General features: G+C 43.4%; 1 protein-coding gene, 1 non-coding gene and 2 pseudogenes across 3 annotated transcripts; 2 read left to right on the top strand and 2 right to left on the bottom strand.

Moving 5' to 3' along the window:
* The first annotated feature begins 560 nt into the window (after positions 1–560).
* Positions 561–620, top strand: LOC112605483. The gene has a single exon (XR_003115469.1). It is a non-coding gene; the product is annotated as a small nucleolar RNA SNORD75 (small nucleolar RNA).
* Positions 621–2135: 1515 nt separating this feature from the next.
* On the bottom strand, positions 2136–59305 carry KCNG3 (potassium voltage-gated channel modifier subfamily G member 3). 2 transcript variants are annotated; one of them, XM_025354304.1, is made up of 2 exons: positions 58074–59305; positions 2136–4697 (listed from the first exon to the last, which is right to left on the bottom strand). In XM_025354304.1, the coding sequence occupies exons 1-2, from the start codon at positions 58703–58705 to the stop codon at positions 4052–4054; spliced, it is 1278 nt and encodes a 425-aa protein (XP_025210089.1). In that variant the 5' UTR covers positions 58706–59305; the 3' UTR covers positions 2136–4051. The 2 variants fall into 2 exon arrangements, with proteins under 2 accessions (XP_025210089.1, XP_025210087.1); XM_025354302.1 differs by having other exon boundaries at positions 58041–59305.
* On the bottom strand, positions 23958–24852 carry LOC112605274 (annotated as a pseudogene).
* On the top strand, positions 30724–31165 carry LOC112604841 (annotated as a pseudogene).
* Positions 59306–72089: the final 12784 nt, after the last annotated feature.

Consider the following 72089-nt stretch of genomic DNA (forward strand, 5'->3'; position numbering starts at 1 on the left):
TTTTAGTAGAGATGGGTTTTCACCATGTTGGCCAGGCTGGTCTCGAACTCCTGACCTCAGGTGATCTACCTGCCTCAGCCTCCCAAAGTGGTGGAATTACAGGCGTGAGTCACCATGCCCGGCCGAGAAAATATTTTTAAAAGAAATCCTTCATGCATTCCGAAGTTACAAAGTTCTTAAAGGAAGTATATCCAGAGTACTAAGCCAAAAGTCTGGAAATCAAGCTTCTGGGACCTAACCTGACACTAGAGTGACCATGGCTAAATTACAACCCACTGGGAGCAGAGTTCCCTGGTTGCTAACATTTGGATTGGACAAAAGGCATACAACTGGGCCAAAATAGACCAGAAGGTTTCCACAACCCCCTTAGTTCCAACTTCCTATGACCCTATAAAATGATTAGACTATGTTTGATTGAATTGTATATTGCACACCATAAGGGAATGTACATTTATGAAGAGTCAGAGGACTCGAAATATTCTATGACACTATGCATTAAGTTTGGAGTTACACAGCTGAATAGTAATACAGGGCTAGGAGCTTTCAATGTTTTATTTTTCATTTCTATGGAAAAGAGGTGAAGTGGACAGAAGGGATGTCTGAAATTCTATCCTGAGGCTTTAATATTTCAAATATTGTTTTGCATCTTTCTGTCTATTTTCTTTAAAAAGAAAAAAAAAAAGAGGAAAATAAGCTGCTATTAGCAAATACCAAGCCAACAGGGAAAATTCTCCCAACACCAACATCCAAATTAACCCCATCTCCACCTCTTCCAGATCACAGGACATCTGGACAAAGGTTTAAAAAGAGAAAAATTATTTTGACTTATTGACAGCCATTGTGGAAATAACTTTTCAGAAAGTACGAACTTACAAATGGGTAGTTATAAGTAACTAAAAAACCCAAGAACAAATGCAACTGTTTCAATTAGCAACAATGACAATACAGTAATAAAAGTCTTGAATTTGTTCACTTTCTAATGTATTCCCTAATTTTGTTTTTGTAATCCTAAAAATCCCATTTTAGAGAATACAAAACAAGTTACAGATTAGATCAAGTCATGTAAATTCAGGTGTGGTAAAATCAGATTAAAGATTCAGAGATGAGGGCTTTTTTCCTCTTTGGGTATTTTAATTTAGGATAATGTCTGACTTACTGGTACCACTATAGATATTAATGAAAACATTTCTGCCACGAAGACTGAGTTATAAGAGATGTCTGTAAGTATAGCTAAGAAAGAAGTGATACTTAATGGGTTTTTTTTAAAAAGCAGCAACAGGCCAGGCACAGTGTCTCATGCCCATAATCCCAGAGCTTTGGGAGGCTGAGGTGGGAGGAATGCTTGAGGCCAGGAGTTTGAGGCCAGCCTGGGCAACATAGTGAGACCCCTATCTCCACAAAAAAAATAAAAATAAAAAAATTAACCAGCATGGTGATGCACACCTATAGTCCTAGCAACTTGGGAGGCTGGGGTGGGAGGACTGCTTAAGCCTAGGAGTTGGAGACTGCAGTGAGCTATGGTCACACCACTGCACTCCAGCCTGGTCAACCAAGCAGAACTCTGTCTCTAGAAAAAAATAAATAGATAAATAATGATAAAAGTAGTAACACTCTGGGAAAGTTACAAGAAAATGCTGTTCCTAAAAAAATATAACATCCATGAAGACAAAACCCTAATACATATTTTTTCATTTATGAATGAACTACTCTATCACATCTCATCGTCTCCTTATAAATGGGTAGCTTAACTGCCACTAGCATTTATCCAACATGCTTCTTTATGAAAATTGGTCCTGTGGAAAGTCTGGAATCACCAACAAGAGATTTCACACTTGTTACCTAAGGGTAGTATGAAATCTGTGTGTATATTTGCATATGTACATGCCATATATATATATACACACACACACACATATACATATATATATATAACTATAGATGTATGCTTCTCCTTGTCTCTTCACACAGAAGTTTCTCCCCTCAAATCAGTCAACTGTTTGTGCCCGAGTCTGTAACAGACACTGTCGGGGATATAAAGGTGTATGCATGAGAGAGGATCCCAGCTCTCAAGACAGTTAAAATTTACTTGGGAAGATAGGACATATTCACATAAAGCGGTCCCAGTACCAGTAAAATTGATGGATATCATATTTTTATTAGTAATATGGAGGTGCTCTCATCTGCACATTGTTTGCATGAACCACAAAGCTTTAATCCAAATAGGTAAGAAAAAATAAATCCATGCCATTTATTTCAATTATATTAGAATACAATAAATATACAATAAATAATCGAATTTCTTTTGAGTATGTAAGAAATAGCATACCAGCAGTAGTAGGGAAGATAAGGCAAGATATTTAATGGCCAAAGTATTACATAAGCTTAGGAAAGGAAATTAAGGAAAAGAAAACAGTTTTGCTATTATTACCTCAGCATGACAATGACAAAGAAGTGTGATTTTTCCAGGCTTTTCTCAGAACCCAGAGGTGTGTGAAGATTAAACTGCTAGGCTAGGTTTCCGGAGATCCAGGTGTTAGCCCTGACTCCTTCACAATTATATCCTCTCCTGCCCTGATTTTCTCTCTATAATACTTGAGGTTTGAACTAGATGATGGCTACAATTCCTTTAATGAACACTTCTGGTAACCCTTTATTTGATAAATATATCCAGGTCCTTCATCCTACCCACCACTTCCCAATCCCTGTCTTCTCTACCCCTGACAAAATTACTGTGTACAACATTCAATTTTTTATGAATCTGTCACTAATTATTTGTGTTTATATATACACTAACTTCTTTATGGTAACTGGTTGAAAAAGCGAAATTCTAACTCCTATTGCTAAAATTTAGTTACTAAACAATCATCACTTTTACATTACCTAGTCCTAATAATCTAGCCAGATTAACATGGCGCATTAGTCAATATTCTTACAAGAAGAGTTTTGCTGTAGCTGTGACTCACAATGGTTAAAGATCAGATCAAATAATTATGTATCCATTGCTTTTACTGGCTTAAAATTGACTTAGCTACACAGCAACTAAGAGTACAGTAATATTTAATTTCTTCCTTTTATGACAATCCAGTGACAACACATAAGTATGACTTTGGTACTAAAAGGCTATATAAATATCCTTTCATCTGATAAGTCTTATTAAACCTCTAGTGTTTGGGGGAAGAGGTTAAGAGAAGAAGAGATTGTAATATTGAGTCATCTCAAATTATTCCTATTATAATTTTTATGTTGGAAGTATTCTTGTTTGGACATCTAAATATTAGGACAGTTATCACCTAGGAACAGCAATGAATTCAAATATTATCCAGTAAGATGCTAAACAACACAAGCTCTCATCAATTCTTAAATACCTTTTGAGTCATTTCAGTAAAGAGATAAATCCAAAATGGAAAAGGGAGAACATACTCAAGCTTCCATGAAGCTGCACAATAAGGTGAATAATTGGCACAAAAATAAAGCAAAGAATTGAGAAGTATGCTGGAAAAGTCTTTCAAATACTATTCTTGCTTGTATCTAGCTCTATTATACAGTTTAAATTTTGGCCAAATTTTTTAAGTATTTGTTAAACAGTTCCTGCATGTGACATATGTTTCCAGGATACTTCTGACATTGATATGAGAAATTATAAAACATTTAGAAATGAAAATGTTACTCTCAAACAAAAAACATTATAAGTTCCAAGCTTCTGAATTCATAAGATGGAAAAACATTTGGAAAATTGTACCTTTCTGTTTTAAAATGTTCAAATAAGGTATTTTTTTAAAATGTGTAATAATTCAAGGAAATGGGAAAACAAGTCCAAATAAAACCAGGTCCTAAAAGTTTACTCTAGGAGTCATTATTCTTCCTTTGCAGTCTCAATTCTATTTACTCCATAATAAGTAAACTGTTTTATCCCTTCGGCTGGGAAGGATAATTTTTACCCTACCAAGATGATAACAATGCCACTGCAGTGCTCACCCAGCAAGAAACACATAAATATGAAGTAGCATCAGGTCTTTCTATGAAGTGTATGCAAGAATTGATTTGCAATGCATTAATTCAGGAATTCAGCAGAGAGGCTCCTACTATACCTAGCAGATCTAAACTTGAGCTCATGATAACACTGCACAAAGCTATGGTAGATAAAAGTGATAGGTAATGCCAATAGAACAATTCCACTGACAACACAAACTCCTCCAAGAATTCTTCCAGGCACTGTGATAGGATACATATCTCCATAGCCAACTGTAGTCATAGAGATAATCACCCACCAGCAGGCAGCAGGAATGCTGGTGAAGTCCTTGTTGGATGTTTCCAGGTCCAGCCCATGTTCAAGAAGCTGAGAAAGTGCACTAAAGATTGCCATGGCAACACAAATGAAGACAAGTAACATAACCATCTCTCGGTAGCAACGTTTGAGAGTCAAACCGAGTGTCTGAAGACCAATGAAGTGACGGGCAAGCTTAATCACCCAAAAAATCCTCATCATTCTAAGTACCCTCAAGGTGACTCCAGCCCTCTGGAGTTGAGAGTTCTCGCCTGTAAACACTGTCATCAACACGGAGATGTAATACGGTGTGATTGCCAGTAAATCTATGATGTTCAGGGGTCTCTTGACAAACTCACACTTGTTTTTGGAGACAATGAACCTCACGATGCACTCCGCAGTGAACCAACCTATGCAGATAGCTTCAATTATCCTGTCAAGAGAACAAAAGAAGAATTGATCATTTTATTTTTAAGCATTTTAATAGCTCTTAGATTTCTTCAGATAGTACTACACTGACATACTAATTCAGTTACTTTTCCAGAAAACATAAAGAACAGACAATGTTACCAACATCATCAGATCACCAGGACGCACGCAACAGAACAACAAATCAATTCAGATGAAAATTAAGGCCAGGTGCAGTGGCTCACGTGTGTAATCCCAGGTCTTTGGAAGGCTGAGGTGGGTGAATCGCTTGTGCCCAAGAGTTCGAGACCAACCTGGGCACCACAGCAAAACCTCATCTCTACAAAAAAAATACAAAAACCAGCCGGGTGTGGTGACACACAACTTGGGAGGCTGACGTGGGAGGATCACCTGAGCCTGGGAAAGTCAAGGCCAGAGTGAGCCATGACTGTGCCACTGTACTCCAGCCAGGGTGACAGAAAGAGACCCTGTCTCAAAAATTTAAAAACAAAAAAAAAATTGAACTTGATAAAGTTCTTACTTCTATGCTGCAATACTATTAAAATTATTTTTTTACTTGCCACTAATACTTATAAAAAATCTCTCTCTTATTTGGTAGTTTGAAATTAACTTATCCTCAGTTGGCCACAACATGAAATGTAACTTACTCTTGTAGGACAGTGGTTCTCAGCTGTGATACCAGTTCTGAGGTGGATTGGAAGGGCATTATTCCCACAGAATGTGGACATATCTAAGTTTTTTGATGGGCTATTTCTTGGTAACTTACAGTCAATGCAAGATCATTTCCTAAAATGTGAATCTTCCTTCCCTTCCAATAGGCTTGTATGGGAGACACTGGCAGTGAGCAAGTTTATGGGGTACTGGGTAAGTGCCCTCACCAAGAACACACCAGGTCACAACCATTCTAAAAAGGCTCCCAGCAGAAACAAGGCCAAGGACTCCCACATTGGAGTAAAATGGCCACTAGGATTTTCCCAAAGACCACAACTACTTTGTCTTCCATCATCATTTTTACACAGCACATATTTTAAAAAGACTACATTTTACCTAGAGCAATATTTACCAGCCTTTCTGCATTACTGCATGCACTGAAAATAATTGCATGTATACAGCACACTGAAGTTAAGGGGTAGGATTCCTTTTTTTTTTGAGACGAAGTCTCACGCTGTCGCCCAGGCTGGAGTGTAGTGACGCCATCTCAGCTCACTGCAACCTCTGCCTCCCAGGTTCAAGCAATTCTCCTGCCTCAGCCTCTCCAGTAGCTGGGACTACAGGCGTCTGCCACCATGGCCGGCTAATTTTTGTATTTGTAGTAAAGATGGAGTTTCACCATGTTGGCCAGGCTGGTCTCGAACTCCCTACCTAAGGTGATCCGCCTACCTCAGCCTCCCAAAGTGCCAGGATTACAGCCACGAGCCACCACACCCAGCCAATGGGTAGGATTCTTGAAGAAGCCAGCATCCTGGGAGCTCTAGACCCCCGGCCCTCAGCCCACACACCCCAAAGCTGAGAAAATCAAGTTTCAACACCTCTGGCCCTGTGAGTGGTAACTTGAAGGTAATTTTAAATTTAATTAACATTTTAAATTTTTTTATTTTTTTAATTGAGATGGGAGTCTCACTCTGTCACCCAGGCTGCAGTGCAGTGGCACGATCTCGGCTCACTGCAACCTCTGCCACCTGGGTTCAAGCAATTCTTGTGCCTCAGCCTCCCAAGTAGCTAGGACTACAGGCACATGCCACCAACCCCAGCTAATTTTTTTATATTTTTAGTAGAGACGGGGTTTCACCATGTTGGCCAGGCTGGTCTTGGACTTCTGACCTCAAGTGATCCGCCCACCTTGGCCTCCCAAAGTGCTGGAATTACAGGCATGAGCCACTATGCCCAACCCAAAATTTTTTCAATTCTGAATTAAAAGTTATAATTATTATACCATCACTTGTTTTTCTCCACATAATTCTTTCTCACCACTAACTTAAACCCAAACATTAGAAGTACATTGGAGAGAGAAGAAACTGGAGTAAGTGAGAGGAGAGCAGGTGGGGCAACATTTTGAAAAGAATTACTCAAAGTGCATTCCACAGAACACAAGTGGTACTTGATGTTACTCATAGAAATGAATAAATACAATTAACCATGTTTCCCTATTGTAGGGCTTTACAGGGCTGTAAAGATTAATTTTATTTATTAACTTTTATTTTCTGAATAGGTATCCACATTCACATGGTTTAAATCACATGATTTTGGCCAGGTGCAGTGGCTCACACCTGTAATCCCAGCACTTTGGGAGGCCGAGGTGGGAGAATCACAAGGTCAGGAGATCGAGACCATCCTGGCTAACATGGTGAAACCCCATCTCTACTAAAAATACAAAAAATTAGCTGGGCGTGGTGGCGGGCGCCTGTAGTCCCAGCTACTGGGGAGGCTGAGGCAGGAGAATGGTGTGAACCCAGGAGGGGGAGCTTGCATTCAGCCGAGATTGCGCCACTGCACTCCAGTGACAGAGCGAGATTCCGTCTCAAAAAATAAATTAATTAATTAATTAATCACATGATTAAAAAAGAAAAAAGAGTATAGAAAGAAAAGTCTCAGGCCAGGCATAGTGGCTCATGCTTGTAATCCCAGCACTTTGGGAGGCCGAGGTGGGAGAATTGCTTGAGCCCAGGAGTTCAAGACCAGCCTGGGAAACATAGTGAGGCCTCCTCTCTACAAAAAAATGAGGCAGGAGGATTGCTTGAGCCCAGGAGGTTGAGGCTGCAGTGAGTCATGACCACACCACTGCACTCCCACCTGTGTGACAGACAGCACACCTTCCTCAAAAAAAAAAAAAAAAAAAGGAAGGGGAAGGGAAAAGTCTCACGTCTCACCCTATTTCAGCCACCCAGTTCCCCGCCCTGGAGTCAACAAATATCATCACTTTCTTATGCATCTTTTCGGAGCTATTTGATGTATGTACAAACAAACAAAATTTTTTACTTATGTGTGTATATGTATGTATATACATGTATAGATATACAGATACATATATATACACATATATATGTATGTATCTCCTTTTACACAAATAGTAGCATGTTACACTAATTGTCCCGCCTCGTTTGGTTAATATATCATGGAGATCATTCCAAATCAGTAAATAGAGAGCTCCCTCATTTCTTAAACATGGTGACACAGTGTTACACTGAATGTACTGTGATTTTTTTAACCAGTCCACCAGATGAACATTAACAATGATGCAATGAATATTCTTTTTTTTTTTTTTTTTTGAAACAGGGTCTTATTCCTGTCAACCATGCTGGAGTTCAGGGGCACCATCACAGCTCACTGCAGCCTCGAACGCCTAGACTCAAGTGATCCTCCCACCTCAGCCTCCCAAGTAGCTGGGACTAAGGCACGTACCACCACACCTGGCTAATTTACTTTTTATTTTTTTTTATTTTTTTTTTACTTTTTGTAAAGATGGGGTCTTGCTATGTTGCCTGGAATGGTCTTGAATTCCTGGGCTCAAGCGATCTGCCCACCCTGGCCTTCCAAAGCACTGGAATTACAGGTATAAGCCCAGCCAATGCAATGAATACTTTTATTTGTATATCATTTTATTTGTATATCATGTATATCAACAGCAGATATATAAACCTGAGACTTGAAATTACTGGATCAAAGAAGACACATATGTGTTTGTAATTTTGATAGATCTTGCCAAGCTACCCCTACAGAGGTTGTACTAAATTACCCACCCACAGGCAATGCATAGGAGTGTCTATTCCCCATGGCCTCACTAATGTAAACTATTGTTGAACTTGGAGGTCTCTGCCACTCTGAGAGATGAAAAGTGCTAACTTATTTTGAGGGATGTTGAGCATCTTGGCACATGTTTAAGCGCCTGCTCTGTGACCTGTCTGTATCCTTTGCTCACAAAGGCTTTAATCTGCTTAGAAACAGTAGGAATATCCTTAAGAGTATCAGGCCAGGACTACTGTTCCTTGAAATACTAGTTTTGGAAAATGATTCCAGAGCCTTTGCCTATAAATTTCTTGGTAACAGGATTTGACAAACTATAGCCTGGGGTCTAAATCCTGCCCACTTCCTACATTTTTTTTTTTTTTTTTTTTTTTTGGTATGGCACGCAACCTAAGAATGGTTCCTAATTTTTTTCCTCCACTGGTTTGAAATGGTGGTTTTTATCATACATTAAATTACCAATCATACCTAAGTAAAATTCTGGATTTTCCACTTTCCAGAGTGGAAAGTTTAGAACTTCACTCAGGTATATCTGATCAATCCATTCTATCTTATACTATGCTACTGTCAATTTTCATTACAGTTGACCCCTGAATAACATGGGTTTGATCACAAGGATCCACTTATAGGCAGTTTTTCAACTAAATGTGACCAAAAATACAGTATTCGCAGGAAGTAAAACACGCTTATACAGACGGCCAATTTTTCATATACTTGGGTTTCCCACGGCCCACTGAGGGACTTGAGTATGTACAGATTTTGGTATATGTGGGGGGTCCTGGAACCAACATCCTATGTGTACCGAGAAATGAGTGTACTTTGTTTTGATATCCAGTTGAATGTATCCACTTGTGTTCTTCCTTTTCAAGATTGTCCTGGTTATTCATAAGCACTTGCTCCTCCAACATGAATTTTATTTTTTCATATTTTTTAATGATTGGGGGAAGAAAAGAAATCTAAAAAATAACATTTTTTATGATGTGTACAAATTATATAAAATTTGAATTTCAGTGGCCATAAATAAAGTTTTATTGGAACACAGCCATGCTCACTCATTTACACACTATCGATGGCAGTTTTCACGGCAAAGTTGAGTAGTCATGACAGAGACCATATAGCTCTGCAAAACCTAAAGTACTTACTATCATTGGAAAAAAAAAAAAAAAAGTCTGCTATTGCGTTAAGCCACTGAGATTTCTTTCTTTTTTTTTTTTTTTTTTTGAGACAGGGTCTTACTGTTGCCCAGGCTGGAGCACAGTGGTGTGATGTCGGCTCACTGCAACCTCCACCTCCTGGACTCAAGCAATTCTCCTGCCTCAGCTTCCCAAGTAGCTGGGATTACAGGTGCGCACCACCACACCTGGCTAAGTTTTGTATTTTTAGGAGAGATGACGTTTCATCATGTTGGCCAGGCTGGTCTTGAACCCCCGGCCTCAAGTTATCCACCTGCCTTGGCCTCCCAAAGTGCTGGAATTAAAGGCCTGAGTCACCGCACCCAGTCTGGGATTTCTCAATTGGTTGCTATCCTAGGTAGCAAACTGGTAAATATAGTAGGTAGTAGTAAGATGTGCACTTAAAAGGGATTGCAGGAGCACACAGCAGTGATAATAATAGTTTCCTTAGATTGGCTTGTGGGTAAGATGTACCAGTTCTCCAGCTAACATACTCTGTCTCTTCTCTAGCCAGACACAAGCAAGGGCACTGGGCTTGACGTCAAAGGCTCTGTGCTCTTTCCGTTCTGAAGGACAAGCCTCACCATCAAGAGGCAGATTTACACAGATCTTCTAAGGACCTTCTCAGTTCTAAAATCCTAAGATTCTATTAATTTCAGAAGAGTAAAAATGTCAATTGTGCCAAAAATACCAGGACATTTTCTGTCTAATTATTTCCAGCAGCAGCCAAAGTTGTTAAGACTAAGAAGGAGGAAATCCAAATGGTGTGGAATAATCCCTCAGTAAGGGAATTTCAAAGAAGTAAGCTCGTCTGTAACGAGGTCCTCAGGGTTCTGCCTGCCCACACCCTAGGTCAGATGCAGTTTATTCAGAATTCCACACCAAAGGGATGAATCAGTGAGAAACCCCAGGCATCACTTTCACCTTCAATTACACCAAGGCAGTCTCTAGCAACAAACACCACCAAGCCTGCCAAAACTCCTCATGTTTCCAAATGGCACTCTCACCAATGCCACCACTGACAACTGCTGAAAAACTGAGTACTGTTCACTGAACACAAGAGCAAACAACTGGTACTCCCGGAGGTTACTTCTGTAAAATTAAACAGGAAAAAAAAAACTAAAGATACTGAGACATCACATTCCTTTGAAGCCCATTCTGATTTCTTCTGAGGTTCAAACATCTAGATGTTCATGAATGTATGCCTAATAAAAATATTCACCACTGACTGATGCCTTTCGGTTGAGCACTATGCCACTATGCCAAACACTTTACAGATATCATCTCATCTGATCCCTTTCAAGAAGTCTATGAAATAGGCATTTCCCCTAGTACCTACACTTTACAGATGACAGTGTTGAGACTGAAAGGTTAAGCACTTTTCCAAGGTCACACAACTAAGAAGCTGCAATTACACAGGTAACGAAACCCCCAGCTATAAGGTTTTAAAGCTACAAGGAGCATTTGGAAATGCAAATGATTTTATGACAATGTCCATTGTTAAGATTAAATGGGACCTGGCACAGTAGTTCACACCTGTAATCCCAGCACTTTGGGAGGCCAAGGTGGGCAGATCACTTGAGGTCAGAAGTTCCAGACCAGCCTGGCCAACATGGTGAAACACTGTCTCTACCAAAAATACAAAAATTAGCTGGCCGTGGTGGTGGACGCCTGTAATCCCAGCTACTCGGGAGACTGAGGCAGGCGAATTGCTTGAACCTAGAAGGCAGAGGTCACAGTGAGCTGAGATAGTACAGCTGCACTCCAATCTGGGTGACAGAGCAAGACTCCAACTCAGAAAAAAAAAAAAACAAAACAAAACAAAAAAAAGATTAAATGATATTATATGTCAATCATTTGGTCTCCAGGGTTTACATTAGAACCGAATTTTTTTTGTGTATGCCAGGGGCAGTGACACACACCTGTAATCTCAGCACTTTGGGAGGCTGAAGTGGGAGGACTGCTTGAGCCCAGGAGTTTAAGACCAGCCTGGACAACAAAGCAAGACCCCGTCTCTACTACAAATAATGTTTTAAAATTAGCAGGGGGCCAGGCACAGTGGCTCATGCCTGTAATCCCAGCACTTTGGGAGGCTGAGGCAGGTGGATCACTTGATCAGGAGTTCGAGAGCAGCCTGGCCAACATGGTAAAACCCCATCTCTACTAAAAATATAAAAAATTAGCTGGGCGTGGTGGTGCACGCCTCTAATCCCAGCTACTCAGGAGGCTGAAATAGGAGTATCTGCTTGAACCCAAGAGGTGGAAGTTGCAGTGAGCTGAGTCCGTGCCACTGCACTCCAACCTGGACGACAGAGCAAGACTTTGCCTCAAAATTAATTAATTAATTAATTAAAATTAGCAGGGAGTGGTGGTGTGTGCCTGTAGTCCTAGCTACTTGGGAAGCTGAGGTGGGAGGATCCCCTGAGCCCAGGGGGTCAAGGCTGCATTGAGTCATGATCTTGCCACTACACTTCAGCCTGGGCAACAGAGTGAGACTCTACCTCAAAAACAACAACAACAACAACAACAGAGGTACAATCAAGAGTGAAAGGGCAACCTATAGAATGGGAGAAGATATTTGCAAGTCATGTGTCTGATTAAGAGTTAACGTACAGGATATACAAAGAATTCCTGCAAGTCAGTAACAACAAAAAAAATCAACCCAATTAAAAAATGGGCAAAGGATTTTTTAGATTAATTTTTTAAATTTTCATGGGTACATAGTAGGTGTATATATTTATGGGTTACATGAAATATCTTGATACAGGCATGCAATGCATAATAATCACATCAGGGTAAATAGGGTGGTGAAAAAAATATATATATATATAAAATATATATATATATATTTTTTTTTTAAGAGACAGAATTTTGCTCTGTCACCCATGCTAGCACATAGTGGTGCAGTCATAGCTCCCTGCAGCCTCAAATTCACCTCCGGCATTTATCCTTTGTGTTACAAACAATCCAGTTATACTTTCTTAGTTATTTTGAAACGTAAGATTAAATTATTTTTTACTACAGTCACCCTGTCGTGCTAGCAAATACCAGGTCTTACTCATTCTTTCTAACTATTTTTTTATAACCATTAACCATACCCACTTCCCCACCACCACTGCTACCCGTCTAAGCCTCTGGTAACCATCCTTCTACTCTCTACATTCATGAGTTCAATTGTTTTCATTTTTAGCTCCCGCAAATAAGTGAGAACACAAGAAGTTTGTCTTTCTGTGCCTGATTTATTTCACTTAACAAAATGACCTCCAGTTCCATCCATATTGTTGCACATGGCAGGACCTCATTCTTTTTTATGGCTGCATAGTACTCCATTGTGTATATGTACCACATTTTCTTTATACATTCATCTGGGTGGGTGTGTGTGTGTGTGTGTGTGTGTGGGTGTGTTTTGTTTTGAGATGGGGTCTTGCTCTGTCATCCAGGCTGCAGTGCAGTGGTATGATCAAGACTCGCTGCAACCTGCGCCTCCAGGGTTCAAGTGATTCTCTTGCCTCAGCCTCCTGAGTAGCTGGGACTACAGGTGGATGCTACCATGCCTGGTTAATTTTTGTATTTTTAGTAGAGATGGGGTTTCGCCATGTTGGCCAAGCTGGTCTCAAACTCCTGACCTCAAGCGATCTGCCTGCCTCAGCCTCCCAAAATGCTGGGATTACAGGCATGGGCCACCGTGCCCAGCTGCATTCATTTGTTGATGGCACTTAGGTTGCTTCCAAATCTTGGCTAACATGAATAGTGCTGCAACAAACATGGGAGTGCACGCATCTTTCTGATATGCTGATTTCCTTTCTGTTGGGTAAACACCCACTCAACAGTGGGATTGCTGGATCATATGGTAGCTCTATTTTCAGTTTTTTAAGGAACCTCCAAACTGTTCTCCATAGTGGTTGTACTAATTTACATTTCCACTAACAGTATACGAGGGATCCCTTTTCTCCACATCCTCGCCAGCATTTGTTATTGTCTGTCTTTTGGATGAAAGCCATTTTAACTAGAGTAAGATGATATTTCATTGTAGTTTTGATTTGCACTTCTCTGATGATCAATGATGCTGAGCACCTTTTCCATATACCTGTTTGCCATTTGTATGTCTTCTTTTGAGAAATATCTATTCCGATTTTTTGCCCATTTTTAAATCAATTTATTAGATATTTTTCCTATAGAGTTGTCTGAGCTCCTTATGTGTTCTGGTTTTTAATCCCTTGTCAGATGGGTAGTTTGCAAATATTTTCTCCCATTCTGTGGGTTGTATCTTCACTTTGTTGATTCTTTCCTTTGCTGTGAAGAAGCTTCTTAATTAGGTATGATCCCATTTGTTCACTTTTGCTTTGGTTGCCTATGTTGGTGGGATATTGCTCAAGAAATCTTTGCCTACTCCAATGTCCCGGAGATTTTCCCCAATGTTTTTGTGTAGTAGTTTCATAGTTTGAGGTCTTAGATTTATGTCATTAATCCAGTTTGATTTGTTTTTTTAATATAGTGAGATAAAGGGTCTAGTTTCTTTTGCATATGGATGTCCAGTTTTCCCAGCACCATTTATTTAAGAGACTGTCCTGGACAAAGGATTTGATATTCTCAAAAGTTAATAAGGCTGATGAGCATATGAAAAGATGCTCAACATTATTAATCATCAGAGAAATGCAAATCAGAACCACAATGAGGTATCACCTTATACCTACAGGATGACTATTATACAAAAAAAAAAAAAAAATCACACCAGAAAAGCACGAGTGTCTACAGCACTGTTGGTAGGATTGTAAAAGGGTGCATCCACTATGCAAAACAGTATGGAGGTTCCTCAAAAAATTAAAAATAGAAATATCACATGCTGCAGTAATCACTCTTCTGGGTACATATCCAAAACAACTGAAAGCAGGGTGTTAAAGAAATATTTGCACACCCACGTTCACAAATACAAAGGAAGCATTACTGACAATAGTTAAGATGTGGAAGCAATCTAAATGTCCACTGACAAAAGAATAAAGAAAATTGGAATATAGCTGGGCGTGGTGGCTCATTTCCCAGCACTTCGGGAGGCTGAGGTGGGTGGATCACCTGAGGTCACGGAGTTCAAGACCAGCCTGGACAACATGGCAAAACCCCATCTCTACTAAAAATATATATATATAAAATACATATAGAATTCGCTGGGCATGGTGGCATGCACCTGTAATTCCAGCTACTTGGGAGGCTGAGGCAAGAGAATTGCTTGAATCGGGAGGCAGAGGTTGCAGTGAGCCAACATTGCACCCCTGCACTCCAGGCCTGGGTGACAGAGCAAAACTCTGTCACACACACACACACAAAAACAACACAGAAATATATATATACAGTGGAATATTATTCAGCCTTAAAAAGAGAGAAAATTGGCTGGGTGCGGTGGCTCACACCTGTAATCCCAGCACTTTGGGAGGCCAAGGCGGGTGGATCATGAGGTCAGGAGATCGAGATCATCCTGGTTAACAATGGTGAAACCTCGTCTCTACTAAAAATACAAAAAAAAAAAAAAAAAAGTAGCCGGGTGTGGTGGCGGGCGGCTGTAGTCCCAGGTACTTGGGAGGCTGAGGCAGGAGAATGGTGTCAACCCAGGAGGCAGAGCTTGCAGTGAGCAGAGATCGCACCACTGCACTCCAGCCTGGGCGACAGAGCGACAACTCCATCTCAAAAAAAAAAAAAAAGAAAGAAAATCAATCTGGGTGCGGTGGCTCATGCCTGTAATCCTAGCACTTTGGGAGGCTGAGGTGGGCAGATCACCTGAGCTAAGGAGTTCGAGACCAGCCTGGCCAACATGGCGAAACCTCGTCTCTACTAAAAGTACAAAAATTAGCCAGGTGTGGTGGTGGGTGTCTATAATCCAAGCTACTCGGGAGGCTGAGGCAGGAGAATCACTTGAACTGGGGAGGCAGAGGTTGCAGTGAGCCGAAATCGTGCCATTGTACTCCAGCCTGGACGAAAGAGCAAGACTCCATCTCAAAAAAAACCAAAAAAAACAAAAAAAAAGGAAATCCTGTTACATGGATGAACCTTGAAGACATTACGTTAAGTGAAATACGTCAGTCACAAAAAGACAAATACTATGTGATTCCACTTATATGAGGTATCTAAAGTACTCAAATTCACAGAAACAGAAAGTAAGATGGTAGTTACAGGCCGTTGGAAAAAGGTAAAAGAGAAGAGTGGTTTGATGGGTACAAAGCTTCAGATTTGCAAGATGAAAAAGCTCTGAAGATCTGTTTCATAACAATATGAATATATTATACTTAACACCACTAAACGGTATACTTAAAAATGGTTAAGATGGCAAATTTTATATTATGTGTATTTTACTACAATTTTAAAGAGCAAACATATGAGCAGTGGTGGAATTCAAATCTATGCCCCCAAGGAGGCTAAAGCCTTAATACACAACGTTTTTATTTTTTATGTTCTTTATATTTTGTAGAACTGAGGTCTCGCTATGTTGCTCAGGCTGGTCTTAAACTCCTGGCCTCCCAAAGTGCTAGAGGCTACACACGTGAGCCACCACACCCAGCACATTAGACTGCTCAGCCACACCACCCATGGGGTCAATGGAAAAACAAAAACAAAGACAGTGCTTTGACATTAATTAATTTTTGACTTACATTCTGCTTAACCTCAGAAGAATTAAAGGAGACTGTTCCTGTCATTAATACCAAACAGAACCTGATTAAAATTTAATATTACAAGGACAACTATGAAAATTAATACACAAAACAGCTGTGGCTGGCCCCAATGGTTCATGTCTGTAATCCTAACATTTTGGGAGGCCAAGGCAGGAGAATTGCTTGAGCCCAGGAGATCTTGGAATATGGTGAGATCTCACAATATAGTCAGATCTCATCTCTACTAAAAATTTTCAAAAAATTAGCCAGCGTGGGGCATGTGCCTGTAGTCCAGTTACTTGGGAGGCTGAGGTGGGAGGATCACTTGGGCCCAGCAGCTTGAGGCTGCAGTGAGCTATGACTGTACCATTATACTCCAGACTGGGCAACAGACCAAAATCCTGTCTCTTGAAAAAAACAAAAATAAAAAATAAAAAAATTATATGTGTGTATATATATACATGCACAGCTGAAAGCTGAGTCTGAATAGCTGACTGGAAAAAGCTAAATGAATTACACAAGCAATAGGCCAACACAGAAAACCACCTAAAGTAATACACGTGTATTTATTATATACCTATATTATGTGCATAGTTATAATACATTTAAAATAATATATAGTATATTTTAAATACAGTACAATATCACAATGTGTAATGATATAAAATAAGGAAATGTTATATGAATCCAAACCCCAATAATTTTGTTACTTATTAATTATATTTACACTGGAATAGAATTTTAAGATAAAACTTAACAGTTTTGGCAGGCAAAAAATGAAATGTATTTATAACTTCTTTGAAGCCATAAATATTGACACATCAGTATAAGATGAAAGGCATAGACTGCAATCACTTTTTAAGTCCTCCAAAAATAATACGGCCCGGTGCAGTGGCTCACACCTGTTAAGCCCAGCACTTTAGGAGGCCAAAGCAGGAGGATCACTTGAGCTTAGTAGTTCGAGATCAGTCTGGGCAACATGTCAAAACCCTATCTCTACAAAAAATACAAAAATTAGCCAGGCATGATGGTGCGTGCCTGCAGTCCCAGTTACTTGGGAGGCTGAGGAGGCGCACCTGAGCCCAGGGCTGCAGTGAGCCATGATCGCACCACTATATTCCAGCCTAAGCAAGAGTAAGACCAGTCTCAAAAAACAACAACAACAAAAAAGATTGTGACCATTATTATTATTACTACAAACCATATCTGAGCTCAGAGCCTTCCATTTACAAAAGTTCAGTTCAAGTCCAATTTTAAAACATTCTAAAAGAAAGTAAAAAGTATGCCCAACTAGAAGAGCAATCACCACAATCGAGTCAGCAGCAGCTTAAATCAGCCTTAACAACCCCAGGAGTGCCACAAAAGGAAAAGTTACCCTTCTTACTCGAAGCCTTTGGATTTAAATGTACAAAGCATTTCCAATCACATTTCTAACAGGCATGTACAATGTAATAACACGAAGCACAATAAAAATTTCCAACAAACTGCACATCAACAGCCACTTCATTACCTAGAGTCTTTCATGTCCTTATAAGAGTTTTTCTCCACAACAATTGGTTAAATGGGAAAAAAAAAAAGTAGGGTTTTTTGAAAGAAAAAAACATGATTTTTTTCTTACACACTTTAATTATCTTACAGAGAAAAAATCTATACCATTTGTACCTCTTTATCTTCCAACCTAGATCAATAATAAATGAAAACACATAATTGAACACTTATTCAAGTTCCAAATATCTTTCTATAAATTTACATACTAATTCATTTAATTCTCACAACTGTATGCAATAGGTTTTGTTATGATCCCCACCTACAAATGAGGAAACTAAGCCAAAGAGAAGTAACTAGTGGTCAAGTGCAGTAGCTCATGCCTGTAATCCCAGCACTTTGGGAGGCCAAGAACGGCAGACTGCTCAGGCAGACTGCCTGAGCCCTGAGTTCAAGACCAGCCTGGGCAATATGACGAAACTCCATCTCTGCAAAATACAGAAAAAAAAAAAATTAGCCAAGCATGGGGGCACGCGCCTGTACCCCCAGCAACCTGGGAGGCCAAGGTAAAAGGGTTCCTTGAGCCCAGGAAGGTTGAAGCTAAAGTGAGCTGTGATTGTGCCACTGCACTCCAGCTGGGCGACACAGAGACTTTGTGTCAAAAAAAAAGAGAGAAGTAACTAAATCATGTCACACAGATAATAAATGACAGGTTAATAATATTTACAAGGCTGGCCAGGCACAGTGGCTCATGCCTATAATCCTAGCACTTGGGGAGGCCGAGGCAAGCAGATCACACACACACACACGCAAGGCTGGGCACAGTGGCTCATGCCTGTGATCCCAACACTTTGGGAGGCCAAGGCAGGAGGATCACTTGGGCCCAGGAGTTCGAGGCTGCAGTGAGCTATGATCACACCACTGCACTCCAGCCTGGGCAACAGAGTGAGACTCTATCTCTAAAAAAAAGAAAAGAAAAAAAAAATGTACAAAGCTAGGTGTGGTGGCATGCACCTGTAGTCTCCCAGCTACCTGAGAGACTGAGGAAGGAAGATCACTTGAGCTCAGGCTTCAAAACCGGCCTGAGCAATATAGTGAAACCCCTCATCTCAATATATAAATAAATAAATTTTAAACAAACAAAACATATGTACTCACTGACTAAGTCATACCTTGAATCACGCCTGGGATGCATGGATGTCCCTATACAGCTACAGTCAAAGTGTGTGTTAATTTTTACGTTCCTCACTTGATACCATTTTGTTTCCTCATGCTCACGTTTGGATGGCCATTTCATTAGGACATGTGGCAGGACAAGGATAATGATAAATGAAAAGTTCACTCTCTCAAAGTCATTGGGATTGGCCACAGAGAGCTGGGTTCCTCCCACAGTTTTTTTTTTGTTTGTTTTTGTTTTTGAGACGGAGTCTGGCTCTGTCGCCCAGGCTGGAGTGCAGTGGCCGGATCTCAGCTCACTGCAAGCTCCGCCTCCCGGGTTCCCGCCATTCTCCTGCCTCAGCCTCCCGAGTAGCTGGGACTACAGGCGCCCGCCACCGCGCCCGGCTAGTTTTTTGTATTTTTTAGTAGAGACGGGGTTTCACCGTGTTAGCCAGGATGGTCTCGATCTCCTGACCTCGTGATCCGCCCGTCTCGGCCTCCCAAAGTGCTGGGATTACAGGCTTGAGCCACCGCGCCCGGCCCCTCCCACAGTTTTTAAGGGGCTGCTATTATTCTACCGGATCTCTTTTCTTCCTGCAATCGCCTCCACCTTTGCTTTTCTCACTTTCCCTTAGCACACAGGAACACGGGGCTATCACCCTTGCCTGAGGAATCTGGCTTCTGCCTCCTAAACACAGTTTACCCTCTGTGGTTCCTCTGTCCTCTGTTTTGGCAACAGAGGTACCAGATCCACGTTCTCTCTTTATTGGGAAACAGGGACTGATGACTGTCTACAAAGAAACAATCAAGTTTCTGACTGCAAATGCAAAGACAACAATACCTGCCCTGCTAAGACACGCTATCCATCATACATAAATCTCCACCAAAGTGTATTTCTGTGAAAAATTACAGGCAATTACTACAAATAACCCTTATCTTCTTCAACTCCTTTTGGCATAATTCAATATTCAACCCAAATACATGACTTAAGTGCATCGTAGTGTCTGCAGTGTAGCCTGAGGTACTGTCTTGCAAGGAGCTCTGTCCCGCTAGTGTGAGTTTGTAGAGACAGACTCTAAAACCTCAGAAAGAAGCAACATAGGAGACCCCATTACTTAAAAAAAAAAAACAAACACAAGAACCTCAGGAAGAAACAGTTTTGATATTATGTCATTGTGGTAGGCTTCTGTTTCTTAAACCTTTAGAGATGAAGAACTGAGACCATTCAACACACAAGAGAAGACAGAATGGCCGGACACCTGAAATCCCAGCACTTTGGGAGGCCAAGGTGGGTGGATTACCTGAGGTCAGGAGTTTGAGACAAGCCCGACCAACATGGTGAAACCCCGACTCTACTAAAAATACAAAATTAGCTGGGTGTGGTGGCACGTGCCTGTAATCCCAGATACTCGGGAGGCTTAGGCAGGAGAATCGCTTGAACCCAGAATGTGGAGGTTACAGTGAGCCAAGATCGCGCCATGGCGCTCCAGACTGGGCAACAAGAGCAAAAAAAAAGAGAGAGAGAGAGAGAAGACAGAATGGTATTATGGTATTATGACCCCCCAAATACCCAGCCCCATTCACCATCGGCCCAAAGCCAGTTCCGCCCCGCTCCACACCCTCATCTACTTCCCTCATGTCCTATTTTGAAATAAATCTCAGATTGTGCATTTATCCCAGAGTCCTTTCTCACCCGCCCTGCCTGGCAAGTCAACTAATGTGCACTAAGGAGGCACGAAATGTGCATGGCTTCAGTCTGAGTCTCCTGAGACAGGTCACTTGTAGCCAGGATGATGCAATGTCCTGGAGTCAGGATGGGATGACATATTAACTTGGATGTGGCTGTAAGCCCATGGAGCCCATTAATTCATTCATCATGCAACAAAGCTCATGAGTGAGTGCCTACTGTATGTCAGGCCACAGAGAGGTATATAAAGATAAATTAAAAATAGAACTTAAAAATAGTTATGTAAGATGTTATCAGCCGGGTGCAGTGGCTCACGCCTGTAATCCCAGCACTTTGGGAGGACGAGGCAGGCAGATCAAGAGGTCAGGAGATGGAGACCATCCTGGCTAACATGGTGAAACCCTGTCTCTACTAAAAGTACAAAAAATTAGCCAGGCATGGTGGCGGACACCTGTAGTCCCAGCTACTCAGGAGGCTGAGGTGGGAGAATGGTGTGAAGCTGGGAGGTGGAGTTTGCAGTGAGCTGAGATCACACCACTGCACTCCAGCCTGGGCAACAGAGCAAGACCCCATCTCAAAAAAAAAAAAAAAAGATGTTATCACTGGGGAAACCAGATGAAGGGTAAAACCGAACTCTCTGTGCTGTTTTTGCAACTTCTTGTGAGTGTAAAACTATTTCAAGCCAGGCAAAGTGGCTCACATCTGTAATCCCAGCACTTTGGGAGGCTGAGATGGGAGGACTTCTTGAAGCCAGGAGTACGAGACCAGCATGGACAACATAGTGAGACCCCCATCTCTACAAAAAAAAAATAGCAGGCATGATAGCACATGCCTGTAGCCCTAGCTACTCAGGAGGTGGGAGAATTGCCTGTACCCAGGAGTTTGAGGCTGCAGTGAGTCATGATTGTACCACTGCATTCCAGCCTGGGCAACAAAGCAAGACTCTGTCTCTAAATATAAATAGGTTAATTAATTAATTAATAATTGTTCAATCATTTCAAAATAAAAGGATTTTAAAAAGAAGATAAAACAGACTGAAAATTTGCAACCCAGCAAAGGGTAAGATATACCCTCCCTAACAACAAACCTATCCTTAAAAACTCAAAAATAGAATGTAGAAAGTAATAAAAGCTATAATTGATATGTGTTAAGTTCAGAAGAAGATAAGTTTTTCTTCATCTGGGAGATGACGGAAGGCTTCTTTGAGAAAGTGGCAATTTAATTTGGCATGGAAAGACCAGCACAAGCAAAATCAGGAAAGTGCCAGATACCTGATGAAGTGAAAACAACTACATTTAAAAAGTTAACAAAACAAAACACGGATGTGAGCAGATGCCCTACATAGATTAAACAGGTGCGCGACACTGGGCCAGTGCCCAGTGTTTTAGGCTTCCCCTAAATGGAACGGCAAGTGAAGAAAACAAAAGGTACCTCGAAATATCTTACTACAAAAAATGGCCCCTCTGACTATTCCTTTGATTTTCTTAACTGATAAAAAGGTAGACATCATCTTCTAGGAGCTAATTTACACAAAGAATTTCATCCATCCCATGTATCAGTGTTCGTGTTCATTACCCTCTAATAGAGGGCTTGGGCTGCTTTTCCCTTAGCTCCGAACCAGCTCCGTGGACAAACCAGAGGTATTTCTGTGTGTGCCTTGCCTGAGGCTCTTGAGAGTCGGAGACATCATCTCTTTCTGACTGACCCAGAAATCAGGATGCGCTTCTCTTCACCAGAGCCAGGGAGTGTGTTTTCAGAAGACTACCCTGCTGTAGGGGACATATACACACAGGCAAAGGGATCAAAAATCTGTGGTTCTGACACTCGCTGCTAAAAACTTTCCAGAGATGACAGCAGCAGAAACTCAGGCCTGACATCACCTGTGGTCCCCAGCCCCACACTCTCCACTCTGGGTGGGCCCCCTTAATCTTCAGGTGCCACAATCCCTTCCTGCACCTTCACCACTACCCCAGCGTACATGTATTTGCTTAAATAATGCTACAAGAAGATCAATCTCAATAATCTGTTCCTATTCCATATATGACTACCATGTGGGTTCTATTCCTTTTTTACTTAACTGGCCATTCATTAGTAAAAGAATTATGAGACTGGAAAGGATATCAAGATCTACCTCTTCAAACAAGATCATCTTACAAAAAGTGATAACAATTCTTTTATTTAAGAGTATTTTACCATTTTTGCTTCAAGATAGTTTTTATCTACAGAACAACTTGGGAAGATGAATATCAACAAATGATATTTTTAATTTTTTGAGGTTTCAATAGTTTATTCAAGTTTTATTTTAAGTGATGTTAATTACAGCACTTGAAGGGGAGGATCTAATTCCACACAATATGACTCTAAAATGTACCCATTAAACTGCTAAAAAATAAATTGAGTGGTGAGAATGCAACAGAAGTCCAATTTAGATTCTAAGTGTTGTCACCATGTGATTACAATCACACAACCTCTCCCCAGCTTATAGCTAGAGCTCCTGGAAGCTATTTCATACTCTGGTGCAAGGGCAAAAAAGCACAACACAAGAAAGAATTCAGTACTGAATTACTGGCTTCATCAGATCCACCCTCTCCACCCCAAAATGGTACAACAGAAGCAGCTGTCACGCCCTGCAGACCTTTTGGTATAAGAGAGGTGATGAAGGACTGGGATGGAAACAGGTCATGAAGATCTGTCTAAAAAGGTCCCTCAACCGGGTGCGGTGGCTCACGCCTGTAATCCCAGCACTTTGGATCACTTGAGGTCAGGAGTTGGAGAACAGCCTGGTCAACATGTTTAAACCCCGTCTCTACTAAAAATACAAAAATTAGCAGGGCATGGTGGCATGTGCCTATAATCCTAGCTACTGGAGAGGCTGAGGCACAAGAATCACTTGAACCCAGGAGGCGGAGGTTGCAGTGAGTTGAGATCACAGCACTGCACTCCAGCCTGGGCGACAGAGTGAGACTCTGTCTCAAAAATAAATAAATAAATAAATAAAATAAAAAAGTCTTTGTCAGGTGAATTTGTACACACTATGATGCAATGAGCCTCTCATCAACTGGGGTTAGGAAACCAAGGTTCAATTATCAGAAAGTTACAGTTTCATTCATTTATTCAATACAAATTTACAAAGTGCCTATACATAATCAGCTTCCACTTGCAGCCATTTCTAGATTTTTTTAAAACCTGGCATCTCTAGAAGGGCTACCAAATTCCCCCCAAGTCTACAGCTAAAAGGACCTTTTTTGGAATTGGGTTTCTTCTGTATCTCTGAAAAGATAGCACTCTTTTTGAATCATCTTTAACCTGGAGGTCTAGCATGAAATTTAGCAATACTTGCATCTCAGATATATGTTAAAAGATACATTAAATTCTGAAGGTAGCTATACTGCAAAATAGTTAAAATTAAACAACTGTACAGTATTCGTTTGTGCTTGAAATTCTAGTCCTGAACCAAGCTCATGGCCACCAGCATGGACGTTCTTGCCATCCAGTTGAGCTGACAGCATCAGCTTCATACTTGGCTTTATGATCTGAGTCTATCCTAAACCTGTCAGGCTAGGGTTGTACACTTTAGCCAAGAAGCAGGCATCAGGGTCCATCTGATACTTGCCTGCTGTTCTGAAGTGAGTGTTACTGTTTCCTGATGTCCAGGCAAGCTTAACAGCAGTCTCCAACTTCTTATTCACCTCTGGGAAATAGAGGTGCCAAAATCTGCCCTGTCATTCACATAAGTATGAAGCTGGAATTCATCAGTCTTGTAGCCAAGAGTAAAGTTTCTCTGGGTCTCTTAAAACTCTGCAGTCTCAAAATTCATCCAGTAGCCAGCCAGTCAGCCCTCATAACCCAGCACTACAGCACCCCAGATTGAAGGTCCAGCGATGTCAAAATCCACAGTGCAACCCAGGTTGATATGCTCCTGCCTATAGCGGGTTTCGATTTTAGCATTTTTCTCCCCCCAGTGTTAGGTGAGAAGTGATGAATCGAAGGTCAGCTTCAGTCCACATGCAAGCTGATCCTCCATGCAATCTCGGTGCCCAATGTGTGGTGTTTCATTTCTCCGTAATCGTCAAGTCATATCTGGTCCATCTGTACTTGGTTCACAGGCTGCCAGTCACCTTGGTGGCCTCAGTGTTGGGCTGAGCCTGAGTTTGTAAATTCCAATCCATTCTCAGATTTTGTTTTCAAATCAAGTTTTATTAAGCCAAATCCATAGCCCTTGGTGAACACATCCCTGGCAGATTTGCCAAGTTCAGCGTACGTGGGAGGCATAACCATCTTCTGCTCAGAGGCGGTGGCAGCGGGCTCAGTGGTGGCAGTGGGCTTGGTGGTGGCTGCAGCGGGGGCTGCCTCAACAAATGACATTTTTGAAAAGTAAAGTAGTTCATGCTGATATCATTATTTGCTATTTCCTAACCACAGGTAACTAATTTGTCCAGTGCTCAACTCAGATTATTTTTACTTAACTAGGTACTCACTGCAAACATCAGGACAATGATACTTCTACGCTCAAAAAGTTTCCAATATGTACATTAAAACAAGTTGCCCAGGTTGGTCTAGAACTGCTGGCCTCAAGTGATCCACCTGCCTTGGCCTCCCAAAGTGCTCGGATTACAGACCATGAGCCACTGAGCCCAGCCAAAACAAAAGATTTAATCAAAGTATGGATATTTCAAAGTATCTAGCCTATAAGGTCTTCCTGAAACAATAAGCTAAGTGTTTTAATCTACAGCCATGAATACAAAAACATTCGCAGTACTAAAAGCAGCAATACCCAAATAATCCGAGTACTGAGGTATTGCTGACTCCTAACTCTCCACAGATAAGAGCTAAAATTCATGAGTTATCATCCAAGGCTTCAGATCTGCCACTCTCCGCCTTGTACCATCTGCTCCAACTAATGGAAACTAACACAGTCCCCAGTCTTCTCACGCCTCTTGCCTTTGCACATCTACCCTCCCTTCTTGGCCAACATCAACCAGGCTTTCAAGGCTGAGCTCAAGCATCACCACCCCAGGGAATCCTTATCTTAGGTCCACTAGCATGGCTGAGTTTCTCCCTGGTGTTCCTACAGCAGCCAGTGCTTATCTCTAGCAGTGCACATAGCACATCATGTAGTGGTTGTACATTTAGCTGTCTGTCTCTCCAGCTAGGAAGCAAGAGGGGCTGTGTGTCTTTAAAAAAACAAAAACAAAAAAAAACAACAACAAAACACTATATTGCCTAATCATGGCACTTAAGAGGTACTCAGAAAATATGTTGTTGGACTAAATTAATGGTACAATAAATTTTATCGTTAGAGAGTTCAACTGTTTTATCAGTCTAATGGAATATTTAGGACAAAATGATATATCTGGTGTATTGATTTAAAAAATAACAATTAGAGATAACGCATTACTATCCTTACTTCATACCACACACAAAAATTAATGAGAATGAGTGTAGTACTAAAAGTGAAAACTTTAAGATTTTATTTTTTTAAGAGTATTTAATTTCTTTCCTTTTTCCTTCCTTCCCTCCTTCCTTCCTTTCTTCCTTTCTTTCTTCGTTCCTTCCTTCCTTCCTTCTTTCTTTCTTTCTTTCTTTTTTTTGAAACAGGGTTTGGCTCTGTTGCTCAGGCTGGAGTGCAGTGGCACGATCACGGCTCACTGCAGCCTCTACCTCCCAGGCTCAGGTGATCCTCCCACCTCAGTCTCCCAAGTAGCTGGGAATACAGGTGTGCACCACCACACCCAATTAGTTTTTGTATGTTTAGTGGAGATGGGATTTCGCCATGTTGCCCAGGGTGGTCTTGAACTCCTGGGCTCAGGTGATCCACCCACCTCAGCCTCCCAAAGTGCTGGGATTACAGGAGTGAGCTATTGTGCTCAACCTATAAAGATTTTAGAAGAAAACATAGGAGTAATGTTTGTGACTAAGAAAGTAGGCAAACTTTTTTATATACAGCACAAAAAGTAGTAATCATGAAGGAAAACACTGACTGATAAATTAGACTTCACCAAAATTTAAAACTTTAGTATAGTAAAAGACACCACTAAGAAAATGAATAGACAAACCAGAAATTAGAGGAAAATATTCACAACATATTTATCTGACAAAGGACTAGTATCCAGATTGTACAAAGAACTCCTAAAACTCAATAGCAAAAAAACCCATTTTTTAAAAAAATAGGCTATGTGGACAAACATTTCACATAATAAATTATGTAAAAAGCCAATAAGCTAATGAAAACGATGATCAACTCTTTGCCATCAGAGAAATTAAAACCACAATGAGATATTACTACACTCCAGACAGAATAACTAAAATTTGCAAAACCAGTAACACCGAGTTTGTGAAGTAACTGAAACCGTATATAGTCATACACCACATAAAGGCATTTCTGTCAACAATGGATCGTATGTATGACGGTAGTTCCATGAGATAATACTACTGCATTTTTACTATACCTTTTCTCTGTTTAGGTATGTTAAATACACAAATAGGCCAGGCACAATGACTCACACCTGTAATCCCAACACCTTGGGAGGCCGAGATAGGCAGATTATCTGAGGTCAGGAGTTCGAGACCAGCCTGGTCAACATGGTGAAACCCTGTCTCTAACAAAAATACAAAAATTAGTCAGGCGTGGTGGTGCCTGCCTGTAATCCCAGCTACTCGGGAAGCTGAGGCAGAAGAATCGTTTGAAATCAGGAGGCAAAGGTTGCAGTAAGCCAAGATCGTGTGTCACTGCACTCCAGCCTCAGTGACAGAGACTCTGTTTCAAAAAAAAAAACAAGAAATACAATACACAAGTATTTACCACTGTGTTATAACTGCCTACAGTATTCAGTAGATTCTGCATAAGTGCGTGGCCTAGGAGCAACAGGCTACACCATACAACCTAAGTGGTGAGGTATGTAGCAGGCAGTACCATCTAGGTTTGTGTGAGGATGCTCTACGATGTTCACAGAGCAAGGAAACCTCCTAAGCATCTCCCGACGTTACGCGACTGTATACTCCTGGTGGGAGTACAGAATGGTAGATTGGTACAAAAGTTAATTGTGGTTTTTGCCATGAGGATTAGTAGCAAAAACCGCAAATACTTTTCCCTTTTTTTCTGAGGCGGAGTCTCGCTCTGTCACCCAGGCTGGAGTGCAGTGGTGCGATCTCTGCTCACTGCAACCTCCGCCACCTGGGTTCAAGTGATTCTCCTGCCTCAGCCTCCCTGGTAGCTGGGATTACAGGCACCCACCACCATGTCTGGCTAATTTTTGTATTTTTAGTAGAGACAGAGTTTCAACACGTTGGCCGGGCTGGTCTCCAACTCCTGACCTCAGGTGATCCGCCTGCCTCGGCCTCCTAAGGTGCTGAGATTACAGGCATAAGCCACTGCGCCCAGCCAAAAACAGACCTTTCATAAAAACATAAAAATACATTAAACCACTCTGTGAAGATAAATGCGAAAATTTAGGTGAAATGGAAAATTTCCCAGAAAAATGAATCAGACCAAAATTTGCAGTTTTTGAATAACTGGAAAAACTGAATGGTCCTAAAATCATGAAAAAAAATGAATCTACACTTTGACATCTATTCACCAAAAGATGCACACCAGGTCCAGATGATTTTACAGGCAAGTTCTATCAAATACCAAGCATGCATAGCCCCTATTTTATATAACACTATCCCAAATAATTTAAAAAGCAGTCACCAGCTCATTTTAAAAAGTCAGTGAAAGGCCAGGCACAGCAGCTCACACCTGTAATCCCAGCACTTTGGGAGGCCAAGGTGGGCGGATAACTTGAGGTCAGGAGTGCAAGACCAGCCTGGCCAACATGGTGAAAACCAGTCTCTACTAAAAATACAAAAATGAGCCAGGCATGGTGGCGCATGCCTGTAATCCCAGCTACTCGGGAGGCTAAGGCAGAAGAATTACTTGAATCCAGGAGGTGGAGGTTACAGTGAACTGAAATCGTGCCACTGCACTCCAGCCTGGGTGACAGAGTGAGACTCTGTCTCAAAAAAAAAAAAAAAAAAAGTTAGTGAAATCATGGCCAGGTGTGATGGCTGTAATCTCAGCACTTTGGGAGGCCAAGGCAGGCAGACTGCTTGAGCCCAGGAGTTCAAGACCAGCCTGGACAACATAGCTAAACTCTTGTCTCTTCAAAAAATATAAAAATTAGCCAGGCATGGTAGCATGCACCTGTAGTCCTAGCTACTGGGGAGCTAAGGTGGGAAGATCACCTGAGCCTAGAGAGGTTGATGCTGCAGTGAGCCATTATCATGCCACTGCACACCAGCCTGGGTGACAGAATGAGACCCTGTCTCAAAACATAAATAAATAAATAAATAAGTTACTGAAATCTTGATACCAAACCCAGACAGTATAAGAGAGAAAAACTGTAGGCCAATCTCACTTAGAAACACAGATGCAAAAATTCTACATAAATTAGCAAATGTGATCCAAAAATGCATTTTAAAATAAAAATAAAAAGACAAGAATGCCAGCTGTCACCATTTCTCATCAGTACAACTCTAAAGGGTTTAACCACTGCAGCAAGACAAAAGTATTATAAAGGTTGCAAAGACCGTCTTTATTTCCAGATAGTATCACTGTTTACATTACAACAAAAACAGACCCTTTGAATTATTAGAATAAATGAAAAGTACAGGTGCTCTTTGACATACAATGAAGTTAAATTCCAATAAACTCATCATAAAATCAAAAAATCTTAAATTGAACCATCATAAATTAGGAACAGTCTATACTGCTACAAGTAAGATGAAGGTACAAAATCAACTATACAGCTATATCAGCAAAAGGCAGAAACTGTAATTTTTATAAAGGATATAATTAGCAATAGCAACACAAGTTATAAGGCACCTAGATATAAATCTAACAAAAGATATAAGATAATTTTTAGATGAAAATAATAAAACTTTATTGAAAGACATTAAAGAATAGTAGAGTAAGTGGAATTATATACTATGTTCATGGATAATAAAACTAAATAATGTAAAAATGCCAACTCTCAGGCTGGGCACAGTGTCTCACACCTGTAATATCAGCACTTTGGGAGGCTGAGGTGGGTGGATCACGAGGTCAGGAGTTCAAGACCAACCTGGCCAAGATGGTGAAACCCCGTCTCTACTAAAAATACAAAAAAAAAAAAAAAAAAAAGCTGGGCGTGGTAGCAGATGCCTGTAATCTCAACTACTTGGGAGGCTGAGGCAGAGAATTGCTTGAACCTGGGAGGTGGAGGTTTCAGTGAGCCAACATTGTGCCACTGCACTACAGCCTGGGTGACAGAGCGAGACCCATCTCAAAAAAACAAGCCAACTCTCCAAATTAATCCATAAATTTAATGCAAAAAATTTTAGTGTAATGTGATCAAAATTCCCAAGGGTTTTCATGGAAATTAATAAGCTGATTATATTTCAGTAATTAAGACAGTATAGTGTTGATGCTGGAATTAATAAGATGGTGGGCTGGGCCCGGTGGCTCACACCTGTAATCCCAGCACCCTGGCAAGCCGAGCCAGCTGGATCACCTGAGGTCAGGAGTTGGAGACCAGCCTGACCAACATGGGGAAACCCCGTCTCTACTAAAAATACAAAAATTAGCCAGGCGTGGTGGTGCGCACCTGTAATCCCACTCACTCAGGAGGCTGAGGCAGAAGAATCACTTGAACCCAGGAGGCAGAGGTTGCAGTGAGCCAAGATCGCGCCATTGCACTCCAGCCTGGGTAACAAAGCAAGACTCTTTCCAAAAAAAAAAAAAAAAAAAAAAAAACAGGATAGTGGACCTAGAAGTAGATCCTCATGCCCAAAGAAACAAGATATATGGCAAATGAGGCTCTTCAGATTAGTGAAGTACATACTGGACTATTCTGTAGTGCTGAGGAAAGTGTTATCCACATGAATAAAATTAAATTCCTCACATAATAATTATAGGTGGACTAAAGACTCAATTTGAAATGTAAAAGTTAATTATTTATAAATATATTTAAAACTTTAAAGAAAACATGAAACAATCTTTATGATCTTGGAGACAATATCGGATGTTTTCTCAGATAAGTTAAAAATCACACCAATCATAAAGAAAACAATTGATAAATTTGTCTGTTAAAATGTATAGCTTCTTCCTTTAGCTGCCTGACTGCTGCCATCATGGGTCGCATGCATGCTCCCAGGAAGGGCCTGTCCCAGTTGGCTCTGCCCTATCTCTGCAGCATCACCAGTTGGCTGAAGCTGACATCTGATGAAATGAAGGAGACTTACAAACTGGCCAACAAGGCCTGACTCCTTCACAAATCAGTGTGATCCGGGGAGACTCACATGGTGTTGCACAAGTACGTTTTGTGACAGGCAATAAAATCTTAAGAATTCTTAAGTCCAAAGGACTTGCTCCTCATCTCGCTGAAGATCTCTACCATTTAATTAAGAAAGCAGTCACTGTTCAAAAGCATCTTGAGAGGAACAGAAAGGATAAGGATGCTAAATTCTGATTCTGAGTTTGATTCACCATTTGGCTTGATATTATAAGACAAAGCGAGTCCTCCCTCCCAATTGGAAATATGAGTCATCTACAGCCTCTGTCCTTGTCGCATAAATTTGTCTATGTACTCAAGCAATAAAATAACTGTTTAAATTTTTTAAAAATGTACAGATTCTATAAGCCTCAAAACACCATAAACAAAGTAAAAATACCAGCCACAGTCAGAAAGATACTTGCAGTCAGGCATGGTAGCTCATGCCTGTAATCCAGACACTTCGAGGTCAGTACAGGAGGACTGCAGGAGTTCGAGACCAGCCTGGGCAACACAGTAAGACCCTGTTTCTACAGATATTTTAAAATAAATAAATAAAAGAAGATATCTGCAATGTACAATCAGTACCTAGGATGTATAATCAACCATTAAGAAAAAGGAAAGTCAGGATCAGGCGGGTGGCTCACAACTGTAATCCCAGCACTTTGGGAGGCTGAGACAGGCAGATGGCTTGAGCCCAGGAGTTTGAAACCAGCCTGGGCAACATAGTGGGACCCTGTCTCTACAAAAAAAATACAAAAATTAGCCAGGCGTGGTTGCGTATGTCTGTAGTCCCAGGTACTCAGGAGGTTGACGTGGGAGGCTGAGGCTGCAGTGAGCCATGGTCACGTCACTGCACTCCAGCCTGGGCAACAGAACAAGACCTTGTCTCAAAACAAAAAAAAAAAAAAGTGGGAGGGGGCCAGGTAGGGTGGCTCTCACACCTGTAATCCCAGCGCTTTGGGAGGCAAAAGTGGAAGGATAGCTTGAGGATCGAGACCAGCCTGGGCAACACAGTGAGATCCTAACTCTACAAAAAATGTTTAAATTAGCCAGGAGTGGTGGTAAATGCCTGTGGCACCAGCTACTTGGAAAGCTGAGGCTAGAGGATCACTTGAGCCCAGGGCTTCAAGGCTGCAGTGCGCTATGATCGTGCCACTGCACTTCAGTCTGGGCAACAGAGTGAGACTGTCTCAATAAAATGTATATATATATGTATATATATATACACACACAAACACACACATTAACACACAAATTTGGACACAAATGTTTATAGCAGTCATAATAATCAAAAAGTAAAAACAATACAAATATTCAACTGATGAATGGGTAAACAAAATGTTATATAACCATACAATATATTATTATCCAATCATAAAAGGAATGAAATACCACATGGATGAATCTTGATAATAAACTAAGTGAAAGTAGCCAGACACAAAAGGATCCATGTTGTATAACTGTATTCATATGAAATGTCCAGAATAGGCAAAGCCATGGAGATAGAGAGCAGATGGTTGTCAGGGTATGCGAGGAGGGGGAACAGGGTATGACTACTAACAAGTAGGTTTCTTTTTGGGGTGATGAAAATGTTCTGGAATACTGATGATAGTTGTACAATGTAGTGCAATGATAAAAGCCACCAAATTGCATACTTGAAATGGTAAATTTTGTTATGTGAATTATATCTCGAATTTTAAAAAAGGAATAGACAATACAAACAACATGCAGACAAATGTTTTTAAACATTATGCTGATCAAATGAAGCCAGACATGAGGCTGGGTGCAGTGGCTCATGCTTGTAATCCTAGCACTTTGGGAGACTGAGGTGGGAGAATTGCTTTAGTCCAGGAGGTTGAGGCTGCAGTAAGCCATGACTGCACCACTGCACTCCAGCCTAAGTGACACAACAAGACCCTGTATCTCAAAAAAAAAAAAAAGAAAAAGAAAAAGAAAAAAGAAAAAGAAAGAAAGAAAAAAGAAAAAAGCAAGATATATTTCATATCTACCAGATTAGCAAAGTGTTAAAGTCTGACGACATGTAGAAATGGCAAGGATATTGAGCAACAGGACTTCTACTCACTACTGTTAAGAATATAATTCAGTAGAACTACTCTGGAGAGCTATTTAGCAACATCGAGGAGAGATGTGCATCCTTTTCAATACAGCAACTCCAATCCTAGGTAGATGCATTAAAGAAAGTCTCCAACATGTGCACTGAGACACAAACAAAACTATCCATTGCAGCACTACAGTAATAGCAAAATTTCTATGAACAAAAGAACAAATAAATCAATGCCTACTACATTACAGTTAAAATGCAAGGGCTACAGCCATAGAAATCAAACATGAACATGAAGTTGAACTAAAAAGGCAAGCTGCGGACTCCATTGATTACACCATTTATAAAAACAGTTTATGTAAAACAATGCTATATTTTGAGTACATAATCATATATTAAATGTATTTTTAAGTATATGGGAATAACATCAAAGTCAGGAGAGTGCCACTTTCTGTGGAAAATGAAGGGATTTCACTGGGAAAGAGGTACTCAGTACCTTGAGTACCAGGAGTCCTTTTGAGACAAGGACTCATGCTGTCGCCCAGGCTGGAGTGCACTGGCACGATCTCGGCCTACTGCAACCTCTGCCTCTTGGGTTCCCGCGATTCTCCCACCTCAGCCTCCCCAGTAGCTGGGACTACAGGCATGTGCCAAAACGCCCAGCTAATTTTTGTATTTTTTGGTAAAGACAGAGTTTTACCATGTTGCCCAGGCTGGTCTCAAACTATTGACCTCGGGTGATCCACCCGCCTCGGCCTCCCAAAGTGCTGGGATTACAGACTCAAAGATATTTTTTGAGACGGAGTCTTGCTCTGTCGCCGAGGATGGAGTGGAGTGGCGCAATCTCGGCTCACTGCAAGCTTCGCTTCCTGGGTTCACTCCATTCTCCTGCCTCAGCCTCCCGAGTAGCTGGGACTACAGGCGCCCACCACTACGCCTAGCTAATTTTTTTGTATTTTTTAGTAGAGACGGGGTTTCACCGTGTTAGCCAGGATGGTCTCCATCTCCTGACCTCTTGATCTGCCCACCTCGGCCTCCCAAAGTGCTTGATTACAGGTGTGAGCCACCACGCCCGGCCCTCAATGATATTTGTAATGTTCTGTTTCTTGAATTGGGTAGTGGGTAAACAGGTGTTCATTGTGTTATCATCTATTGTTTTTTATATGCCTGAAAGACTTTATAATGACCTTTATGTGTAATTTCCTCTTCTACCTTTGTAAGGCATGTGTTGGATTTTTTTTGGTTTTTTTGTTGTTGTTGTTTTGAGACAGGGTCTTACTCTGTGTCTCACTCTGTCTCCCAGGCTGGAGTTCAGTGGCGCGACTTCAGCTCACCGCAACCCCGGCCTCCCAGGTTCAAGTGATTCTCCTGCCTCAGCCTCTTGAGTAGCTGGGACTACAGGCACGCACCACCATGCCTGACTAATTTTTGTATTTTTAGTAAAGATAGGTTTTCACCATGTTGGCCAGGCTGGTCTCTAACTCCTGACCTCAAGTGATCTGCCTGCCTCAGCCTCCCAAAGTGCTGGGATTACAGGAGTGAGCCAGCATGCCTGGCTATAAAGCATATGTTTCCTTTATTTCACAGATTGATTTGTTCTGCTTCTTAGGTTTTTGATAGATGTAGTCAAGAAAAACACATTTTGATTGGCATAAGGAATTCAGTTTTTAAATGTTTAAATTTTGCTTTATTTTCAACACTTATATAAAAAAAAAATCTTCAGAGCATTTGCTGTAATGGCTTAGCACCAACATTTAAATAAATTATTCAGGTTAGGCCAGGCGCGGTGGCTCATACCTGTAATCCCACCACTTTGGGAGGCAGAGGCGGCTGGATCACTTGAGGTCAGGAGTTCGAGACCAGTCTGGCCAACATGGTGAAATCCCATCTCTACTAAAAATACAAAAATTAGCTGGGTGTGGTGGCACACACCTGCAGTCCCAGCTATTTGCGAGGCTGAGAAAGGAGAATCACTTGAACCCGGGAGGCAGAGGTTGCAGTGAGCCAAGATCGCACCACTGTACTCCAGCCTGGGGGACAGAGCGAGACTCTGTCTGAAAAAAAAAAAAAAATTATACAGGTTGATTGAGGAATAGGGACAATTTGTTTTAAAAGACCACTGTATATTGTACTGTCAGCTAATAAAACTTAATTTTTATCTTTCTAAGGGTTGAAAAATTATGCTTTTTCACTTACTTGGTTCCAAAATGACGTATATAACAATAAATATCAATTGAAGCCAATTTGGCCCTTAATTTGATGCTTGAGATGTGACTCAAAGTTCCCCATACATCATTACAAAGATGGAGCTGCTGCTGCACAAAAAGAAATGGAGTTTCTGGGCTGGGCGTGGTGGCTCATGCCTGTAATCCCAGCACTTTGGGAGGCCGACGTGGGTGGATCATGAGGTCGGGAGTTTGAGAACAGCCTGGCCAACATAGTGAAACTCCATCTCTACTAAAATTACAAAGATTAGCTGCGTGTGGAGACCCATGCCTGTAATCCAGATACTTGGGAGGCTGAGGCAGGAGAATCGCTTAAACCCGGGAGGTGGAGGTTGCAGTGAGTTGAGATCATGCCATTGCACTCCAGCCTGGGCGACAGGGCAAGACTCCGTCTCAAAAAAAAAAAGAAGAAATGGAGTTTCTGCTGGGCATGGTGGCTCACACCTGTAATCCCAGCACTTTGGGAGGCCAAGATCGGTGGATGACCAGAAGCTCAAGACCAGCCTGACCAACAGGACAAAATCCCATCTCTACTAAAAATACAAAAAAAAAAAAAAAAATTAGCCAGGCATGGTGGTGTGCACCTGTAATCCCAGCTACTTGGGAGGCTAAGGCAGGAGAATCACATAAACCCTGAAGGCAGAGGTTGCAGCGAGCCAAGATCGCACCATTACATTCCAGCCTGGGCAACAAGAGTGAAATTCTGTCTGAAAAAAAAAAAAAGGCTGGGTGCAGTGGCTCACACCTGTAATCCTAGCACTTTGCAGAGCCAAGGTGGGCGGATCGTGAGGTCAGAAGTTAGAGACGAGCCTGGCCAATATAGTGAAACCCTGTCTCTACTGAAAATACAAAAATTAGCTGGGCATGGTGGTGCACACCTGTAGTCCCAGCTACTCAGGAGGCTGAGGCAGGAGAATCGCTTCAACCCAGAAGGCAGAGGTTGCAATGAACCAAGATCACACCACTGCACTCCAGCCTGGTCGACCGAGCGACACTCCATCTAAAAAAAAAACGAAAAAGAAAAAAAGAAATGGAGTTTCCGCCAAGCACACAAGCTCTGTGATCTGACCTGGGCCAATTCCCCTTGGCCACATTAAGTCAGTCACTGGACTTCTCTATCACCTTGCCTGTAACCTAAGATACTAATAACCTAAGAGGGTTTTGTATGAATCAGGCAGTTTATGTCACTGGTGTGCATGAGTGAGGAGTGCCAAAATATTTATTTTACCTACTCCCATCTAACACACATAAGGAACTGTGCACAACACAAAGGTGCTCACGAGATGGCATGCAGACTGTGGTCTTACTGTTTCAGAGAGTTTCATTTAAATGGAAAAAAATGGAGGTGTTTCCATTTTTCTTCCAAATGCATTATGACATCATATTATGCAAACATATCCTTAGGGATCACAAATAATGACTCATAATAAGTAAACGAATAAAGGGGTGGATAAAATTCTGCCATGAAGTCTCTTCTAAGAATAATTTTATAAAAGTCAAAATCTTAATGCTGGCTGGGCACAGTGGCTCACGCCTGTAATCCCAGCACTTTGGGAGGCTGAGGTGGGTGGATCACTTGAGGTCAGGACTTTGAGACCACTCTGGCTAACGTGGCAAAACCTTGTCTCTATTAAAAATACAAAAATTAGCCAGGTGTGGTGGCACGCACCTGTAGTCCCAGCTACTCGGGAGGCTGAGGCACAAGAATCGCTTGAACCCAGGAGGTGGAGGTAGAAGTGAGCCAAGACTGCGCCACTGCACTCCAGCCTGGGCAACAAAGCAAGACCCTGTCTCAAAAAAAAAAAAAAAAAAGCTTAATGTTATCCCCAGGCTTTTCAATATTATGATCTAGGGTTTAAATGCTTCCTTGGTATACTGTCCCCACCTATAAAAACTAGAGTTACTTAACATGTCAATTGGGGAGCTGCTGTCCAACCTGATGCCCCCTTGCTGACCATCCTTATCTTCTGACTCTTGGTGACACTATTTTGACTTAGTGACCTATAGTAGTGGGATCCCACAGCCAGGGCTATAGCACACTAAAGGTACAGTGGTCTCCAAACTTTCTGCTGATCCCTGAAAGGAATTCAGAAAAACTATGTATCCTGTACATTTTTATTCTGTATAGTTGCAAAGGATGCAAATTCTGACAAATGCAACATTTAAAAAATCAAACTGCAGCTGGGTGCAGTGGCTCGTGCCTGTAATCTCAGGACTTTGGAAGGCCGAGGCAGGAGGATCATGAGGTCAGGAAATCAAGACCATCCTGGCTAACACCATGAAACCCCATCTCTACTAAAAATACAAAAAATTAGCCGGGCATGGTGGTGGGCGCCTGTAGTCCTAGCTACTTGGGAGGCTGAGGCAGGAGAATGGCATGAATCTGGGAGGCGGAGCTTGCAGTGAGCCAAGATCGCGCCACTGCACTCCAGCCTGGGCAACAGAGCAAGACTCCGTCTCAAAAAATAAACAAATAAATAAATAAAACTTGCTGGGTGCGGTGGCTCATGCCTGTAATCCCAGCACTTTGGGAGGCCGAGGAGAGCAGATCATGAGGTCAGGAATTCGAGACCAGCCTGGCCAATATGGTGAAACCCCATCTCTGCTAAAAATACAAAAATTAGTCGGGTGTAGTGGCATGCACCTGTAATCCCAGCTACTGGGGAGGCTGAGGCAGGAGAATTGCTTGAACCCAGGAGGCAGAGATTGCAGTAAGCCGAGATTGTGCTATTGCACTCCAGCTCTGGGCAACAGAGCAAGACTTCATCTCGGGGGGAAAAAAAAACTGTTTGGCCAGGCATGGTGGCTCATGCCTGTAATCCCAGTACTCTGGAAGGCTGAGGTGGGCAAATCACCTGAGATCAGGAGTTCGAGACCAGCCTGGCCAACGTGGTGAAACCCGTCTCTACTAAAAATACAAAAATTAGCTGGGTGTTGTGGTGCATGCCTGTAATCCCAGCTACTCGGGAGGCTGAGGCACAAGAATCACTTGAACCCAGGAAGCAGAAGTTGCAGTGAACCAAGAGGGCGCCACTGCACTCCAGCCTGGCAACAGAGCAAGACTCCATCTCAAAAGAAAAAATAAATAAATATATTTTAAAAACTGTTTTGAATCCAAATATTATGTTTTGATATACCTACCAACTCTAATTTTTAAAAATATATACTAATCTTTAACAGAAAATTTACATTGCTACTTTTTCTCATATACTTTGTATTTCCATTCTGCTTCCCCCACTTAATTTTGCCCTGATACATTTTTTAAACATTTGTCAAATTTTATCAAATCTCACACTTAAGTTTTATACACTACATGTAATTTTCACCTAAAAATTTTTGTTGTAAAACAAAAAGAGAATAAAATATGGACAAATTAAAGAGAACACATAAAGTGGAATTCTTTTGTTCTGATGAATCCTTTGAAAGCAATAGGTTTGGGAGGAGCCAGCCTGCCTCACTCCAGTGGCAGCTGACCTAATGTACACAATTTCTGCAAACTAATCATAATTAGACCAGGCTACACAAGGGAAAGGAAGCCACCTTATTTTCTCTCTTCTCATCACTGTGTCCTTAGCACACAGTACACAGGTGTTCAGTATATTTGCTGAACAAACTTCTATAACCAAGGTTTAAAAGGACCTACTATAATATATTTTTATACTTGAAATTTTGTAAATACCCCATTACCTTTCTCTGAACAACAACAAAAAAATAGGCTTACAATTTAACTGTTTAAAATTTCCTGTGCTACTGGGTGCAGTGTAGTCCCAGCTACTTGAGAGGCTGAGGCGGGAGGATAGCTTGGGCCAGGAGTTTGGTGATGCAGTGAGTTATGATCACACCACTGTACTCCAGCCTGAGTGACAGAGCAAGCCTCTGTGTCTTTTTTTCTTTTTTTTCTTTCTTTCTTTTTTTTTTTTTTTTTTTTTGAGATGGAGTCTTGCTCTGTCACCCAGGCTGGAGGAGTGCAGTGGTGTGATCTCAGCTCACTGCAACCTCCCTCTCCCAGGTTCAAGTGATTCTCATGCCTCAGCCTCCTGGGTAGCTGGGATAAGAGGTGCACACCATTATACTTCGCTAATTTTTTCATTTTTTTGCAGACATGGGTTTTCACCAGTTGGCCAGGCTGGTCTCGAACTCCTGGCCTCAAGTGATCTGCCCACCTCAGCCTCCCAAAGATCTGGGATTACAGACATGAGCTGCTGCGCCCAGTCTGAGACTCTGTCCCTTAAAAAAAAAAAAAAATTCCTGTGGCTGTAAACTGTGTCAAATTTTTTCATTAAGTTACCACTCCAAGTATTAATAGGATGTAATTGATCAAAACATGAACATTACAAAATTCAGTATAAAATTAATAAAATAGGGTCAAGTGCACTGGCTCAGCCTATAATCCCAGCACTTAAGGAGGCCAAGGTGGGTGGATCACCTGAGGTCAGGAGTTTCTGAGACTAGCCTGACCAACATGGTGAAACCCCATCTCTACTAAAAATACAAAATTAGCCAGGTGTGGTGGCACATGCCTGTAATCCCAGCTACTCGGGAGGCTGAGGCAGAAGAATTACTTGAACCCAGGAGGTGGAGGTTGCAGTAAGCTGAGATCGTGCCATTGCATCCCAGCCTGGGCAATAAGAGTAAAACTCCGTCTCATATAATAATAATAATAATAAATAAAACAGTAAAATTCTATTGAAATCATTTTTAAATAAAATAAGTACAGTTGTTTTTTTTTTTAATTTGCAATTATTCATGTCTCTTCATCCATTACAAGTTTTACAACCAGGCCGGGCAGTGACTCAAACCTGTTATCCCAGCACTTTCAGAAGCCAAGGTAGGACGATCGCTTGAACTCAGGAGTTCGAGACCAGCCTGGGCAACAAAGAGAAACCCAGTCTCTACAAAAAAAAAAAATACAAAAACTTAGCCAGGCACAGTGGCACAGGCCTGGAATCTCAGCTACTTGAGAGGCTGAGGTGGGAGGATTGCCTGAGACCAGGAGGTTGAGGCTGCCTTAGGCTAAGATCATAGCACTGTACTCCATCCTGGATGACAGAGCGAGATCCTTCTCAATAAAAATTTAAAAAAACAAAAATTTTTGAGACAGAATCTTGCTCTGTCACCTAGGCTGGAGTGCAGTGGCACGATCTCAGCTCACTGTAACCTCTACCTCCTGGGTTCAAGAGATTCTCATGCCTAAGCCTCCCAAGTAGCTGGGGTTATAGGGGCACACACCACCATGCCTGGCTAGTTTTTTTTGTATTTTTAGTAGAGACAGGGTTTCACCATGTTGGCCAGGCTGGTCTCGAACTCCTGGCCCCAAGTGATCTGCCAGCCTCAGCCTCCCAAAGCGCTGGGATTACAGGTGTGAGCCACCATGCCTGGACAAAATAAAACATTTTTAAAAAGCAAAGAACTAATAATCATATAACTTTGCAAAAGAATTTGTTGCCCATTATTAGAGTCATCCGCTTTCATACTTCTTCAAAAGTACTGCTTAAAAAAAAATACTTAGATCAAAAGGTTTCCAGTGACTTCTAAATACACTAGTTACTCTTCTGCTAAAGGCAGAAAGGGATGATACGTTAAAATATTTCAATACAAATCTTTCAATACTATATATATGTGTGTGTGTGTGTGTGTGTGTGTGTATATATATATATATTTTTTTTTAGATGGAGTCTTGCTCTGTCACCCAGGCTGGAGTGCAGTGGCGTAGAGGCGCAATCTCGGCTCACTGCAACCTCTGCCTCCCAAGTTCACACCATTCTCCTGCCTCAGCCTCCTGAGCAGCTGGTCAATACAACATTTTTATTAAATATTTGTGTCGGGGTTAGGCACGGTGGCTCAGGCCTGTAATCTCAGCACTTTGGGAGGCCGAGGTTGGCGGATCACCTGAGGTCAGGAGTTCGAGACTAGCCTGGCCAACATGGCAAAACTCTGTCTCTACTAAAAATATAAAAATTAGCCGAGCACGGTAGCACCTGTCTGTAATCCCAGCTACTAGGGAGGCTGAGGCCAGAGAATCATTTGAACCCAGGAGGCGAAAGCTGCAGTGAGCCGAGATCGTGCCACTGCACTCCAGCCTGGGTAACAAAGCAAGACCCCGTCTCAAAAAATACATCTATATATATTTTGAGTCATCTCTTTCACGCACATCCCACAGGGTTTTATACCCTGAGACAACGCACCTCAGTAAGGTTCTGGATGAGTGAGAGGAGTGCTTTTCGTTTGTAAAGTGAGAGTTGGAATTATGAAAGGAGAACCTGGAGCCTTTACCACAGGCACGTTCTGAAGCCTACTTGTTTTATAGGTGTCCCTATTGAAGTTGAGGACTTGGAAACTGGTGCCTTTAAAACCATGGTTCTTAGGCCGGGCACAGTGGCTCACGCCTATAATTCCAGCATTTTGGGAGGCCGAGGTGGGCAGATCACAAGGTCAGGAGATTGAGACCATCCTGGTTAACATGGTGAAACCCCGTCTCTACTGAAAATACAAAAAAAAATTAGCCGGGCACGGTGGCAGGTGCTTGTAGTCCCAGCTACTCGGGAGGCTGAGGCAGGAGAATGGCGTGAACCCAGGAGGCAGAGGTCGCAGTGAGCTGAGATCGTACCACTGCACTCCACCCAGCCTGGGCGACAGAGTGATACTCTGTCCAAAAAAAAAAAAAAAACATGGTTCTCAAATTTTGGGGTCTCAGGACCCCTTTACACTCAACAATTTCTAAGGATCTAAAGGAGATTTTGCTTTATGTACATTACATCTGTCAATATTTATCATATTATATATTAAACTAGAATTTTGTTTTAGATGGGGTCTTACTACGTTGCCCAGGCTAGAGTGCAACGGCACCTTCATGGCTCACTGCAGCCTCGACCTCCCAGGCTCAAGCAATTCTCCCACTTCAGCCTCCTGGGTAGCTGGGACTACAAGAGCACATCACCATGCCTAGCTAATCTTCTTAATTTGTAGAGAAGAGGTCTCATCATATTGCCCAGGCTGGTCTTGAACTCCTGGGTTCAAGTGATCCTCCCACCTGGGCCTCCCAAAGTGCTGGGATTACAGGTCTGAGTCATCACACCTAGCCTGTCAAAGGCATTCTTAGGTAAAGCCTGAAAAAAAAAAAAAAATTGAGTACATGGTAGTGGAGGATATAAAAACTAACAGTTTGGTGTCACTCAAATGACATGACCTCAGAAGCCCTTCTGGGACACCCCAGGCTGTGTTAGTTCTGTCCCCCACCTGCACTCCCTTCCACAGTGGCACCATCTCACCTTCTCTCATGGATGGCTCTATGGCTGCTTGAGGGCAAGGGTCCCGTCTTGGTTATGCCTCACGAGTTACTGGGTAATATTAACACATATAACTCGCTTCCTTTCTTAAAGTGTACATCCCAGTTTCTTTCATATAAAATCATAAACTTTTAATATATTACTAAAACAGCTGTTCCTGATTTAATGCAGGTCGAGTATCTCTTCTAACATGTTTGGGACTAGAAGTATTTCAGAGTTTGAATTTTTTTTTTTGGATTTTGGAATATTTGCATGATACCACTTGGGTATCCCAAATTCGAAATCCAAAATGCTCCAATGAGCATTTCCTTTGAGTATCATGTCAGCACTAAAAAAAGTTTCAGATTTCGGCATGTTTTGGGTTTTCAGATTTGGGATGCTCAATCTGTAGGACCTATCTCCTGAATCCCATTTTGATCACCCATTGCCTCCCCAGCCACCAGATTTACTAAGTCAGAGTCAAGGATAGCTAAACTTTCTTTCTCTAGGATAGATACAAAGAATAAAGCACTTACTAGAACCCAGAAGTACCTTGTCATCTCACAATCACCTCCAAGTAGTGAATCCTGGTATTATCTAAGGTGGAGCTCAGGCATGAATATCATCATATGAGTGGAATAGCCAGGCTCAGTGACTCACACCTGTAATCCCAACACTTTGGGAGGCCAAGGTGGGCAAATCCTTTGAGCTCAGGAGTTCAAGACCAGTTCTGGGCAACTGAGCAAAACCCCATCTCTACAAAAATTCAAAAAAATTAGCTGGGCATGGTGGTGCATGTTTGCAGTCCCAGCTACTTGGAGGGCTGAGGCGAGAGGGTTGCTTGAGCTCGGTAGGTTGAGGCTGCAGTGAGCCAAGATAGCACCACAGCACTTCAGTCTGGGTGACAAAATGAGACCCTGTCTCAAAAAAAAAGAGAGAGACAGAGAGAGAGGAAGGAAGGAAGGAAGGAAGGAAGGAAGGAAGGAAGGAAGGAAGGAAGGAAGGAAGGAAGGAGAGAAAAGAAAGAAAGGAGAAGGAAAGAAAAGAAAAGAAAAGAAAAGAAAAGAAAAGAAAAGAAAAGAAAAGAAAAGAAAAGAAAAGAGAGTGGTATAAATGAGGGTTAAGCATCTCTGAAATTAACACAAATCAGCCAGGTGGGGTGACTCACGCCTGTAATCCCAGCACTTTGGGAGGCCAAGGCAGGCAAATCACTTGAGGCCAGGACTTTGAGACCTGCCTGGGCAACATGGCGAAACCCTGTCTCTACTAAAAATAACAAAAATTAGTCAGGCGTGTTGGCACATGTCTGTAACCCCACCTACTCGGGAGGCTGAAGCACAATAATCGCTTGAACCCAGGAGGTGGAGGTTGCAGTGAGCCAAGATTGCACCATTGCACTCCAGCCTGGGTGACAGAGCAAGACTCTGTCTCAAATTTAAAAAACAAAAACAAACAAACAAAAACACATACAGATAGTCCTTAACTTCTAAATACTTGATTTCCCACACCAACCATAAAAGCCCCTGTTCTACCAGAACTATCATGATCAAATAATAAGTTCTAACTATTGTTTAGTACTTTGGGGACACAGAACACTCTGTAAGTCAGGGTGGTCCTCAGTGGGATCCAAGCACATTTAGCATGGGTGGTTAGAAGACAAGAATCAGGCATCACTTCCTGAACCTGGCAGCCACCAAATAACACAGGTACTCTCGTTCGCCCCATCTTACAGACAAGCAAACTCAGCCTTAGGGAAGGAGCATGCCTGAGGTCCTGCAGCTAGACGATGGTAAAGTGTAAGTCCAGGCCTGGGCGGCACCACCATTCTAAACCAGGGGTTGGCAAATGTTTCCTATAAAGGGCCAGATAGTAAATGTTTTAGGCTTTTCAGGCCATACAGTTTCTATTGCAACTACCCACCTCTGCCAAAGTAGTAGGAAAGCTGCCATAAACAATATGTAAAAGAATGAGTATGGCTGTGTTCCAATAAAACTTTATTTATGGACACTAAAATCTGAATGTCATGTAATGTTCACAAGTCACAAAATAGTCTTTCAATTTTTTTTCAACAGTTACAAAATGTAAAAACCATAACTACTCGTAAGGCTGAGACAGGAAGAGCCTTTAAGCTCGAGTTCAAGACGAGCCTAGGCAGCATATTGAGACCCCATCTTAAAAAAAAAAAAAAAAAGTAAAATCCTCTTTTTTTTCTTTGAGTCTTGCTCTGTTGCCCAGGCTAGAGTGCAGTGGCGTGATCTTGGCCCACTGCAGCTTCCACCTGGGTTCAAGCAATTCTTGTGCCTCAGTCTCCCTAGTAGCTGGGATTACAGGTATGCACCACGACGCCCGGCTAATTTTTGTATTTTTAGTAGAGACAGGGTTTTGCCATGTTGGCCAGGCTGGTCTCGAACTCCTGACCTCAGGTGATCTGCCCGCCTCAGCCTCCCAAAGTGCTGGGATTTCAGGCGTGAGCCACCGTGCCCCTCTAAAATCTATTATTTCTTACTTCAGGGGCTGCACAAAAACCAGGCAGTGGGGGTGAGTTTGTCTGCAGGTTATAGTCTGCCCACCCCAGCTCCAGACTCCCACTGGTCCTGCAACAAAGTGTGTGGGGGATGAGTAGAGACCCTTGTCATACCATGAGGCCGAGGCTCACTTGGCTGATTATAACAATATCTTTACCCAGAAAAACGGAAACCCTGACACCACAGCCTGGACCAACAGGACCTTTAGCTGCCCGAACCCAGGACTCAAGGAAGTCCTTGACCATCCAGGAGAAACCAAATACCAGTACCAGAGGCTTTGTGAGCTAGCCAAGAAACCCACCCTGCATCTCTTACTGCAGTCCTAACTGGCCTTACTGGCTCCGCCCTTGCAGGACCCTGGAGTCTACACTCCACACGCAGACCAAAGTGATCTTTTAAAATTAAGCCAAATTCTCTCTTCTCCTCAAAACCCACATTCAGATGTAAATCCAAAATCCTTACCAAATGGCAAAAAGAAAACAAACCTAAATCCTTTTAGTCAGTGCATCTATAAGGCGCTTCATGAGCTACACGCCCCTGCCTTCCCCCCCAATTCCCCACCATTCTTACCTCTCTCGGTTTCCTTCCTGTTGCTCCAGTTGACCAAAGACATGTCTGCCTTGGGGATTGGTTTGTGCTTCCTCTTCTCTATGCTTAAAACTCTCTCACCCAGCTATCTTCCCAGGTGCCTCCTGCATCCCTCCAGGACCTTATTCAGGCATCACCTATGACAGAGGCCTTTCCTAATCATGGCACACACTTACACTCTGCACACCCCTTATTCTGACCTATTACTTCATAACACTTATCACCCTTGGTTTTTCTTGTTGTTGTTGTTTTTCTCTAATCCCATGAAAGATAAATTACACTGTGTTTTTTCTTTTGAGATGGGATCTCACTATGTTGCCCAGGCTGGCTTCAAACTCCTGGACTCAAACAAACTTCCTGCCTCAGCCTCCCAAAGAGCTGGGACTACAGTGTTACAAACATATTAGAATAGGTGGTCACTGAAAGCAAGGACTTTGTTTTATTCACTGCTATATCCCCAACACCTAGAACAGTCCTAAATACACAGTTGTTGCTCAATAAATGTTTGTTGAATTTAATGAATACATGAATAGGGAGCCATAAAACCAACTTGCAATTGATTTTTAAAAATAGAACCTACAGATCGGGCTTAGTGGTTCATGCCTTTAATCCCAACACTTTGGGAGGCCAAGGCAGGAGAACTGCTTGAGGCCAGGAGTTCAAGACCAGAATGGAAACACAGAGAGACCCTGTCTCTACAAAAAAAATGTAAAAATTAGCCAGGCAGTAGGCCGTGTGCAGTGGTTCACACCTGTAATCCCAGCACTCTGGGAGGCCAAGGTAGGTGGATCACGAGGTCAGGAGGTCGAGACCAGCCTAGGCAACATGGTGAAATCCTGTCTCTACTAAAAATACAAAAATTAGCTGGGTCTGGGCATGGTGGTACACGCCTGTAATCCCAGCTACTCGGGAGGCTGAGGCACAAGAATCGCTTGAACCCAGGAGGCTGAGGTTGCAGTGAGCCAAGATTACACCACTGCACTCCAGCCTGGGCAACTGAGCGAGACTCCATGTCAAAAAAAAAAAAGAAAAAAAACACTGTGGGTGGTGATGGTTGCACAATCCGGTAAAAATATTCCAAAAACCACTGAATTTTATGGTATGTGAATTATATCTCAATAAAGCTATTCTAGGCCAGGCGTAGTGGCTCACACCTGTAATCCCAACACTTTGGGAGATGGAGGTACATGGATCACTCAAGTCCAGGAGTTCAAGACCAGCCCGGGCAACATAGCAAGATCCCATCTCTACAAAAAATACAAAAATTAGCCAGGCATGGTGTTGTGTGCCTGTAGTCCCAGCTACTTGGGAGGCTAAGGTGGGAGGATCACCAGAGCCAGGGAGGCAGAGATTGCAGTGAGAGGAGATCGTACCACTGCACTCCAGCCTGGGTGACAGAGCAAGACCCTGTCTTGAAAAAAATAAAAATAAAAAAACAGCTGTTCTATTTTTTAATTATGTTATTTCCAGACGTTTGCTATTAAATGTGCTATTAAATGTGTTATTAATTAATATAGGATCCTATTCATTACTAACTGCATATGATGATGGTTATTATTATTAATAAAGAATAGTTCTGACTTTCATATTTTAGAGGGAAATTTGGCAGTATCTATCAAAAAATGTTCAAAGCACAATCCTTTTAACTCAGCTATTTTCCACTTTGGAATTTAGCCTAAATATATACTCACACTAATTTGCAAGGATATATGGAAAAGATTGTGCTCTGCGCCAATGTTTGCCCTTTTGAAAAATTAGTATCAAACTAAACATTTCTCAGCAGAGTAGGTGGGGGCATGGGAATCAGAGCCCAGGGCGCCACTGACCCACTATGTGAGTCTGGACGTATTGGATAAACTACCTAAATCTCAGGCATAAAACTGTGTAACAGCACTACCTCATAGGACTGTAATGAGACTTAGATGACAAAACACACGTCAGTAGTCAATAAATATTGACTGTTACAATCATTACTATTATCATCAGAAGAGACATTTATTAAATGAATTATGGCCCATCCATGCAATGGAGTCCCATACAAATATTTAAAGAATGGGGGAGATCAATAAGAACTAATATGAAAATAGTTTCTTTTCTTTCTTTCTTTCTTTTTGAGACAGGGTCTTGCTCTGTCACCCAAGCTGGAGGGCACTGCTGTTATCACGGCTCACTTCAGCCTCAACCTTCTGGACTCAAGTGAGCCTCCTACCTCAGACTCCTGAGTAGCTGGGATTACAGGAGCACATCACCACACCCGGCTAAAGTTTGTAGAGACGGGATTTTGCCATGTTGCCCAGGCTGGTCTCGAACCCCTGAGCTCAAGTGATCCTCTCGCCTCAGGCGTCCCAAAGTGCTAGGACTACAGGCCTAAGCCTCCGCTCCTGGCATGAAAAGAGTTTCAAAATGTATCATTAAGTAAAAAAGGCCAATTGCTGAACAAGATCACAGAACAATCCCAATTATATATTTAAAAGAGAAAATCTGACTGTGCGCTGTGGCTCACGCCTGTAATCCTAGCATTTTGGGAGGCCGAGGCAGGTGGATCACTTGAGGTCAGGAGTTTGAGACCAGCCTGGTCAACATGGTGAAACTCCGTCTCTACTAAAAATACAAAAATTAGCTGGACACGGTGGTGCACGCCTATAGTCCCAGCTACTCGGGAGGCTGAGGCAGGACAATCGCTTGAACCCAGGAGGCAGAGGTTGCAGTGAGCCGAGGTCGTGCCACTGCACTCCAGCCTGGCAACAGAGCGAGACTCCGTCTGAATAAATAAATAAATAATAAAAGAGAAAATCTGTATGTGTACATATATGTAATTGTATATACTTGCATGTGTTTTTGTATGTGTGTGTGTACATGCACATGTGTATATATGTTAATATGTTAATGGAAAGTTTCTCAAAGAATACCAGTTTTCTAAAGGAAACTGGGTGATGGGATTGAAGAGACGGGGCAAGTTAACTTTTCACATTTTAACACTTTTTTTTCCAATGAAGAAAGTTTTAATTTTACAAATATAAAAAGAATAATGTTGAAAATAACTTGCTTACCAAAAAGTAGGGGAAAAAAAAAGCACTTTGGTTAGAGAAAGGGCACTGACAAAAGAAAGTTTCCACTGAATTCTAAAATTGGCAGCAGCCTGTACACTTTAAAAGAAACAGTCTACTGTGAAAGAACAGAATTTAACTTAGGTTCTGGGTTATGTTGAATCCTATCAGAGATCTAGTAATTACTGACTTCTGAAAATATCCACCTTATCTGCACAGTAAAAGCACTAAGACTTTCATCTTCAGTTTCAAATATTACTTTTTATTTTTAAATACTTAAAACCTATTGGATTTATACAATATTGAACTGAAAGGCGATCGAAATAATATAATTGAAATTTAAATTTCCATCACCTGGTGTTTCACTTTGATCATTTAATTTTTTTTAACTGAGGATTAAAATAACACTACAAGAAATTTTAACATTTTTAAAATCTCCTCAAATTCTCACCACCACAACACAAAGCAATACCAATTAAAGATCAAGTTCCAACATGAAGCAACTTTTAGAAAAAAATTTCTAAAGAGCAGATCAAAATTACAGCAAGACTTTGCCTGCTAAAGAGCTTTAAATCTCAAACAAGAACACTTCAGCTGAGACTGACTGAGGGGACAAAGTCTAGGCAAAAGGGACCCAAAAATAAAAGGGACCTCTACTTTATAACTGACCTTTCAGAAGTCACAACTTCTCAAAGGCAGCCAGCAAAGAGCATCTTTTTGTTTGTTTGTTTGTTTGTTTTGAGACAGAGTCTGGGAGTCTCGATCTGTCACCCAGGCTGGAGTGCAGTGGTGCAATCTCGGCTCACTGCAAGCTCCGCCTCCTGGGTTCACACCATTCTCCCGCCTCAGCCTCCCGAGAAGCTGGGACTACAGGCACCCATCAAATTTTGTTTTTGTATTTTTAGCAGAGATGGGGTTTCACCGTGTTAGCCAGGATGGTCTCCATCTCCTGACCTCATGATCCACGCACCTCGGCCTCCCAGAGTGCTGGGATTACAGGCATGAGCCACCATGCCCAGCAAATGCTTAGTCATTTTAAAAAACAACTTGTCTATATGTTAAAATGCCAAAAAGTACATTAATCTCCTTGGCAGTGTCAGAATAATACTCAGATGTTACTAGAAGGCAAACTGCCTGAAAAATCTAGTTTATCTTAATAATCAGATAAAACATTAAGAACATCACCATTCTAAGATTAATTAGTTACTAAAGTTGTTTATCAAGGGAGATTGTGAATGTGTTCACTATTATCTTTAACAGCTGAGACAGTCCTCTCAATGAGGACTAAACTCAGTTGTAAAGTAAGGAAAGACGTCTACGATCCTTCTCCCACCAACATGCTGGAGATTCCTCTTCCAGAGTCTCCTCCCCACAATATCCCCAAATGGGAAGCCGATCCTGTAGAAAAAGAACTGGATTCAGGCTTATTGTGTGTGAGTCAAAGTAGTCAAGCGAGAGGGACCCCAATCCCTATAGGCCCTAGCACAGCTTCACACAATAAATATCTCACACACTCTCCTAGTCCTGGGAGGTGAGCTGTCATTAATGACAATAACACCCACATAATTCACCTGAATCCAGTCACTTCTCACTGTATCCACTGCTATTCCCTTAGATCAAGGTCCACTTGCTCTCAGCTGCCAGGTCTCTCCACATCTGCTGTTGACCCTCCCTTCATTCTCTACCCAGTGGTGTTTTTAAAACACATATCATAGTTTTTCTCTGCTTAAAACCTTCCAAAGGCCTCCCTGTCACACTTGGAAGAAAATCCAAACTCCTTCCCATGGCACATAGGCCCTGCCTGATAGGCCCCATTGCCTTCCAACTTCATCTACCCTTAGAACAAACTATAGCCCACCTGGACCTTCCTTCTGTCCAGTAGACAAGCCCAGTCCATTGCCATCTCAGTGGCATCTTTGCATTAGCTGCTCCCTCTGCCCAGAACACTCCCTTCCCTCTTCCCAAGGCTGCCTCTTTCTTACACTCAGGACTCAACTCACATCACCTTTCACAATCTGAAATTCTTCTTATTTGCTTACTGTGCTGTCTGCTACTATCACCACTAACTACCCAGCTCCATGACAGCAGGAATCCTTTGTAGGAACCTCTGTGCCCATAGTGTCTGGCACAGCACCTGGCACGATCACAGGAGCTCAAGAGTTGATGAATGGTTAGAATTCACAATTATTGGTCGGGCATGGTGTCTCACTCCTGTAATCCCAGCACTTCTGGGAGGCTGAGGCAGGTGGATCACGAGGTCAGGAGTTTGAGACCGGCCTGGCCAATATGGGGAAACCCCGTCTCTACTAAAAACACAAAAATTAGCCAGGCATGGTGGTGGACGCCTGTAATCCCAGCTAATTGGGAGGCTGAGGCAGGAGAATCACTTGAACCCAGGAGGCAGAGGTTGCAGTGAGCTGAGATCGTGCCACTGCATTCCAGCCTGAGTGCAGGCTTTTTTTTTTTTTTTTTTGACAGAGTCTCGCTCTGTTGCCCGGGTTGGAGTGCAGTGGCGTGATCTCTGCTCACTGCAAGCTCCGCTTCCCGGGTTCACACCATTCTCCTGCCTCAGCCTCCCGAGTAAATAGGACTACAGGTGCCCGCCACCATGCCTGGCTAATTTTTTACATTTTTTATAGAGATGGGGTTTCACCGTGTTAGCCAGGATGGTCTCGATCTCCTGACCTCATGATCCACCTGCCTCGGCCTCCCAAAGTGCTGGGATTATAGGCATGAGCCACCACGCCCGGCTCACAATTTTTTTTTTAATCATTATGCATTTTTTCTCAACAAATAGATAGTAAAAGTGCAGCTACTATGTTTTAGGGAATTGCAGTTTTCTTTTAATGGGGTCCTAAATTAGAAAACAAAGTATTTGCAACCCACATCATAAAAAGAGCTAATTTTTTTTTTTTTTTTTTTTTTTTTTTGAGATGGAGTCTTGTGCTGTCACTCAGGCTGGAGTGCAGTGGCATTAGCTCACCTCACTGCAACCTTAATATATTTTTTAATCTTCAAACTAAGAAAGTCATTGACAAAATGAGAAAAAGGTATAGATATCTTATTTTTAAAAGCAAGATAAATGACTCCTCAATATATGTAAAGATACAAAATCTTGCTCAAAATAAAACAAATTAAAACTACTGGATACCATTTTTCAGTTTTCAGCACAGTAAAGATCAAATACTTTGCAAGAGTATGCAGAAACATGCTCTCTCCTATATTGTTGGTGGGAGTATAAATTGATAGAGTACAATCTTTTTGGAGAGTAGTTTGGAATTATCTATGAGAATTACAAGTTGGCCGGGCGCGGTGGCTCAAGCCTGTAATCCCAGCACTTTGGGAGGCCGAGACGGGCAGATCATGAGGTCAGGAGATCGAGACTATCCTGGCTAACATGGTGAAACCCCGTCTCTACTAAAAAAATACAAAAAACTAGGCGGAGGCCGGGCGCGGTGGCTCAAGCCTGTAATCCCAGCACTTTGGGAGGCCGAGACGGGCGGATCACGAGGTCAGGAGATCGAGACCATCCTGGCTAACACGATGAAACCCCGTCTCTACTAAAAATACAAAAAACTAGCCGGGCGAAGTGGCGGGCGCCTGTAGTCCCAGCTACTTGGGAGGCTGAGGCAGGAGAATGGTGTAAACCCGGGAGGCGGAGCTTGCAGTGAGCTGAGATCCGGCCACTGCGCTCCAGCCTGGGCGACAAAGCGAGACTCCGTCTCAAAAAAAACAAAAAAAAAACAAAAAAAAACAAAACTAGGCGGGCGCCTGTAGTCCCAGCTACTCTGTCGGCTGAGGCAGTGAAAACTGGTGAGGCGGAGCTTGCAGTGAGCCGAGATCCGGCCACTGCACTCCAGCCCAGGCGACAGAGCGAGTCTCCGTCTCAAAAAAAAAAAGAAAAAGAAAATTACAAGTGCATACCTCCTTTGACCCAATGATTTAACTTTCTGGAATGTATCCTATGGATATACCTGCATAAAAGAAATAAAATATACACGAACAGGATAATCACTGCCACATTTCCCATAGACAAGAAACGACACAAATGCATAGTGACTATGGGCCATCTCTAAAGTAGAATATTATGAAGCCGCAGAATCAGGGAGCTCTTTATAGACTCACATGCAATGATCTCCATGACACATTGTTAGTTAAAAAGCAGTTTCAGGACAGTGTGTATTACACTGGATTTCTGGCTTTTGTAAATATATATAATGTGCTTACGTATATATAAAATGTCTCTGAAATGACAAACCAAAAACTAGTAACTTTGGTTACATCTAGGGAAAAGAACTGAATGGCTGGGAAAATTGAGAAAGGCTTAGCTTTGTAGCTTTTAGATTTTGAACCATTCTTATATGATTATTAACGATCTAAACAGATCAATTTAAAAGGATTATCCTCATACATAAAAAGTTATAAATTATTGATTTGGAAGACCTAAGATTTCTTCCAAACTTCAGATTGTGCACTGTGCCAAAATTTCAGAGGTTCATAAAAGTAAATCATATTCTTATCTTTATTCCTTTTGTACCATTAAGTACTTGATACCATTAAGTACCATTAAGTTCCTTGATTTTTTTATTGTTGTTTTATTTTGAGACAGGGTCTCCCTGCTGCCTAGGCTGGAGTGCAGTTGTGCAATCATAGTTCACTGCAGCCTTCAACTCCTGGGCTCAGGTGATCCTCCCACTTCAGTCTCTGGAGTAGCTGGGACTATAGGCTGTTTCCTGATAGACCTTTTTCTTTTTCTTTTCTTTTTTTTTTTTTTTGAGACTGAGTCTCACTTTATCGCCCAGGCTGGAGTGCAGTGGTGCAATCTCAGCTCGCTGCAACCTCTCCCTCCCTGATGCAAGCGATTCTCCTCCCTCAGTCTCCCGAGTAGCTGCGATTACAGGCAGACACCACCACACTTGGCTAATTTTTGTATTTTTAGTAGAGACGGGGTTTCACCATGTTGGCCAGGTTGGTCTTGAACTCCTGACCTCAGGTGATCCACCTGCCAAGCTCGGCCTCCCAAAGAGCTGGAATTACACAGGTGAGCCACTGAGCTCGGCCTGATAGACCTTTTTCTTACTCTAGCACAGGATTCTGTCTGCTTCAACTGAGAGTTCTGGCAACTAAAGCCCACTGCTTGACCCCAAACAGCTTTTTTTTTTTTTTTTGAGACAGAGTCTCTCTGTCACCCAGGCTGGAGTGCAATGGTGCCATCTCGGCTTACTGTAACTTGCCCCTCCCAGGTTCAAGCGATTCTCCCACCTCAGCCTCCCAAGTAGCTGGGATTACAGACACCCGCCATCACGCCCAGCTAATTTTTGTATTTTTGTAGAGACGGGGTTTCACCACGTTGGCCAGGTTGGCCTTGAACTCCTGACCTCAGGTGATCCACCTGCCTCGGCCTCCCAAAGTGCTGGGATTACAGGCGTGAGCCACCACACCCAGATACCAAACAGCATTTTAAACTATACAATAGAAGATACAGTTCTGGAAAGTTATGTTTTGAAATGTTATATACACAATAGACACTTATGGTTCCTGAATAGCAATTTTTGTGGTAGTGGAGAAATGGAGGAGAAATGACAACTCTGGCAAGTACTAAGAATTATTTCCTAGTATTTCAGCTGGGCACAGTGGCTCACACCTGTAATCCCAACATTTTGGGAGGCCAAGGTGGCAGGATTGCTTGAAGCCAGGAGTTCAAGACAGGTCTGGGCAACACAGTAAGACCCTATCTCGAAGGCCTGACCTTGTGATCCACCCACCTCGGCCTCCCAAAGTGCTGGGATTACAGGAGTGAGTCACCGCGCCTGGCCTGTAAGACCCCATCTCTACAAAAAATGTTCTTAATTCACGGGGCATGGTGGCTCATGCCTGTGGTCCCAGCTACTCTGAGGCTGAGGTGGGAGAATCACCTGAGTCCAGGAGTTCTAGGCTGCAGTGGGCTATGATCGCACCACTGCACTCTGGCCTGGGTGACAGAGTTAGATCTCTTCTCAATCAATCAACAAAAATACAAAATAAAAGATGTTGTAATGAGAAACAGTACAAGAGAATTTACCTGCCTTCTAGGGCTTTTTATCTAATCTAGCTTAAGAGCTAGGACATGTTTATATGAAAGTATAACCACCATGCTAAGAAGGATATCATAGATGCCAAATAAATAGTACAAATAAGCAATTCCTTAAGGAGTTCAGGAGGAAACATCACATCTACTGGGGTAATCAGTAAACGCTTCAAGAGAGGAATAGAATCTGAACTGGGCTTGATGAATAATCCAATTTCAGCAGCTAGGCATTGCACAGTAAGGGACATTTGCGTGGCTCAGGAACAAGTAAGCAGGCCAGGCTGGACAAATGAAGACTGCAAGAGGCAGGCGATACTCTTAACTCCTGGGAAGTCCACTTCATCAGTCCCTGATGCCTGTGTCCTTCCAATGCCCTGGATTAACTTTGACTCTCCTTGTATTTTCCAGAGTTGTTGTTTCTCCATTTCTCCACCACCACAAAGCCATCCAAGCGCTCATCCCCTCACTCTGGGAAGATTTCCAACTCATCTTCTTGTATACAATCTTCCCTCTCTCCAAATCACGGAACACATGCACCTCATGCACTACTTTATATGCATAACCCATTTACCCCAAACACAAAACTGGCCAAGGGCTAGCCACTGCCAGTAACAAAAAATTATTCCCCCTGGAATTCAAGGCCTTCTATCATCTGCTCTCTATCCACCTCTCACTCCATCACTGGACTCAAGCTTCCACAAACATCATATACAAGTTTCATGCCCATGATGTTCCTTTTATCCTAAAAAATCTCTTTATTTTGTTCCGAGGCAGGGTGCACATGGTTGTGCAGGTTGCATTAACTAGAATTTATATAAATGACACTCCCTGGCCAGGTGTGGTGGCTCACACCTGTAATCCCAGCACTTTGGAAGGCCAACCCGGGCGGATCACCTGAGGTCAGGAGTTCGAGACCAGCCTGACCAACATGGAGAAAGCCCATCTCTACTAAAAATGCAAAAAATAAAATAAAATAAAATAAATGACACTCCCTGCTAGTTTGGGCAGTGCACAACCTCTGCAACCTTCCAACCATGGTTTGTTTCCATCCTCCATCACCTTGAAGGCCTTCTCCAAACAACTGAACTCTCAGAAATCAATTGTGCCTCTGATTCCTACATCACCAACTTGACACCAGCTTTTCTTTACAACAGAAAGTTACAATATTTGGAACACCAGCAGTACCTTGAACATAGCAGATACTCAAAAGATGTTTGCAAACTATGATGGAGTAAGTCAAGAACGGCAGGTTGTCATCAAACTGTAAAGAGCTTTGAAGGCCAAGAAAGAAGTTTTGGCTTTATTTGGCAGATGCGAAATATAGTCAAATAATGAGAATGATGTTTTGGAAAGACTAATCTCAGCAACAAGCAAGCAGGGTTTTAGCGACTATACGTAAAGTGACAGCTTAAGGGCCCTCTCTGTTGGAGGGCAGAGGGAGCTTCCTCTGTAATAAGCAGCATCCTCATTCAGCCATTCTGCAGTTTATCTGTTTGGGATTGCAGATATTGGTTTTCATATACCTACACTCAGAGAAGCTAAAACTGGGCCATTAAGCCAAGAAAAACATGCTTTTGCTTGAAATATCTAAGTATCTAGGAAACAGCTCTGACTTGAATAATTATACACATACATAAAATACATATACACAAATAAGCATTACTTTTCCTTTCTCCCTTCACTTATTTTGCAGTCTCCCTCTTTTCCATCTCTGTGTCTTCCCTTTTTTGTTTCTTGTGTTTCTCTCCCTAAAATTACTATCCATTTCTCTCATTTCTTTACAAATGCTTTACATTAATGATCTCCATATGGCCCTTTCCCTCTCCTAAAACACCTTCCCTCCCCCTAAGATTATACTTGAGGTATTTTACTGGTTTTGCTCATATAGTAGCTCCGTCAACTCCCTCTTTATCTGTACTAATAATAATTCAATTCTCCTGTTTCCTTTGCTAATGTAGCTCAAACCTTCACTAACCTTAGAATTCTACAGTTACTAGAGAATAAAAATTTCAAGTCCATTTTCCCAACGCCCTCCTTAAAAAAAAAAAAAAAAAAAAAAAAACGGCATTTATTTAGGTAAATAAATCAGTTTCATTGTATTGTTGGAGTACCAAATAAGTAATTCTTATCTGTAAATTCAAAACTGTTAGAACCTAATTCACTAAACAAAATGAGTTTCCTAATGAATTTCCTTTCAAAGCATGTATCTTGGATTTCAAGTCAAGAAGAAATAATAGACTCCGTGGTACTAGACAATTTTATTTACTTCTTAGATTTGTATAAAAATCCTTACTCCCTACGGGAAAAATATCATGTAGAAGTAATTCACTGCAATAGCAAGACCGCCATTCCGAACATGTACCTGCCCATCAGGAAAAGATGACAGAGCACAACCTTAAATTTAAAGAGAATGGAAGGAGGATCTTAAGACAGTGTCAAACAGATAAACTATAATATGCAGTTTGGGTTTTGTGCCCCAAAAGGCTGTCTTCTTTGAAAGTCCACCCTTAGTCTGCTTATTCCTCCCACCGAATATGCTCACTTGTACTAAAAACAGGAGAGTGCTATCACCATTGAAAGGTAAGACAGTCTAAGAAAAGACTGCAATATTTTCCCATTCATCCTAGTAAAGTGAAAAAAAAAAAAAAAAAAAAAATCACCCAAATACTGTTTTCTGGATTTAGGACAGTTTAGAGTTTTCTCTGCTCTCAAGGTAATGGTTTTTTCCCTTCGCATACTACAGACCCTCTGAAAGTCGCAGTGTGAATCTTTGATACCAAACGGTGGACAAGAGCTTTGCTAACTCCATACTTTGTAGGAAAGCGGGGGAGAAAAGGGCACAGACATTCATTATTGAGGGTCTATCGGTAAATTAACCTCCTTTATAATATAACAATTCCATTACAGCACATACTACGCCGGGGGCAGAGTGTATAGAATGTGTGGAGAGTGCACATTTCACCATAACAAGAATTCATCTTTCCAAACACTACCAAAAATTGGCAAATAATTAAAACTGCGCTTAGTTCAAGGCTTAATTGTTGAACCCTAACAATAAAAGTTCAGAAAAATCTCATTAGCAGGTTGCTCTCTGCTCAAAAGTAAACTACAAAGAGGGGACGTTTGTCTATCTCCACACGCCCCTCCCCATGCCTGGGGATTTCGCCCTCAAGAGGGGCGTCTAGCGCAAGGGCCAGAACCCGCTGGTGCCCCGGACAACGCAGTGGGAGTGGGGACCGACCCGTCCCGTAGTTGGCCGCGCCTGGGGCCTCGCTGGGTCGCGCACCCCGCTGGCTCGGTCGCCCGGAGGCGGACAGAACGGAGACGGGACTGACGGACGGCACGGACAGACGCGACAGGACGGACGGGACGGGCAGAGAAGCAGTGCGTCCTACCCGGAGGGCTCCCTCCCAGGGCCGGCGGAGTACCTGCTCCGGTCATCCAGGCTGCGGTTGTCGGCTGCTGCGTTGCGCCAGTCGGGCAACGTGCTGGCGCACAGCACAACCATGGACACTATCACGAACACCACCGATACGCTGGCCAGGATCTGCGCGGCCAGCGACGACGTGGGCTCCTCGAAGGTCCGCCGCATGCGCTCCAGCCAGCGCCTGGAGGGAGCCGCCTCGGCCCCGCCGGGGCGCGCCTCGTCGCGGCCCAGCACGCCCGGCTCGTCCGCTGAGTAGAAGGTGTAGGTGTCGGACATGCGGTCGTCGAGGCGGCGCTGGCAGCAGTACTCGAGGTGCGCGCCCTCTAGGCCCCAGTAGATCATCTCGTTGTAGAAGGAGAGCTCGCACATCCGTGGCGCGAACCGCAACTTGCCGTGGCCGCGCACGTAGAGCAGGATGAAGCCGAAGGCCTCCGAGTGCCGGTCGAAGAAGTATTCGTTGCGCTCGCGGTCGTAGTCGTCGCACACCTCGAGCACGTCGCGTTCGGAGCGGCAGCCGTGCAGCCGGCTCACGCGGCGCAGCGGGAAGTCCTTCAGCAGCTCCCGGGACAGCGAGTACCGGGCGCCGCCCACGTTCAGCACCACCGAGGCCGCCCCGCTGCGCCCGAAGGTCATGGCTGGCCGCCCGGGGGACCTTCGGCCCGAGGGCCCCGCTGCAGCTCCCCCCACAGCCGCCACGCGGGACCTGCCTGCCCGTGGCCGACGGGGGAGCCCGCCGTCGGGGCCCGCGCTGACTCGGGGCTCCGCTCCTGCCTTCCGCTGGCCCGGGGATCCCTGGGCTCGAGTCTCTCTGGCAGCGCAGGCGGCGCTGCTAGCGGCGCGCCCTCCGCCCCGCGGTACCTGCGGGTGGCCGGGGAGTCCCCGCCGGCGCCAGCGCTGCGCCCCACCGGCTGGAAACGCGGCTGTGTCCGCGCCGCCGCCCCTCGCGCCCGAGGGCTGCCCACTCCGAGGCCGCGGTACCCTCTCCCAGGCCGCGGCGCCGACCCCCTGAGGGGTGCGGGCGCCGAATGGAGGCGCCGGGGCGGGATAGCTCCCCGTCTCCCGCGCTCCCTGCGGCCGCGGATCCGGCGGCCGCCCCGCCGCCGTCCAGAGGCAAGAGGCAAAGTGAGCGGGTTCGGAGGCGGCGAGGAGCCGGCTCGCGGCGGCGGGGGCGGGGCCTCTGTGCAGTCCTCCTCCTCGCCCGCCGGCTCCGCGCGCGCGGCTCACCTCCCTCCGCGCCGCCCTCCGCTTCCCGCCCGCGCCCGCACCCGCACCTCCCCGGCTCGCTTGGGCTGGGATTCCCGGGCGCCCCGCCCTGGACCTCGGGCTCCCGGCCTCGTGACGCCGTCCTCCCCCTCCGCTCCCGCCCGTAGTGGCGGGGAGGGGTCCGCAGGGCGGGGGAGCGGGGAGCCCAGCGGCCGGGATGCCTGCTCCCGCGTCCCGCCCCGGGCCATCGGGATGACTTGGGCAGTCCCCAAGGGCCCTTTTAACAGCCCTGGTTCAAAGCCCAGTGTGGACTCGGGTGCGGGGACAGACGGCGTTTGGAGAGCTTTTTCCAGAAACTGTCCGGAGCCCAGCTCGCGTTCTGAGATCGCCCCTAAGGATTTCTCAGGGAAGGCATCCCAGCCACGGCTTTTCCTGCCGACTTTGCTCTTCCTCCCGCCGCGCGGGGCGACCCACGTACCGCGTGCTCCGAGGGCGGCTACACGCCCCAGCCCCCAGCCTTGGTGCCGCCTGCCAGCCCGCGGAGGGGAGCGGCCCCTGACCCGGCCCCCACGTTCTGGGGCGCGTGTCCTGAGAAGGCGCCTACATGTAGCAGGTCTGGACCCTCTCGAGATGCTGCCCTTAGTGTGGGATGAAAGTCTGGGGAGGAACCCCTTGTCACCGGCAAAAACAGCCTTTCGCGTGGTCTTCGTCTGCATCCTCCTTTTCAAAATATCTTGATTTTCCCCGCGGACCCCTGACCCGGCTGCAGCACCGGCCCTCCGAGCGAGAAGAGCCCCCTGAAGGCTCCGCAGAGCGATCCATCCCGCGCTCTTGTCCGTGCCCAGAGAGTGGGTTCCACTTGGCAGGGATGATTTGAAACTGCTACCAGCAATTCATTCACCTGACACCCGACACCAGCAGTCCAGCCCACCGGAGGCGAGACAGGTGAGTTGTAAGGCGAACCGTGTTAGATGCAAAACAAATATTAGAAGAAAAAAAATAAGGGTGGGGTAGGGTGAGTTGCGGTCATCTGACCACAGGGTAACCTGGCTGGTTAAAGGGAAGGGTTATTCTTTGCCCTCCGCTTTTCATAATTTTGTAAGATTGTCCGGTGCCCGCTAGAGGTCACCAAACGGAGTCCTTTTGCGCTGGTTAAGTGGATTCCTAGTGAAAAGGCAGACAACTGAAAATGTGAGTGCTGTCTCATACAAAATAAAATCACTCTGGGTAGCTTCTTAAAGAATGAAAATCTCTGTGAGTTGTTTATCCCCAGACTTGGATAATTTATTTTAAGAGCACTTAAAGTGATTAAAAGCTCAAAAACGAGTTATTTGCTACTTTAGTATCTACTAAATACTTTGCTATTTAGTATCTATTTTGCTATTTAGTATCTACTAGGTAGATACTGCTACTTTGCTATTTAGTATCTAAGTAGATACTAAACAAGAAAAATATCCGTAAGAAAGTGAGTTTCAAGACAGAACTGGAGGTGCTGATGGCCATGAGTTGGCACAGAGAAAGGACAAAACATTCCTGGTAGCAAAATCTCGAATGTGGAGGTTTAAAGTCTATGAAAAGTATAATGCACTTGCTCACTGAACCAATGGAGATCTCAACTGCAGCATTTAGATTGAATCCTATAATCTATGGAATCTCTGGAGGTTTTAATAGCAGAAATGGCCTGATGAAAGCTTTATTTCAGGCAGATGCCTTTGCACTTTGGGTCATTCTAAGGAGAAGGTCATTTCAGTAACCCAGGAATGGGATCCCCAACCCCATGTCTGTGAGGATGAAGAAGGGTCTGTTCTGAGAAACGCTGAGACCAAGAACTTTTCAGGTCTTGAAGATGGATTTGTTGTAGGACGTGAGGATGGGGAAAAGTTTGCAGATGTGAGCCAGAGATGAGCCTGGCTTCACACCAAGAGCCAATTCATCAGGAAGCTGTTAAAAAATACTTTCTAGAAGCATCACAAGCAATAGAAGACAGAACTATAGTGTCAGTTGTTTGCTCCAACGTTATTATAGGGCTTATTTCCCGTGTTCTCTCTGTAGAATCCCTCTACTGTCTGTTGATTGTACCAGTGGAAGAAATATCTCATTTTAAATTAAATTTGAGCTTAGAAAACAAATTAATTTGATGACAATACAATGTGTGCCTCCTAGGTATATTTTCATAAGATTTCTTAGATAGGTTTAAATCATTTCATTTGTTTCAAGAGTAATATTTTTATTTGATTTTAATATCATCAACCACTGCTGCAGCAGTAATACCCAAATCATTTTCTTAAACAAAGAAAACAGTGATGCAGAAATGATAGGCTTGTCTCAATATAATCTGGTTTAGAGAGCGTTCTTAAAGCCAATTCTATTCCCTTGTACTTTGAGAAGATAATGTTGTGAATTATTACATCTAAATTCTCTCCTAGACTCAGGATGATATTTAGGCTCTTCATATCTAAACCTTTGGAATGCATTACAATTTAAAGGTAGAATTTTAGAGGTTGAAAGAACCTAGAGGTTTTCTAGTTTCAGAAACTAGGGGAAAAAGAAAAAGCAAATAATTACTCCCATTTTTTTCTCCCCTCTGAAGTTACAAAGCTTCAGAGATGTGGCTGTAACTTGCCCAAGCTTCCCCAGCAGCAGCATCCTGGCAGAGGCTAAAATCAGGTTTTCTAATGTCGAACTCTGCTCACTCTGTTTCCAGGGCCTGGATTGCTGCCACAACCTTCTGCCTCATCTCTTTGCACTCCAGTTCTTTCCTGTCTCTATGAATTCTGAGTAAGACCACCAGAGAGCTCTTAGTTCCATCCATTTTCATCAGGGCATTCCCGAGTTCAAAAACCTGAAAGGTGACTGGGTGTGGTGGCTCACGCCTGTAATCCCAGCACTTTGGAAGGCCAAGGCAGACAGATCACCCAAGTTCAGGAGTTCAAGACCAGCTTGGCCAACATGGTGAAACCCGTCTCTACTAAAAATTCAAAAAATTAGCCAGGCATGGTAGCAGGTGCCTGTAATCCCAGCTACTGGGGAGGCTGAGGCAGGAGATTGAGATTGCTTGAACCTGGGAGGCAGATGTTGTAGTGAGCCAAGATCATGCCATTGCACTCCAGCCTGGGCTACAAGAGCAAAACTCCTCTTGAAACTAGAGGTTAAAAAAAAAAAAAGAAAAAAAAACCCCAGAAAAACCTAAAATGAGTACATAAAAGTACATAATTAGAAATTGTCTATATAGGCCGGGCGCGGTGGCTCACGCCTGTAATCCCTGCACTTTGGGAGGCCGAGGCGGGCGGATCACAAGGTCAGGAGATCGAGACCATCCTGGCTAACATGGTGAAACCCCGTCTCTACTAAAATACAAAAAATTAGCCGGGCGCGGTGGCGGGCGCCTGTAGTCCCAGCTACTCGGGAGGCTGAGGCAGGAGAATGGCGCGAACCCGGGAGGCGGAGCTTGCAGTGAGCCGAGATGGTGCCACTGCACTCCAGCCTGGGCAACAGAGTGAAGACTCCACCTCAAAAAAAAAAAAAAAAAAAAAAAAGAAATTGTCTATATAATAAAGTCCAGATTAGCTGGGCGCGGTGGCTCACGCCTGTAATCAGCACTTTGGGAGGCCGAGGCACGTGGATCATGAAGTCAGGAGTTCAAGACTAGCCTGGCCAAGATGATGAAACCTTATCCCTACTAAAAATACAAAAGTTAGCTGGGCAGGGTGGCAGGCGCCTATAATCCCAGCTACTCAGGACGCTGAGGCAGGAGAATCGCTTGAATCTGGGAGGCTGAAGTTGCAGTGAGCCAAGTTTGCACCACTGCACTTGAGCCTGGGTGATGGAATAAGACTCCATCTCAAAAAAAAAAAAAAGTCCAAATTGTCTATAGGGCTCTCTCTAGACTCAAATCCTGGCTGTATAACTCATTTGCTAAGCCACCTGGAGCCTTAAACCTCATTGATCCTCAGTTTTTCTCCTCCATAGAATGAATACCTACATCCAAAGGGGTAATGAAAAGATCACAAGCTGATGTGAAGGTGGTATGTAGCTCAGTGCATGACACTGGAACAATCTCACTGGAAAAATCTCACTTCATTTTTGCTTCCTTTAGCCCAAATAAGCCATGCTTATTTCTCATTCCAGGGTTCTAAATAAACACAGATTGGATAAGTGAATTGATTTGTCTAAACATGTGACCAATAACAAAGTAACCTGAAACAAAAAATTCAGTAAAAAGTTGTGACCCTTATACTGCTGACTCTGGCTTGAACACAGATTCCTCCATCAGTTTGCATTGCATAACTGGATGTGTTCGAGGACTCTGAACACCCTGTCTGCCCCAAAGCTTTAGAAATTGAAATACCCTGTGGGCACTACTGTTCCATGCAGCTTACTTATCAACTCTGTCTGCTTTAAAAAGCCCTTACCCTGCTGGTAATTCATATTTTCAATGTTTGCGTTTACATCAGTTTATTTCTCAGCCTCTGCCGAATCAGTTGGGACTTTTAAAAGTCAGCTTTTTGAATGGAAATGTAGCCTTCTAATTTCTCTCATTTTAATAAATAAAAGACTATGACTTAGCCCACTATGCACAATGACCACTGTAGAAGGTGTTCAAAAGACCACCAGGATGGCTGAATGGTAGAAAGGAGAGCTTTATTGGTGTTATCAGTTTGCAAGCCAGGAAGAGAAAGTCTCCGGTGGGCTGAAGGTGCTCTGTCTTCAAAGAGGGGAATAACAGGTTGAGTTTTAGGCCTCACAGGGCCTGTATCATACATAATCAGCAGGCTTGGGGGAAAAGCTGTACATACTTATGGGGGAGGTGCACACATGTGTAATGGGTACACATATATATAACATACATCAGGATCACTTTGTGATAGGGCTTTAGCATTAAAATGAGGTGGAATTTGGCTCTTTATGTCAACAGGTGAACTACAGGCCACAAAGACAGCTTGTGTGCTGTGTCTGTAAGCTGGCTGAAACTGATTTGAGGTCTGCAGCAGCTCATCAGAAACGAATGTTTGTAATGGCTGTCTATCCAGACAGAGTTGTTGTCATCTGGGTTGTGTAACAGAATTGAAAGCTCCTATTTTTAGGGAGTTTAGCCACAGTAATTTAGAAATTTGCCAGTCAAGCCCTGAGCCCTCGACCCATCAGTAACTTGGTTTCCTTATCTTAGGGTCTGTCTTAGTTTATTAAGGGGTGTATATTTTGGTCTCTCAGATTACAAAGGTAGAGCTGTAACACAGTAGCACTATGAGGTTATCCCAAGATTCAGATGGTGGTCTTGTTTACAGAGCTCTAATACAGGGAAGTATAAGTAAAACTAGAAAAATTTGGCCGGGCATGGTGGCTCACGCCTATAATCCCAGCACTTTGTGAGGCTGAGGCAGGCAGATCACCTGAGGTCAGGAGTTCAAGACCAGCCTGACCAACATAGTGAAACCCCATCTGTACTCAACATACAAAAATTAGCTGGACGTGGTGGTGGGCGCCTGTAATACCAGCTACTTGGGAGGCTGAGGTGGGAGAATCGCTTGAACCTGGGAGGTGGAGGTTACAGTGAGCCAAGATCATGCCACTATGCTCCAGCTTAGGTGACAGAGTGAGACTCCATCTCAAAAAAAAAAAAAAAAAAAATTAGCTGGGTGTGGTGGCATGTGCCTGTAATCCCTGCTACTCAGGAGACTGAGGCAGGAGAATTGCTTGAACCCAGGAGTTGGATGCCAGTGCACTCCAGCCTGGTGACAGAGACTCTATCTCAAAAACAAACAGACAAACAAAAATGAGAGATACAAGAAAAGACATAAAAGTTCTCAGATGTCTAAGGCTGAGGCAGGAAATATGTGTAGGGGAGGGGAAAAATTTTTTTCCTCTACCTTCCTAGGTTCTTGGCCTATGGTCCTACAAATTAAACTGACAAAAGTTAAAATCAAAGGGTGGTTAGTATCAAAATCAAGGGGCTTTATGAAGCCTTTTTTTTTTTTTTTGAGACGGAGTCTCGCTCTGTCGCCTAGGCTGGAGTGTAGTGGCCGGATCTCAGCTCACTGCAAGCTCTGCCTCCCGGGTTTACGCCATTCTCCTGCCTCAGCCTCCCGAGTAGCTGGGACTACAGGCGCCCACTACCTCGCCCAGCTAGTTTTTTTTTTGTATTTTTTTAGTAGAGACGGGGTTTCACCGTGTTAGCCAGGATGGTCTCGATCTCCTGACCTCGTGATCCGCCCGTCTCGGCCTCCCAAAGTGCTGGGATTACAGGCTTGAGCCACCGTGCCCGGCTTTTTTTTTTTTTTCAGACGGAGTCTCACTCTGTCGCCCAGGCTGGAGTGCAGTGGCGTGATCTTGGCTCACTGTAAGCTCTGCCTCCCGGGTTCACGTCATTCTCCTGCCTCAGCCTCCAGAGTAGCTGGGACTACAGGCGCCTACCACCACACCCAGCTAATTTTTTGTATTTTTAGTAGAGATGGGGTTTCACCATGTTAGCCAGGATGGTCTCAATCTCCTGACCTCATGATCCGCCTGCCTCAGCCTCCCAAAGTGCTAGGATTACAGGTGTGAGCCACTGTGCCCGGCCTATATAGCATCTTAACAAAGAATAATAAATTTGCTAAGCAGCAACCAGCTAAAGGAAAAGGGGTTTAGGCTTTTAGGGGTGGCAAACTATGGAAAAGTAAACATATCAGGAAACTAACAGAAGATAAGTGTTGTTTTATAAGATGTATTATGCATTACGTAGATTCCTCTGGTGCTATCTCTAGGCTGATAAGAGGCTAGGGTCTCCAGTGGTTAAGAATCTTTCTGCCTTCCTAGTAGAGAAGAGGAGGGCATAATTTTTTTTCTTATGTCTAATTCTTCTCAAATGCCTTTAGCTCAAAATAATCCTTATGTCAAAATGGCATATTTTGGGAGGCATATTCTGATCCCTTACATATGGCATGGAGGCCATTATTGTATTGTCAGCCAACCCACTCCTAACACTGTGGCTTCATTAAACTTAACATTTAGATAACATTAAAGTTACCTAACTGAACTTGAGCCCACCTACCCAATGCAGCAAAGTCAAACCCTCGCGTCGGGATTGCAGCGAGAGAAAGTGAGGCATTTATTGCAGAGTGCCAAGAAAGGAAAATCAGACAGCCCATGCTTAAGACCTGAATTCCCGGCCGGTTGTGGTGGCTTATGCCTGTAATCCCAGCACTTTGAGAGGCCAAGGCATGTGGATCACTTGAGGTCAGGAGTTTGAGACCAGCCTGGGCAACATGGTGAAACCCTGTCTCTATTAAAAATACAAAAATTAGCCAGGCCTGGTGGCGTATGCTTGTAATCTCAGCTACTCGGGAGGCTGAGGCAAGAGAATCACTTGAACCTGGGAGACAGAGGTTGTGGTGAGCCGAGATCGTGCCACTGCACTCCAGGCTGGGCAATAGAGTGAGACTCTATCTCAAAAATAAAAATTTAAATTTAAATTTAAAAAAGACCCAAATGCCCTGATGGCTTACAGGCAAGAGTTTTTAAAGGCGGGAAGGCAGAGGTTACAGGCAAAGTCATAAATCAGTACATCGAGGCCATACATTGGTTTGACCTGAAAAGGGGGGACATCTCAAAGTGGGGGTGGGGGAGTGGCCAACAGGTCATAGATGGATTCAAAGATTTCCTGATTTGTAAGGAGTTGAAGCTTTGTCTAAAAATTTGGGATCAGCAGAAAAGAATGTTGGCTCTGGCCTGCAGATGTGGCCTCCTCCAGGACCCTCAGGAAGAATTTTAGAACAAAGAATGGCAGTCTGAGTTCAGTTGTTAGTCCCCCATCTGAGGTCTGTGTGCCAGTGGATCTGTTCGGTCCAGGTACAGGTTTCTGAAAAACAACTCAGGGATATATGTGCAGATGTTATCTTTACTTTCTATAGGGAAACAAACATGCTGTGATTCTAACTTCCTTATCTATTATTGTTATTGGAAAGGGGTCCCAATCCTGCCGAGTGTGGTGGCTCACGCCTGTAATCCCAGCACTTTGGGAGGCCGAGGCAGCTGGATCACCTGAGTTCAGGAGTTTGAGACTAGCCTGGCCAACATGGCAAAACCCCGTCTCTACTAAAAATACAAAATTAGCCAGTGTGGTGGCACCTGCCCGTAATCCCAGCTACTCAGGAGGCTGAGGCAGGAGAATCACTTGAACTCTGGAGGCAGAGGTTGTGGTGAGCCGAGATCGCGTCATTGCTCTCCAGCCTGGGCAACAAGAACGAAACTCCGTCTCAAAAAAAAAAAAAAAAAATACAAAAATTAGCCAGGTGTGGTGGCAGTCGCCTGTAATCCCAGCTACTTGGGAGGCTGAGGCAGGAGAATCACTTGAACCGGGAGGCAGAGGGTGCAGTGAGCTGAGATCGCACCACTGCACTCCAGCCTGGGAGACGGGGCAAGAGTCTGTCTCAAATAAATAAATAAATAAATAAATAACTTTTAAAAAAGGAAAGGGGTCCCAATCCAGACCCCAAGAGAAGGTTCTTGGATCTCACACAAGAAAGAATTGGAGGCAAGTCCATAGAGTAAAATGAAAGCAAGTTTGTTAGAGAAGTAAAGGATTAAAGAATGGCTACTCCTTAGACAGAGCAGCTGCTCCCGAGGGCTGCTGGTTGCCCATTTTTATGGTTATTTCTTGATGATATACTAAACAAGGGGTGGATTATTCATGACTCCCCTTTTCAGACCATATAGGGTAACTTTCTGACATTGCCATGGCATTTGCAAACTGTCATGGTGCTGGTGGGAGTGTAGCACTGAGGACTACCAGAGATCACTTCGTCACCATCTTAGTTTTGGTGAGATTTGGCCAGCTTCTTTACTGCAAGCTGTTTTATCAGCAAGGTCTTTATGACCTGTATCTTGTGCTGACCTCCTATCTCAACCTGTGACTAAGAATGCCTAACTATCTGGGAAGGTAGCCCACTAGATCTCAGTCTTATTTTACCTAGCTCCTATTTATTCAAGATGGAGTTGCTCTGGTTCAAACACCTCTGACATTTTAAACTGCTATACCTTCTCGTTTCTCAGGTTGTTTATTTACTTCTCAGGGCTAGCTAGGTGACTGGAATTTACCTTGAAGGAGTTCAAGAATTTCATTTTATTTCTATGCTTTGAGGTGGAGGGTGCCCAGCAGGCCCCTAAGAGGGGCTCCTGTTCCTTCTCATGCCCTCAAAGCTGGGTGTGGTAGTGTATACCTGTAGTCTCAGCTGCTCAGGAGGCTCATGCAAGAGCATCTGTTTGGCCCAGGAGTTCGAGACCAGCCTGGGCAACATAGCGAGGCCCCATCCTTTAAACAAAATGAAAAAAGGAAAATAAATAAATAAATAAACTGCCCTCAGACCCATCGCACCCCAGGAACCACATTCCTCTTTTTTTTTTTTTTTTTTTTTTGAGACGGAGTTTCCTTCTTGTCACCCAGGCTGCTGTGTAGTGGTGTGATCTCGGCTCACTGAAACCTCCACCTCCTGGGTTCAAGCAATTCTCCTGCCTCAGCCTTCTGAGCAGCTGGGATTACAGGTGCTTGTCACCACGCCCAGCTAACTTTTTGTATTTTTAGTAGAGATGGGGTTTCGCCATGTTGGGCAGGCTGGTCTCGAACTCCTGACCTCAAGTGATCCACCTGCCTCGGCCTCCCAAAGTGCTGGGATTACAGGCATGAGCCACTACGCCTGGCCATGAACCACATTCTTTTTTGTTTTTGAGTCTATCAAAAGACTTCACTCTGTCGCCCAGGCTGGAGTGTAGTGGTATGATTTTGGCTCACTACAACCTCCACCTCTCAGGTTCAGGTGATTCTCCTGCCTCAGCCTCCCGAGTAACTGGGATTACAGGTGTGCACCACCATGCCTGGCTAATATTTTGTATTTTTAATAGAGACGGTATTTCACCATGTTGGTTATGCTAGTCTCAAACTCCTGACCTCAGGTGATCCAGCTGCCTCGGCCTCCCAAAGTGCTGGGATCACAGGGTGAGCTACCACACCCAGCCCCATGAACTACATTCTTAAAAATGAGAAGCCACCAGAGGGACATGTCACTCCTATGTCACACTTATGACACCATCTCACATCGATGTCCTTGCTTTTTCTTCTCTTCTGCTCCAGGACCCTTTAAGCATTTTTTTTTTTTTTTTTTTTTTTTTTGGAGAGACATGGTCTCCCTATGTTGCCCAGGCTGGTCTTGAACTCCTGGGTTCAAGCAGTTCTCCAACCTCATCTTCCTAAAGTGCTAGGATTACAGGTGTGAGCTACCACAATTGGCCCCTTTCTGCTCTTATTCAAGCAAAAGAAACACTCTCTTCCTTAAATTTCCAGCTTTGCGAAGCTCGCTATATAACCATTAACAGCAAAAACATTTGTGGTGCCATTATAGGAACAGCCCCTCTTTGTAATCTTCACCCCAGCGTCACTCCGGTCATGCTGCTCTGTTGAACTGGGATGACCCTTCTCCCCATCACCACTCTGAGGACCTTGCTCCATAGGATGACTAAGCCCTTCTAGGAGGCACCATGCACTCTGCTGCCCACAAAAACACTGTTATTATTAATCCCATTGTACAGATGAAGAAATGAGGCTTCAAGAGAAGAATTGGGCCTGGGCGTAGTGACTCACACCTGTAATCCCTACACTTTGGGAGGCCGAGGTGGGTGGATCACGAGGTCAGGAGATCAAGACCATCCTGGCTAACACAGTGAAACCCCATCTCTACTAAAAATACAAAACATTAGCCCAGCGTGGTGGTGGGCTCCTGTAGTCCCGGCTACTTGGGAGGCTGAGGCAGGAGAATCGCTTGAAGCTGGGAGGAGGAGCTTGCAGTGAGCCGAGATCACGCCACTGTACTCCAGCCTGGGCGACAGAGCGAGACTCCACCTCAAAAAAAATAAAAAGAGATGAGATGACTCGCCTAAGGTCCCAAAGCTAACTAGTAAGTGCCAGAACCAGTAGTGAAACCCACAGACTGTGCAGGCTGTCTTGCCTCCCATGCTGGCTCAGCACCACCTCTCTCTCTCTTTTTTTTTTTTTTTTTTTTTTTTGAGGCGGAGTCTCGCTCTGTCGCCCAGGCTGGAGTGCAGTGGCGCGAGCTCGGCTCACTGCAAGCTCCGCCTCCCGGGTTCCCCCCATTCTCCTACCTCAGCCTCCTGTGTAGCTGGGACTACAGGCGCCGCCACCACGCCCAGCTAATTTTTTGTATTTGTTTTTTTTTTTTTTTTTGTTTTGAGACGGAGTCTCGCTCTGTAGCCCGGGCTGGAGTGCAGTGGCCGGATCTCAGCTCACTGCAAGCTCCGCCTCCCAGGTTTACGCCATTCTCCTGCCTCAGCCTCCCGAGTAGCTGGGACTACAGGCACCCGCCACCTCGCCCGGCTAGTTTTTTGTATTTTTTAGTAGAGACGGGGTTTCACGGTGTTAGCCAGGATGGTCTCGATCTCCTGACCTCGTGATCCGCCCGTCTCGGCCTCCCAAAGTGCTGGGATTACAGGCTTGAGCCACCGCGCCCGGCCCTCTCTCCTCTCTACCAAGCGCTAAGCACCTCCCTGGAGGGAGGAACCAGTTAGGTGATGCCAGAGGAAGCAGATAAATCTAGAATGCGGATCATTATACAAGATAATTAGTCTTCCAAAAGCCACTTTCATATCATGAAATATTTAAGAGAAGATCATATAATGTCTGATACATACTTCAGAACAACCAAGAGCAAGGGCAAGTGGGTGGGAATATAGATGAAACGAAATTGGCCACAAATTAATAATTTTTTTTTTTTGAGATGGAATCTTGCTCTGTTGCCCAGGTTGGAGTACAATGGCACGATCTCAGCTCACTGCAGCTTCCATCTCCCAGGTTCAAGTGATTCTCCTGCCTTAGCATCCCAAGTAGCTGGGATTACAGGTGCCTCGAACTCCTCTCCTCAAATGATCTGTCTGTCTCGGCCTCCCAAAGTGCTAGGATTACAGGCATGAGCCATCGCACCCAGCCCCCTCAAATTGATAATTATTCAAGCTGGATAATGGGGTTCATTTTATTAATCTCTCCACTTTTATGTATATTTGAAATTGTCCATAATAAAAAAGTAAAGCCCAGTACGGTGGCTCACGCCTGTAATGCTAGATCTTTGGGAGGCTGAGGCAGGAGAATTGTTTGAACCCAGGAGTTCAAGACCAGCCTGGGCAACATAGTGAGACCCTGTCTCTACTAAAAATAATTTTTAAAAAATTATCTGCGTGTAGTGGTACTCAATGCCTGTGATCCCAGCCACTCAGGATGCTGAGGTGAGAGGATCACTTGAGCCCAGGAGGTCGAGGCTGCAGTGAGCCATGGTCATGTCACTGCACTCCAGCGTGAGCAACAGAGTGAGACCCTGTCTCAAATATTATATATAATATATTTTTTTAAATAAAAATAAAATTTTAGCACCTTGGACTTCATTTAAGCTTATTTTTGAATGCCAATTGTGATTCCATAGTTCCTTCAGATTGGATCTGAAAATAGAGACATGTAGGTGGGGAGTAAGGGATTGGAGACTAATTTACTTATTTTTATTTATTTATTTATTTAGTATTCTTTTTTGATACGGAGTCTTGATCTGTTTTCCAGGCTGGAGTACAGTGGCGTGATCTTGGCTTACTGCAACCTCCATCTCCCGGGTTCAAGTGATTCTTGTGCCTTAGCCTCCCAAGTAGCTGGGAGTACAGGCACAGACCACCACACCCAGCTAATTTTTGTAAATTTAGTAGAGATGGGTTTCACCATGTTGGCCAGGCTGGTCTGAAACTCCTGACCTCGGGTGATCCGGCTGTCTTGGCCTCCCGAAGTGCTGGG

Source organism: Theropithecus gelada, chromosome 13, assembly GCF_003255815.1.
Source record: "Theropithecus gelada isolate Dixy chromosome 13, Tgel_1.0, whole genome shotgun sequence".
Classification (NCBI taxonomy): domain Eukaryota; kingdom Metazoa; phylum Chordata; class Mammalia; order Primates; family Cercopithecidae; genus Theropithecus; species Theropithecus gelada.

Excerpts from the sequence above, each read along its gene's own strand:
- KCNG3 (XM_025354302.1), bottom strand. The coding sequence starts at position 58,705 with ATGACCTTCGGGCGCAGCGGGGCGGCCTCGGTGGTGCTGAACGTGGGC. Across the intron at positions 4,698-58,040 it reads CCTGGGAGGGAGCCCTCCGG|GATAATTGAAGCTATCTGCA; the intron begins GTAGGACGCACT and ends TTCTCTTGACAG.